At 45.2% G+C, this 72,089-nt stretch overlaps 1 protein-coding gene across 1 annotated transcript; it reads right to left on the bottom strand.

Moving 5' to 3' along the window:
* Positions 1-33,404: 33,404 nt before the first annotated feature.
* On the bottom strand, positions 33,405-48,313 carry LOC138666444 (oocyte zinc finger protein XlCOF6-like). The gene is made up of 5 exons (XM_069754667.1): positions 48,294-48,313; positions 34,291-34,356; positions 34,060-34,202; positions 33,723-33,950; positions 33,405-33,613 (listed from the first exon to the last, which is right to left on the bottom strand). The coding sequence occupies exons 1-5, from the start codon at positions 48,311-48,313 to the stop codon at positions 33,405-33,407; spliced, it is 666 nt and encodes a 221-aa protein (XP_069610768.1).
* Between the last annotated feature and the right edge of the window lie 23,776 nt (positions 48,314-72,089).

Raw genomic sequence — 72,089 nt, 5'->3', positions numbered from 1 at the left:
ATTCCGCAGCGCTTTACAGTTTTGCACACATTATCATCACTGTCCCTGATGGGGCTCACAATCTAGAATCCCTATCAGTATGTCTTTGGAATGTGGGAGGAAACCGGAGTGCCCGGAGGAAACCCACGCAAACACGGAGAGAACATACAAATCTTTGCAGATGTTGTCCTGGGTGGGATTAGAACCCAGGACCCCAGCGCTGCAAGGCTGCAGTGCTAACCACTGAGCCACCGTGCTGCCCATGTTTATTGTGGTTTCCAGTAGTGTCTGTTTTATTATTTGTTGATTTGTTCAATTGATTTGTCAATTTGTTACATTTATAATAAAAAATTGATTTAAGTATTATACTCTTTTTTTTTTGTGGTCTTTGTACCGCTTGGTGATATATATATTTGAGTTATTTTGTCCTATATTATTATTTCTTTTGGGACATTTGTTTTGGTGTTATTATGTTCATTATTTTTGCAGATTTTCTGTGTTTTTCCCGCAATGCTATGCATTTGGGAAAAAATCACAAAAAACGCATCAAAAACGCGTCAAAAAACGCAAAAAAACCACACAACTTATAATACATGTAAAGCTCCTTCTATGTTTACAAAGGTTTGATTCAAATGTTCATGAAACCAATAGATAAATTGTCTGTGCCTCTAATAAGGTGAAATTATCACCGATTGCAAATAAAAAGGGTAAGAAATGCTAAAGGATCGCCGACATAAACACTATTTACTGCTCATAGGTTATCAAAGAATCCGTGTCTGCCCAACTTTGGGGTCCAGGATTTCTGTAGCTCCAACACCAACTGCCTTAACCCCTTAATGACAGCCAATACGTCTTTTAACTGACCTGAGATGTAAGGGAATAGCCTCCCCATACAGGTGACAATCCAGCAGCTGTCGGCTGTCCACTATAGCTGACAACTTGCTGTATCAGCCACTATCAGTGTTTGCACCTTCCATATCTGTTTAACCCCTTAGATGCTGCTGTAAATAGTGACTACATCATTATATATGGTTAACAGAGTGTGGGGGCTTCCTCTTTATCCCAATTGGTGCCCTCATATCATAATTTTGTGGTCCAGATGTTTGTCATGGCAATTCATGACCAAATAGCAGCTTTAGAGTCTGATGGCTGTTGTAACCTGTTCAGAAGTTAGAGACATTTAGGTGGTAAAAATACACATTTTCATTTCTGTCATGCCACTTTGCATTAATTCCTGAAAAGCACCTGAAGGGTTAATAAACTACCTGACAGCAGTTTTCAATATGTTAGGTGGTGCCGTTTTTAAAATGGTATCACTTTTGGGAATTTCCCAATATATGAGACCCCTAAAATCACTTCAAACATGAATAATTCCCTAAAAAAATAAATTTTGTAAATTTCCTTGAAAAAATGAAAAATTACTGCTACGTTTTTAAACCTCCTAAAATGCTAACAAAACAAAATAAAATGTCACAAATGGTGCTGATGTAAAGCAGACATGTGGGAAATATTGTTTATTAATGTTTTGCTTTGGTATGACTATCTGGATTAAAGGGATAATCATTCAAAATTTGAAAATTGCTAATTTTTTAACATTTTTCTAAAATTTCTGATATTTTTTATAAATAAACACAAAGCATAACAACCTAAATTTACCATTATCATAAAGTATAATGTGCCACAAAAAAACATTCTCAAAATCACTGGGATTTGTTGAAGCGTTCCAGAGTTATTACCACATAAAGTGACACTGGTCAGATTTTAAAAATTTGGATCTGTCATTATAAAAATATTGCAAACACTGATTTTTGTATTTTCTTTGCTATCTGTTTTTATTATAGTGCTTTGGAACAAAGCACTGTATTGTTATTCCACCGTAGTCAACTTCTTCTTCTTCTTATTATTATTCAGTCCGCAATTAATGCGGCCCGAACCGCTGCACTCACAAACTCCAGTGAGGTGTCATTTCGAAGCCAGCGTTCCTGGGAGGTGTGCTTAGTATTTTTCGTGTCGATCAGATTTGTAGTTTTGGCGCAATTTGCGTTAGAAAAGTTGGTCTCAATGCATTTCAATAGGGAAATCTTGCCATAAGCTTATAATGGCAGTTATTTTGAAATTGCCTCAGAAATCAGCCCAACTGCCACCTGGCTGATTAGCTCATTGCTATGTGCAGTCAGACCCAGTCACTATGCCAACGCCTACGAACTCTACATGACCCCACTAGGACACAGGTTTGCCAGATAATATCAGCTCTTAAAGTGACCTGCCCACCAAATCGGACCCTGAGGTGCCAGCCCACCAAATCGGACCCTGAGGGGCCCCGACCACCAAATCGGACCCTGAGGGGCCCCGACCACCAAATCGGACCCTGAGGGGCCCCGACCACCAAATCGGACCCTGAGGGGCCCCGACCACCAAATCGGACCCTGAGGGGCCCCGACCTCCAAATCGGACCCTGAGGGGCCCCGACCACCAAATCGGACCCTGAGGGGCCCCGACCTCCAAATCGGACCCTGAGGGGCCCCGACCACCAAATCGGACCCTGAGGGGCCCCGACCACCAAATCGGACCCTGAGGGGCCCCGACCTCCAAATCGGACCCTGAGGGGCCCCGACCACCAAATCGGACCCTGAGGGGCCCCGACCACCAAATCGGACCCTGAGGGGCCCCGACCACCAAATCGGACCCTGAGGGGCCCCGACCACCAAATCGGACCCTGAGGGGCCCCGACCACCAAATCGGACCCTGAGGGGCCCCGACCTCCAAATCGGACCCTGAGGGGCCCCGACCACCAAATCGGACCCTGAGGGGCCCCGACCTCCAAATCGGACCCTGAGGGGCCCCGACCACCAAATCGGACCCTGAGGGGCCCCGACCACCAAATCGGACCCTGAGGGGCCCCGACCACCAAATCTGACCCTGAGGGGCCCCGACCACCAAATCGGACCCTGAGGGGCCCCGACCACCAAATCGGACCCTGAGGGGCCTCGCCCACCAAATTGGACTTAGAGTGAACCCGCCCACCAAATCGGACCCTGAGGGGCCCCGACCACCAAATCAGACCCTGAGGGGCCCCGACCACCAAATCAGACCCTGAGGGGCCCCGCCCACCAAATCGGTCCCTGAGGGGCTCCACCCACCAAACCAGCGCCTGAGGGACACCCAAGTGTGAAAGTCTTGCAGGGGCAGCCCGGGCACCATTCCAAAGCACTATCTGTAGTTCCTTCAGGAAATACCCATCTAGTTTATACTTTATTCCCCTCTCCTAAAAGACCACGTGAGGCCAAATAGGGAGAGTCAACGGTAAGTGGGGGCGCCATCTGCCCAGGTATAGAGTACCTCCACTGCTAGGTAGTGAGACATTAGTATCATAATGGTGTGTAAATGTGCGCATGTAGCAGAGCTGTATGTGTATATAAATGTACGTATGTAGCAGAGCTGTATGTGTATATAAATGTACGTATGTAGCAGAGCTGTATGTGTATATAAATGTACGTATGTAGCAGAGCTGTATGTGTATATAAATGTGCTTATGTAGCAGAGCTGTATGTGTATATAAATGTACGTATGTAGCAGAGCTGTATGTGTATATAAATGTACGTATGTAGCAGAGCTGTATGTGCATATAAATGTACGTATGTAGCAGAGCTATATGTGCATATAAATGTGCTTATGTAGCAGAGCTGTATGTGTATATAAATGTACGTATGTAGCAGAGCTGTATGTGTATATAAATGTACGTATGTAGCAGAGCTGTATGTGTATATAAATGTACGTATGTAGCAGAGCTGTATGTGTATATAAATGTACGTATGTAGCAGAGCTGTATGTGTATATAAATGTGCTTATGTAGCAGAGCTGTATGTGTATATAAATGTACGTATGTAGCAGAGCTGTATGTGTATATAAATGTACGTATGTAGCAGAGCTGTATGTGCATATAAATGTACGTATGTAGCAGAGCTATATGTGTATGTAAATGTGCTTATGTAGCAGAGCTGTATGTGTATATAAATGTACGTATGTAGCAGAGCTATATGTGTATATAAATGTACGTATGTAGCAGAGCTGTATGTGTATATAAATGTGCATATGTAGCAGAACTGTATGTGTATATAAATGTACGTATGTAGCAGAGCTGTATGTGTATATAAATGTATGTATGTAGCAGAGCTGTATGTGTATATAAATGTACGTATGTAGCAGAGCTGTATGTATATAAATGTGCGTATGTAGCAGAGCTGTATGTGTATATAAATGTATGTATGTAGCAGAGCTGTATGTATATAAATGTGCTTATGTAGCAGAGCTGTAAGTATACAAATGTGCATATGTAGTCGAGCTGAGTTTGCATGCACTGTCCATGCAGCAGTGTAGAGTGTTCATTAATGGTTGTGCTGTTAAGCTATATGTAAATAAAGCACATGGTACACAGACACACTAACAAAAGTTAGTATTTGTAATACTTACCCTGTGTAGACACGGTGTTCTTACTGAACACCTGGACTCCTTCTTCATGGGCAGAACACTAGTCAGACAACACAGGGTGAAAGTATCACACAGAGGTAAGACTTTGCTGGGTCATCAGCAGTTAGCAGCATATATTACATTCCCAGCAAGGACGCAAGTGACAGAGTCTCACCCTTTCGCTGACTCGCCGGAGATTAGAACCTCCAAGTCTTTGCATCAACTATCCCAACCAGCAGCATCCCGCTTTTAGCTGGCACCCACAGGCAGAAAGAAGCAGCTTGGTTTGGAAGTTGACCGAGTAAAGCGTGGTATGTGGCCAGGTGACCAAATTGTCCAAAACTGGGTTATCCAATCCAATTAGTGGACTTCGTGTCTGGGCTCATTCTTGCTTGCCATTCAATTGGACGAGAGCAATCTGATAAAAAAAATCTGATTGTGTGGCACCCCAGGGTCCTGGTCGTCACAGTGGCATTGCTTTCCTCACGGGGAGAGTGATGTCACGCTTAGAGGCAAGGAAGGATAACTTTCACCAGGTAAACACAAGCATGAAACATGTTCACACACCAGGCTACAATTGGGAGCTCTGGTCCTGTTTATGGGTGACTCCCTTGTATATATATTGTGGTTTGGAGGGAAAGTGAGTTAGTTCCTGTCAGAGAGACAGAGGGGAAGGAAGCCGAGGAGCCGTACAGCCACGAGAAAGTGCTGCAGCTCCTGGACAGAGATAGTTACATAGTTACATAGTTATTAAGGTTGAAGGAAGACTTTAAGTCCATCTAGTTCAACCCATAGCCTAACCTAACTTGCCCTAACATGTTGATCCAGAGGAAGGCAAAAAAAACCCATGTGGCAAAGAGTAAGCTCCGCCTTGGGGAAAAAAATTCCTTCCCGACTCCACATACGGCAATCAGACTAGTTCCCTGGATCAACGCCCTATCAAGGAATCTAGTGTATATACCCTGTAACATTATACTTTTCCAGAAATGTATCCAGTCCCCTCTTAAATTTAAGTAATGAATCACTCATTACAACATCATACGGCAGAGAGTTCCATAGTCTCACTGCTCTTACAGTAAAGAATCCGCGTCTGTTATTATGCTTAAACCTTTTTTCCTCCAAACGTAGAGGATGCCCCCTTGTCCCTGTTTCAGGTCTATGATTAAAAAGATCATCAGAAATGTCTTTGTACTGTCCCCTCATATATTTATACATTAAAATAAGATCACCCCTTAGTCTTCATTTTTCCAAACTAAATAGCCCCAAGTGTAATAACCTATCTTGGTATTGCAGACCCCCCAGTCCTCTAATAACCTTGGTCGCTCTTCTCTGCACCCGCTCCAGTTCACCTATGTCTTTCTTATACACCGGAGACCAGAACTGTGCACAGTATTCTAAGCGTGGTCGAACAAGTGACTTGTATAGAGGTAACACCGAAAGAAGAACAGATTTGTAGTGAACGTGTAGGAGAGCGAGGCACAGGCGACTGACACCTGGGGAGGACAGCAGCGATTAGATTGTCTCCCTAAGATAGCACAGACACTGGTAGCTGGAAGACCGAAGTTGTGTCGGACTCTAAGAGGCACAGCAGAAACCGGCAGGACAGCTGGATTACATATCACCTGTTCGCCCTAACACCCAGGAGACACAGTGACACATAGAGCCTGGGTCGTGATAGAGACCCTGTAAAAAGGCTCGAGTCACCTGCCATACAGGTTTGTGTCCTAACCTATATGGGGGACAGAGAGAAGAACTGTGAGGACCTTATAAGCAGCTACAGGCAGTAAGGGACTACATTACCACCGTGCTAGAAGGAAGGCTTTAATCTTCACCTGGATAAGGGGACTCCTAACTTGCCTCGAAGCTGGCCGGACCCTGCCTGTCCTGTGATCTGGTGCCCTGGACTGCGGTTGCCTGAAGCTTCAGTAAATCAGGTAAATAAACTGCAAGCCTGTGTCCTCGTTCTTTACCGCGCCACCCACCATCACCTACGCACCGGGAGCCCTGGATACTTAATTCACCTGTGAGAATTTATACCATCTAGCTACCATACCATCACCCCAGAGGACCCCTTTAGGCAGCGTCGGTCCCTACTGACCGAATACCACCACGAACACAAACTGTAATCAATACCCCTTTTACATGGGCGCCCAGGGCCACGGACCAGGTCGCCACCGTGACATCCCCCTGTGAACACCGGACCCGGTACTGGGTACCCCACGCCCTGGCAGGCGTTCCAATTGCACTCACCAAATGTTTCTCTATGGTGCAGCGCACATCTGCAATTATTTTCTCATGCCGAATCAGCATGCGAGAACAGTCACAGCACGCTGCAACTGCTCCTGAGAATCAGATCGCACACACCCTTATAAGTCTATAGGTTCATGTGAAATATCGAGCAGAGCTGGAGCTGAGTGTCATTAGCATATCGCATCCGATGCTCTCGCATGAGAGAATTATTGGATGTCACTGCCTTAGGCAGTGGAGCAGTTCTGTAATCCACCAGCTGGAACCATGGTCCCTAGGCTGAAGTCTTGTGGAATCATATCGGTGACAGGAACGGGCCCCTTTTTAGAACCCTCAGCTCCCATTTCAAAGCATTGTCCCACAGGATTGAGAGGAGTTGGTCATGGCTGTTCCCTCATTGTTGGATGATTTCATGAGACTGCTTAATTACCCTCCAGATTTTGCAGACTAGTACACCACAGGAGTCTGATCAGTCCTTAATCAGCAGACATTCCACAAATTAGCATACAAAAAGGGGACTGGACAGTCTCTCATGAAACAATGGCTTTTTTTGTGTCTCTTCACTTACTGAACAAGGCAATAGTACATCTGTCATAATTAAGAGTAGTTCACCACCCCCCTTGCACAAGTGGCCAGATTTTCCTGTGATGCTGAGCAGTCTCACTCGCCTCCACATTACACCACCAGGAAGAGCCGAGGCATGGTTGACTAGATATATGTCAGGACAATAAAAATAGAATATACAAAAAATGCCTTTATCAACATGTACATGGGCAAATGGTGGCACAGGAGACGCATGCAATTAATGACAATAAAATATGTCTGTACCTACACCACTAAATATTTATATTGTGACACACATAACTTGTCTGGTGTCTTGTTCCTCTGTACATGTAGGTATAATCACACCATCAGGGAAGATTTAATTAGTAGAAAAAAATGTTTTTCTACTGTGTAAACCTTGGATGAGACTTAAGGTACCGTCACACTGAGCGACGCTGCAGCGATACCGACAACGATCCGGATCGCTGCAGCGTCGCTGTTTGGTCGCTGGAGAGCTGTCACACAGACAGCTCTCCAGCGACCAACGATGCCGGTAACCAGGGTAAACATCGGGTTACTAAGCGCAGGGCCGCGCTTAGTAACCCGATGTTTACCCTGGTTACCAGTGAAGACATCGCTGAATCGGCGTCACACACACCGATTCAGCGATGTCAGCAGGAAGTCCAGCGACGAAACAAAGTGCTGGACTTTCTGCAGCGACCAACGACAACACAGCAGGATCCTGATCGTTGCTGTGTGTCAAACTGAACGATATCGCTAGCCAGGATGCTGCAACGTCACGGATCGCTAGCGATATCGTTCAGTGTGACGGTACCTTTAGGTGTTTTATAGTCTGAAAAATACAATATGTTAGAATTAAAAATATATGCAGTTATTAATGTCTTTATTTCAAAAAGCAATATTAAATGTGCAGTCAATATTTCAATTGTTACAGAGGGTGATATAGTTATTGAGTAAGTCACCCATTTTCTAAGTAAATATATTTCTAAAACAGCTATTGACCTGACATTCTCATCAGATGCCACACAAGAAATGTCTCATGATGGGTAAAATCAGTGAGCTGTCGTAATACCTTTGCAATCTTATTATTGCAAAACATACTGATGGCATTGGTTACAGAAAAATTTCTAAAAATTTAAGGTTCCATCAAATGGACCAGGGATCATACCACCAAACACTCGCTCTTCTTTCCCTGTGGGCGTAATACTACTCAGACAACACAGGATGAGGGTAAAACAGTGTGGCAATGCTTTATTGAACCACAAAAACAGGCAAATAACACACAGAACAGTCCCAGCAAAATACCCAAGATGGTGCAAATTACAGAGTCTCACCCTTCCGCTGAACTGCCGGGATAAGAGCAGCTGTTAGTCTGCCGTCACACTATCAGTATTTGGTCAGTATTTTACATCAGTATTTGTAAGCCAAAACCAGAAGTGGGTGATAAATGCAGAAGTGGTGCATATGTTTCTGTTACACTTTTCCTCTAATTGTTCAACTCCTGGTTTCGGCTTACAAATACTGATGCAAAATACTGACCAAATACTAATAGTGTGACGGCAGACTAACAGCTGCTCTTATTGGGAATACCATGCCTATCAGTCCCTTTATTACATTACATGGATAAACAGATCTTTAGAAACACTTGGAGCGTTGAGGTACCGTCACACTCAGCGACGCTGCAGCGATATAGACAACGAGCAGATCGCTGGAGCGTCGCTGTTTAGGTCGCTGTAGAGATGTCAAACACAGCAGCTCCAGAACAATGCAGGAGCGATCCAGTGACGTAAGGGTTCTCGTTCTCACAGGTCGTCACAGGTCGTTAGCTCCATGTAAATCATTGCAGGCATCGTTGCTTTTGCTGTCAAACACGAGGATACACGCCGATCTGACGACCAAATAAAGTTCTGGCCTTTCTGCTCCGACCAGCGATATCACAGCAGGATCCAGATCGCTGGTGCGTGTCAAACACAACGAGATCGCTAACCAGGACACTGCAACGTCACGGATCGTTGTCGTTCTCGTTGTAAAGTTGCTGAGTGTGAAGGTACCTTAAGTGTCCCCAAACTTGTCAGCCCACTTAGATGTTATCATACCCCTGTGGGTACGATAACGTAACTTACAAGCGCCAGCGTCATTGCTAAAGCTATACTTACCTCGCACGTACACGTGCGGCTTCATTTTCTGAAGTTGTATGTTAGGGCATGTTTCCACGTGCCGGATTACATCAAGATTTGCTGCGGACTGGGCGCTGAGTACAGCCACAGCGTTCAACACGCAGCGTCCAGACGTTACAGCATAGTGGAGGGGTTTTTATGAAATCCCATCTCTACTATGTGCGCACGGCCACATCTGGTGGCCCTGTGTAACCGGACATACGGCGCGTCTTTATAGACCGCAGCATGTCTATTTATCCAGCGGAAACGCTCCGTCTCCACAAGATAAATAGCACTGTCTATGTATAGGATGTGGTGATTCCGCATGTGTTCAATGAACACATGCGGAATCACCATGCGTACAAAAGGGGGCAGGGCTCTGGGCGTCCAAAGCGCACCCATTCCAGCACATGGAAACATACCCTAAGTGTGCCAGCGCACTGCACATGATCAGGAGTCTAATGTTAGACGGCCAATAAACATGCCGGGATTGCCTGCCAAACACGGTAGTGTTATAGCCATGTTGGCTGGCATTACTGTGACTGGCAGCCGCATCACATCATCGGATTTTATACTTGATCGAGTAACCAGTGTACCTGAGAATGCTGATGCTGGAGGATCATTTAACATTTACATTTTATGGACAAATATTGCATTTCTTGCCCCCAAAACAAGACGTAAAATGTCCTCCTGCCCCTTTTCCTAATTACCAATCCCAGAATAGACAAGGATATTCGGAGTTGCCAATCCTCCCTCCTCTGTAGCCTTCTGTAGATAAAGCATCTTCAGCCGTAGCTCTTTACCTCCTACAGACAAAATGGGGGAAAACAAAACACTTATCAGTTATTTTTTATTAGTTTTTTTAAAGGGTAATTACAATAAAATGTCCCCAAACAGAGGGTCTCATATTCAGTTCCTATTTTACAAAGACCCCATCTGATCCTAACACGCTGGGGGCCTGGAGTATTCAGCCATGGGGCCCAGATTCTCTCATTTGTTGCCCCAGCGTTTTTTGTAGAATAAATCCCTTTCTCATACAGTCCTGTAGTAATGACTTTGCTCTCACGTTTTGTAGGAGGGTTCGTCTGACTCCATCTTATGTTATCATTAGATGTGCAAGAGACGAGAGGCTGATGACCGCATTTTTACCGTGTATGTCAGTTCTACAGGTGAATAGAGAGCCGGGGGTCTGTAAGCAAAGCTGGGGGTATATGGGCGTGTACAGTGTACACAGGGGGGTCTGCACCCGAAGCTGGGGGTATATGGGTGTATACAGTGTACACAGGGGGTCTTAATTCCATGGTGCTGTACATGAGAGGGGTTACATCAAAATACAAATATCACTTACAGTAAACAAACTAACAATGACAGACTGATACAGAGGGAAGAGGATCCCGGCCCGTGCGGGCTTACATTCTACAGGATTATGGGGAAGGAGACAGGAGGTTGGGGGATGCAGTAGCTCCGATGGTGTTGAGGTGGTTGTGTGGTCATTACAGGTTGTAAGCTTTTTTGAAGAGGTGGGTTTTCAGGTTCCGTTTGAAGGATCCAAATGTGGTGGATAACCGGATGAGTTGGGGCACAGAATTCCAGAGGATGGGTGATATTCAGGAGAAATCTTGGAGGCAATTGGGTGAAGAGCGAATAAGCGTGGAGGAGAGAAGGAGGTCTTGGGAGGACCGGAGATTACGTGAGGGAAGATAGTGAGAGATTAGTTTGGAAATATATGGAGGAGAAAGGTTATGGATGGCTTTGTAGGTCAGTGTTAGTAATTTAATCTGGATACGCTGGGAAATTGGGAGCCAGTGAAGGGATTTGAAAACAGGGGAAGCAGGAGTGTAGGGAGCAGAGAGATTATTCAGGCAGTAGAGTTAAGGACGGACTGGAGAGGTACGAGAGTATTAGAAGGTAGGCCACAGAGGAGGATGTTGCAGTAGTCGAGGTGCGAGATGATTAGGGCATGCATGAGTATTTTGGTAGCGTGTGGGGTGAGGAAAGGACGGATTCTGGAAATATTTTTGAGCTGAGGCGACAGGATGTGGAGAGAGCTTGGATGTACAGTTTGAAGGACAGGGCAGAGTCAAGGGTTACTCCGAGGTAATGGATTTCCGGGACAGGGGAAAGTGTGATTTCATATATTTTGATAGATAGATCAGGTAGTGTTAGAAAAAATAGCTGTTCCTTATTTTTTCAAGTAATAATACGGTGAGAATAGGAAAGGAAAGCAAGATTGAATTGTGTGGATAAAATAAATCTTATTTAATGTCCATTCAAAAAGTGATTACAAAAATAAAGAAAAAGTAAATTCATAAGTTCATAGCACACAAATTAAGTATTGGATTATAGAAGAGAAATTAAGCATAGGTCTTACGTATGTCTTTGAGATATGATGTGGTCGTCTCAAGCAGAGGGCGCCTCACCGCGAATGAAGGTAAATATAGTTCATTGACCTGCTTTACCTTCATTCCCCGGGGTTTTGCAGCCACGAGCACCGCTGCATTAGCAGAGCTCCTGGCTGTAAAATATTTTAACCCCTTCAGATGGATTTACATCGTGGGACGTTACAGATCTTCAGAAGGTATGTATATTGTTGGTTTATTATTTTTTATTTGTTACAGAGCGAGGGTCTTCAGCGAGTGGATTGAGCGTAGAATAAAATATTACAACAACCTTTGTCTTTATTTCATTAAAATACTTTGTAATAATGTGTTTGTGTTTATTTTAACCCTTTACTACTATTGGATTAATAATGGATAGGTGTCATAATTGACGCCTCTCCATTATTAATTTGGCTTAATGTCACCTTACAATAGCAAGGTGGCATTAACCCTTCATTACTCCAGATCCCACCGCTACACGGGAATGGGAAGAGAGTGGCCAAGTGCCAAAATAGGCGCATCTTCCAGATGTGCCTTTTCTGGGGTGGCTGGGGGCAGATGTTTTTAACCAGGGGGGGCCAATAACCGTGGACCCTCTCCAGGCTATTAATATCTGCCCTCAGTCACTGGATTTACTACTCTGGCGGAGAAAATTGCGCGGGAGCCCACGCCAATTTTTTCCGCCATTTAACCCTTTAATTTAATAGCTAGAATGGCCAAATTTTGCACATACACACTACTAACATTAGTAGTGTGGAATATGCAAAAAAATGGGGATATGAGATGGTTTACTGTATGTAAACCATGTCTCATATCATGTCGGGTTTTGGAAGGAGATAGCAAAAGCCGGCAATTGAATTACCGGCTTTTAAGCTATCTAACGCTGGATGAAATATTAATATATATACATATATGTGTCTCACTGCCATATATATATATATATATATCTATTCTATGTGTACACATTTATTCTACCTATTCTACTGTAAGCTGTCAGTGTGATTTTACTGTACACCGCACTGAATTGCCGGCTTTTCTCTCTAACACCACTGCGTATTTCTCGCAAGTCACACTGCTGGTCCGTGTGTAATCCATATTTTTCTGGCTTCCATAGACTTTCATTGGCTATTTTTTTGCGCAATACAGTGACAAACAAAAAAAAGATGTTTTTTTGATTAAGATCCTGTCTAGTGCAGTATTTCTGTATCGGTTTATCTATTATAACTGCATGGGATTTATGTTTCAGTAATTCCACTGTATGGGCACAGTTGTACTAGTTTGACACGCTGTGTATTGTGATCTGTATTGGTTTATAATTGCTGCTGTGTATTTTTCACAGAATTCCTTGATTGGCAATGGATTACAAAAATAGGGATGCATCCTGGCAGGTTCAGGCTGCTCAGGTCTTTGATGGTGACGCTACTAATTCGATGACGGGTGTTCAGGGTGATGTGAGTGGCTTACAAACAAAGATTAAAAGACTATTACATAAACGTACACGAATGTGGTGGAATAGAGCTTTCCTCGAGAACTATTTAAAGAAAAAAATTATTCCACGTGGCTTGAGGATTCAGGTGTTCCCGTCTTTTCCAGTGAGTGACGAAAACTTTATTACTAAATGGGAAGAAACTTGTACGAAATCATCTCTCCAATTTATGGAATTACTAATTGATTTAAATAAGAAATCGGTCTTGGCTGTGGAAGCTGAGATAGATGAGTTGTTTGGTAATCTTAAAGATGTATCTACTGCGGAAAACTTGGTCACCTTTAATGCTACTATGGACAAAAATTCAGATGATTGGGAGAAACAAATTAAAACTATCCACTCCAAAAAAATATTACGTGACAACAATGATTACCAACAGGGTATGGTATATAGGTGGAGGAATCGCGGCCTTAGGAGAGAAAGATCAGTATCCTTCTCATCTGTGTCATCCTCGGGTGAAACTTCAGATACATCACATCACTCTATGAGAACTAGATTTGGGAATGATCAGAAGAGGAAGAAGGAACAGAAAACGGATGCAAATAAACGCATCCCTGGCCCTAATGTACGGAATGATTCCTTGAAGGTGATTAATCTGTCCGATCATGTGTTTAGTAGTGAAGAGATTTTTGTGTTATGTAAAGGTTTAACTTTTTCTCCCAGCACAAGATGTGACAAATTTACGGTCATAAAGGACTTGCATGTGTTTGGACGATCACTTCTCTTTAAGAAATGGTATCACAGTGAGGAAATTCAAAAATTATTCCCTTTACCATCCGAACAAGCAGCGTTGAGGACATTGGAGGAGCTGGCTGTTGAGCATCAGGGTCCATCCTTGGGTAAGGTTCCTCCTTCCCTCCGCCCTAAATCCACAAAATTTCCCCCTCTATCTGCATGTCCGAATGTTGAAATTTTTGTTCAACTTGCCACTAATGATCTTGACAACATTCCATCCGGTATTTATCACAACAATTTAACCACCTCTCAGCATCAATGTATCAAACGCCTTAAAAACTTGAAGGACATTGTAATAAAACCGGCCGACAAAGGCGGAAATATTGTTGTCTGGCCTACCAAGTTATACGAAGCTGAGGCGTACCGTTTGTTAAGAAATGTGGCATGTTACAAAAAACTAACATTTAATCCCTTATCTTTATATAAGGATCAACTACGGAAAATTCTTTGGAATGCTGAGGAGAGGCATTTAATTACTACAGAAGTACGTGACATTCTAATGGTTAAGGATCCTCGAATACCAACATTATACCTTTTGCCTAAGGTTCATAAGAGTCTGCAGGTTCCCCCAGGTAGGCCTATCATATCGGGGGTGGGTGGCCTTACGGAGAGCATCGGGAGATATATAGACTCGTTCCTCAAGCCCCTGGTGGAGACGATCCCATCTTACACCAGGAATACGTCTGATTTTCTAAAAAAGATTGACTCGATTCACATTGACGAGGATATGATCTTCGCCACTTGTGATGTCGAGTCGTTATATACTAACATTCGCCACCAGGACGGCTTGAGGGCGGTCTCGTATTTTCTGACCATGACAGACCTATCACCTGATGATACTGATTTTTTGTTGGTTTTGCTTGATTTTTTACTTAACAAAAATGTTTTTCTTTTTAACGGGTCCTTCTTCCTACAGCTCCAGGGAACAGCAATGGGGGCGGCATGTGCACCTTCGTATGCTAATCTGTTCCTGGGGCTGTGGGAGAGGGACCTGTTCTCGTCAGATCGGGGTGTGTCGATGGAGCGGGTCATTTTTTGGGCCCGCTACATTGACGACATCTTCCTGATCTGGCGAGGGACCCCTACTGAGTTGGATTTGTTTTTTCAAACCCTAAACAATAATGAGTTAAATATTCATTTATCCTTTAATTCCAGTTACCATCAGGTCGAATTTTTGGATGTTTTGGTCAGAAGGGGCCCTGATGGTCTTTTGTCCTCTGATGCCTTCCGTAAGGCCACGGCTGTGAACTCGGTCCTCCATGCTAGCTCCTCCCATCCTGCTCATGTGGTCAACGCGGTCCCCACGGGACAATTCCTACGCATAAAAAGGATTTGTTCCGATACATCGGACTTCGAGATTAGAGCTAAAGAAATGAAGGCCCGATTTTTGGAGAGAGGCTATAGCAGAAGATCCATCAAGAGGGCATACAATAGAGCGAGAAATACGGATCGCCATCAATTACTGTATGCATCTAAAAAGAGAGAACCAAGCAATCAGGTAAGGTTGGTTACCACCTATAACACTCAGTGGCGCAATCTGTATGAGATTATGGATAAACACTGGCCTATACTCTTGGCGGATCCTATACTAAGGCAATATTTACCACCTAAACCATCATTGACAGCTAGGAGATCCCCGAATTTGGGTGATATACTTGTTAGAAGTTATTATACACCCAAGATTCCATCTCCTATTTTTTGTACTGGTCAACAGAGACCATTGCCAATTTGGGGATGTAAGCCATGCGGAAAGTGTGTGGCATGCCCGAACATTGTGTCCGCCAAAGATTTTACCTCAACAGATGGGCGTGTTTTTAAAATAACGCATACCATCACTTGCAGTACAACAGCTGTAGTTTACTACGCGTTTTGTCCATGTAGTAAGATCTACATTGGTTTGACAACAAGAGCCCTTAAGGTTAGAGTAAGGGAACATTTTAGGGATATCTTGGCCGCCAAAGAGGAAGATAATATGGATCTTTTGAAAAGTGTACCGAGACACTTCAAACAACATCATGCCTGTGATCCATCGGTACTTAAAGTTAAAGGAATTGACTGTGTCCATTTAAATCTTCGGGGTGGTAATGTGGGACGCCTGCTTGCCCAGAAGGAGTTAATATACCCATAGTCCACAGTATTGCTTATAGTCACTTCGATATACATACACACATATCCTGGTGTAGTGTCCCACACCAGAAAAGAAGTGAAAAAGGAAGAAATTGTTTTTTAAAATAACAGAGTAATTTTTATTACATAATTTAGTAACATAATACAACAATAAAATAAATGAAAGAAAAAAGGAAAAAAGGAACAAAGAAAGCAGGGGGATTGATGGAAAAAACACCAGACTACCACGGGAGAAAATAGCACTGAGATCCAATGCTCCTAGAACAAAATAAGGAGCAAAAATATAAGAGCTATGTAGCACTATGAATCAACACAGCCAAATAGATTATATGTAGTAAACTGATGGATTATATCAAGTGATATTGCTTTTTAAATCATAATAACTGCAGCCAACTGTAACAGGTACTGAATATAGAAGGTACTTAAATACAATATAAATGCCCCAGAGGAATATACTAACTATCTAAGAAGATCAAGTACCTACATATATTAAATATAGGGGCTAACCATGAAAGGCTGATAAACCAGAGAATGCAACAAGAGTTGCTAATACACCTGGTGTGTGTGCTGAGCACTAACACTGTGCCTACAATGTAATGTGCCCGATGTAGAGAAGATTCCAAAAGGGGAAGTAATGGTTTACCTGTGGCATGGCTGCTATGTCAATGGAAGGCTGGCTGTGCCGAATGCAGGATGACCAGTGCATTCTCTGGTTTATCAGCCTTTCATGGTTAGCCCCTATATTTAATATATGTAGGTACTTGATCTTCTTAGATAGTTAGTATATTCCTCTGGGGCATTTATATTGTATTTAAGTACCTTCTATATTCAGTACCTGTTACAGTTGGCTGCAGTTATTATGATTTAAAAAGCAATATCACTTGATATAATCCATCAGTTTACTACATATAATCTATTTGGCTGTGTTGATTCATAGTGCTACATAGCTCTTATATTTTTGTTCCTTATTTTGTTCTAGGAGCATTGGATCTCAGTGCTATTTTCTCCCGTGGTAGTCTGGTGTTTTTTCCATCAATCCCCCTGCTTTCTTTGTTCCTTTTTTCCTTTTTTCTTTCATTTATTTTATTGTTGTATTATGTTACTAAATTATGTAATAAAAATTACTCTGTTATTTAAAAAAAACAATTTCTTCCTTTTTCACTTCTTTTCTGGTGTGGGACACTACACCAGGATATGTGTGTTTGCCCAGAAGGAGGCCCGCTGGATTTGGAAATTACGCACAATATACCCACAAGGTCTCAATGAAATGATAAGCTATGCTCCATTCCTCTGATTCACCTGTCATCGAATTTTTTATTGGCCTCGTCAGGGGTTTTTATTTCAGTTTTAATTACTAATTGTGTGTTTGTTTTTCCCTCTTTTAGTTTAATATAATTTTGATATGATGTATCTTATTTGGCTGTCCACATGGAGATCAACTTTTTCGTGTCTGAAGAGGATCCTTTTCTTCAATTTATGGATTTCAGGAACATAGAATCTACAATACATCACTGCACTTTTATGATCAATGTGATATATATATATCACTTCTGTATTTTTGTACCAGTTTTTATGGTATATTATTATGGTGTAATATTATATGTATTTTGTGTATATTCACATATATTTGCACTGTCTGGTACTGTTTTTTAGGTCTTGTATAAACCTTTCCCTATTCTTTGTATATATTTGTCGTTTTGTGCACTAGATTTTATAGTACGGTGGTTGTTTAGTCACTGTACGCTAATTGCATTGTATTGTGTGGTTTAATATGGCACGCTTGCCTAAATGTTAACTATTGTATCCGTAGCACTTACAGCACTTTATATATTGTTGGTCCGTTGTTCTTCTCCTATTCCTCGCATACTTCTCCTTTCGGCCAGTGCGCATGCCCGGAGTGTCTGGTTGTTTACCTTCACGGACGGCGTCTCCATCGCAACTTTCTCCATGCGAGCTGTGCGTACCCACGTCATTGTGGGTGTTCCCGGCTCTCCTCTATGCGATGACGCACTCCGTGACGGTCGCTCTTCCGGTGTCAACAGGGCATGCGCCGACACGGCTGTTTGTGATTGGTAACTCTGCGTTGATCTCTATTGGGTAGCAATTGTATATATACGGCATTATGACCTGACGACGCCACTCCCCCGGAAGAAGGCACGCACGCCGAAACGCGCGTAAGGGGTGTTGGCGCCGCAGGTCTGAGGTAACTTTGCCATTACTACTTATATCCTTTGTCCTGACAGTAGCTAGGTTGTGGTGCTGAATGAGAGTTTTTTCGCCAGCGTTGTACTATTTACGCCATATATGGCATTATACAGCACACCATGTTTGTCAATAGGATGCATGCTTGTTATTAAGGCAATATTGTCTCTCCTCTTACCTGCGGCCCCCGGTGTAGTTGTCACCACTTTGTATTTCCCATCTGGTCTATGCAATATATTTTTTATTATTATATATGTATTTAATAAAGATGTTTTTTTGATTAAGATCCTGTCTAGTGCAGTATTTCTGTATCGGATCTTCTACGGCTGTACAAAGCCGTATAATACGGATCAGTAAAATACGGCAGAAAGGAGCAGGGCCATAGAGAATAATTGGGTCGTGTGTAATGCGTGTTTTACGGACGTATTTTATGCGCTCATACGTCCGTAAAACTCGCTAGTGTGACGCCGGCCTAACAGGAATTCCCAGAACAGTTATAGGAACCAGGGTTTCTTCTCTTCCTGACACTGGAATCAGTGATGTTCGTACACAAATGTTCTGTTCACATCCTAACCACTTACCCACAAATCTGTATGATTTAATGCAAAATTATATTCTGTAGGCAGATTCCTCATTAGTCCTAAAGGTGTAATTTCACTTTGTAATGCCTGTGCAATCATTTTCAGATTGGTGGAACATTCAATCTGAATTTCTAGACATGTTTTGGCCACTTGGGATTCTTGTTCACTTTCTATTCAAGCTAAAGTAGCATCTTGTAGATGTGATACAGAAGATCTCAATACAACAGCAGTGTTCGAAACCATCTTTTCAAGGACTTGATTCAAACTTTTTTGAATCTTTACCCCTTTACCTCCAATATACCCAACATTTTCCAAATCTGATTTAAGTGTATGTATGTCCATTGTGTTAATTAGACTTCCCACTGTTCCTAATCCCCCCAAAATACCTTCTAACACTCCCCTCTTACTTCTAACAGTACCTTCACACATAATGATTTTGTTAACTATATCGTTGCAACGTCACGCTTTTTGTGATGTAGCAACGATCCCACTAACGATCTCGTTATGTGTGACAGCGACCAATGATCAGGCCCCTGCTGGGAGATCGTTGGTCGCTGGGGAATGATCAGGACCTTTTTTTGGTCACTGATCACCCGCTGTCATCGCTGAATCGGCTTGTGTGACGCCGATCCAGCGATGTGTTCACTTGTAACCAGGGTAAATATCGGCTTACTAAGCGCAGGGCCGCGCTTAGTAACCCGATATTTACCCTGGTTACCATTGTAAAAGTAAAAAAAAAAAAAAACAGTACATACTCACATTCCGATGTCCGTCACGTCCCCCACCGTCAGTTTCCCTGCACTGACTGTCAGCGCCGGCCGTAAAGCAGAGCACAGCGGTGACGTCACCGCTGTGCTCTGCTTTACGGCCGGCACTGACACAGTCATTGCGGGAAGCTGACGGCAGGGGACGTGACAGACATCAGAATGTGAGTATGTACTGTTTTGTTGTCTGCGGGTATTTTTGACTACATTAGATGCTCGTTGCACAAGAATCATAACTTGTCCCATGGTTTCAATAATCTCAAAGGGACCTTCCCAGTTACTTTCCCATGGTCCACTCTTCTTGAAAGTTTTAATCATCAATAGAGCCCCTTTTTTGAATTTGGATGTATATGGTGGCTCCATTCTCTGCATTCTTGATGCAGCATGTGGAAGAATCGTTTTCAAATTTTCCTGCAACAATTGCAACCATTTGGACCTTGCAACAGCATCTTTTTGAGGTGTGGACAAAAATGGTTCAAGTGGAAAAATCATTGGCATTTTTCTTCCTGTCATTAGTTCAAAAGGAGTAAACTGAGTTGTGGAAGAAGTTGTTCCTCTCACACTCAACAATACAAACGGTACAGCATCGACCCAAGTATTGCCTTTGTCCAATAGCATCTTGGCAATTCTGGATTTTATTGTTCTGTTCATCCTTTCCACAATACCAGTGGACTGTGGATGATAAGGGCCATGGAACTGTTGTTGTACCCCTAGAATAGTACAAACAGCTTGCATGATTTTTCCTGTAAAGTGACTTCCTCGATCAGAGGAGATCATTCTTGGGATCCCCAAGTACAAAAGACATGATTAAATAATGCTCTAGCTGTAGACAAAGCATCATCTTTTCTGACAGGTAAAATTTCAACCCATTTAGAAAAAACATCTACTACCACCAATGCATACCTGAGACCATTTTTACCTGATGGTAATGGACCAATGTAGTCGATTTGTAGTGTAGACCATGGACCATCTGCAGGTGCCATTCGGAGTAGTGGCGGTTTCTGTCCTTTTGGTCTTGGATTAATTTGGGCACAAATGAGACATGATTGGACAACACTTTCTACTGTCTCTTCCATCTTTTCCCAGTAAAATTCCTCTCTTAGAATGTCTAACAATTTCTGTTGGCCTAAATGACCCAAACTTTCATGATTATATTTTGTGAACTCGGCCTGTAGATGTTTTGGTACAACAGGACGCAACTCCCCGTTTAAGTCATGACACAAAACCCCGTTTTCACAAACAAAGGGAGGTTTTGGATCAACCCGGGAAGCAACAAGAGATATGTCTTTTTCTTGTTCTACCGCAAAAGAAGGGATATGCGTTTCTGTTCTTTGAACTGCTCTAACCTCGAGAGGTTCAGGTTGAAACACTTCTTCTCCTGTCAGGGCTGCCTCTTTGGCTAACCTATCTGCAGTGGCATTTCCAACAGATAATACATCATCAGATTTTTTATGGGCAGGGACTTTGACAATAGCAAAACCATTAGGCATTTTTTATGCTATCTTAAGGATTGTTTTCAGTGTGTCACTATGTACAAGAGTCTTATTAGAAGAATCTAAATAACCTCTCTTTTCCCAAACTGGCAAATAATCTGTCAGTGATCTAACAACATAGGAGCTATCACTGTAGATTACAATGGGACACTGATCATCAGCTTCATTCAGCTGTAGTACCATTTTTACTGCTTCTAGCTCTGCCCTTTGAGCTGAAAAATGACTTGGTAATTTGTGTTTTACAACCGGTTCTCTTTTGGGATAAAAAATGGCATATCCTGAATAATAGTGTCCATCTGTATAGAATCTGGAACCAAAATTGGTTCATCTGTTGCCTCTGCCTTCCTTCTAAAAAGCGATGGACTAGGATCCTGAAAAGACTGTAAACAGTCATGAGTTTGTCCTTCATATTGCATCAGTTGAGGAAGAACATATTTGGCCTTATAATCTACAGTACCTCAATTTGTTTGGGAGACAATGACAATAACCAATGAGCAAATCTCTGAGGTGACACACCTGGGATATTATTCTCAAAGAGAAGTTTTAGTGTAGAATGAGGAGTTTGCAAAGTGATTTTGTTGAACCCAACAATGTGTTCAGTTGCTTTGACTGCAAAGTATACACCTACCAGGTGTCTTGCACATGTCTCAAAACCTCTTTCAACAGGTGGGAGAAGCTTAGAAAAGTAGCCCAAAATTCTCCACTCTTCTCCCTGCAACTGTAGCAGCACAGCAGACACAGAAGTCTCTGATGTGTGCACTTGCAAAGCAAATGGCGCGGAAGGATCTACTGTGGACGAAGCAGGTGCAGTTTGTAAATTCATTTTCAATTGTTCAAATGAGGTTTGTTGTTCATTACCCCAGGGACCAAAGTAATCACTATTTTCACCTTTTAGAAGATCGTACAAAGGCCTGGCCTTGTCTGCAAAATTTTCAATGAAGTCCCTTGAAAAGTTTATAAGACCCAAAAAATGTCTCAATGCCTTGTGTGATGTTGGAATTGGTAGATAAGCAATTGCCTCTATTCTTTCCTGCAGTGGCTGTCTTTTTCCTGGACTCAACAACACTCCTAAAAACCTGACCTCGGTCTGCATCAATTTGACCTTTTTAGTGTTCAATTTCAACCCTGCATCATGCAACAGCTCAAACAATTCTTTCAGAAGTGAAACATGTGACTCTTTGTCCTCTGTAGAAAATAGGATATCATCCACATACTGCAAAATACAATCAGGCCTCGAAAATTTAGATAATACCTTTGCCAATGCCTGATGGAAAACACTAGGTGACAAATGTGCTCCTTGAGGTAGCCTGCAAAACAGCTATTGCTCATCCAAGAAAGTAAATGCAAACTTGTACTGACAACTCTTTTCAAGAGGTATACTGAAAAAAACATTACTGATGTCCAGTACAGAGAAGTAGTTTGCCTCTGCATTCAACCTTGCCATCATGTCATGAGTATCTGCAACAATGGGTGCTACATTGGGAGTATGTTTGTTAAACATCCGGAAATCCAATATCATTCAATAAGAACCATCAGATTTAAAAACACACCACAAAGGATTGTTACTTACAGAATTAGCCTTTCGAATTACACCTTGTTTTAACAATTCCTGTATGATCTTTGACATAGAATCAATTGATTCTGGAGGCAATTTATACTGACGTTGTGGTGGAAGATCTCGACCTTCAACATTTACAACAACATCCTTCATTGTACCAACTTTATTCCTGAACTGAGCCCAAAGAGAAGGAAAAAGCCGTACAATTTCTGTCAAATGTGGGTCTAGGTTTCAGCTGGCTGTCTTCTTTCTCATTAACTACAGCGATTTTAGCCTTCATCTGATTTTGTTTCATGGATCTCCTTACTCTGTCGATAAAAACTGTTGCTTCTTGCAACGATGGCTGAGTACTAGCCATATACTCTGAGGCAGGATCCAAATATTTGAACTTTTTTTACAAAAAATCTGATCATAGATGTTGGCTCCTGATTAGGCCTAAGATCCATCACCATTCTATAGGCCTGCTCAAATTTTACCAAAAATGCAAATGGATCCTCATTAATATTGGTACGAATTTGTTCCAAAGTTTCAGCGGTCGGAGAAGACTCTCCTGTAACGAATAGATTTAATTAAGTCTGCCTTATTTTGTACTATGTATCTGTTCATTTTCCTTATTTAATCTGGGTGTGGTCTGTAACCTTTTTCCCATATGTGAGGGTAACCATACTTTGAATATCTTATTTTTTTGTTCATCATTAAGATTGTATTTGACTGTGTTTGATTAAAAAATGTCCACATTATATAAGGCATCCATCTTGTCATTGAAGTTTGGAACGTCTTTTACAATTTTCATTAACTGATTGTGTATTTTCAGATTAATTTGTGCTGCTGTGTCATGGATTTTTTTCCGTTGTAACTCTTCTGCCTGTAAATCTACCGAATCATCAAATTCTTGTGTGTCACGTACAAATGATGCAGCTGCATTGTCTTCATGTTCTTTTTATCGTGTAAGAACAGAAGCCTTTATTATATCTTGTCGCAATTTGGACAATAATTCTGCTCAAGCATCAATTTGATCTTCCAATTGTTCATTATGTTCTGACAATATTAAACAATTTGGACAGTCAAAGTAATCCCCGTCAGACTCTTGTGTGTCACCTTGTGTGTCAGTATGACCAATGTCTTGTGTGATACTACATGCTTTATGTGTTTGTGTTTCAGTTTTCTCAAAGACTAAATTATTGTACACTCGGACCATGTGCATGATATTTTTAAGCTTTTTCTGTAACATTTTTATAGAGAAAAACCTCTTATCAATTTTTAGATTCTCTGCTTCCCATTGGCTATACAAACTAGACCATAATTGTGAATCTGTATGGCTATGAACAAACTTAAACTCTGTATTACTTTTCTTAGAATAATCATGAATAAAAATCAATTTTCTCACCTATGGAATATCTTTTCCTCTCCTGGATTGATCCAACAGTCAATGGATGGTCCTCCGTGTCTTTACTGAAATCCTCAGACCTCCATCTGGATGGGACACATGCAGCTTTTTATGGTTGGAGACACGAATCCTCACAGATCTGTAGATTCTGTGTGATCCATGTGATGTGAAATAGTGGAATTTCTGCACCTTGTACAACAGGTGTTTAGCAGAGCTCTCCTCCCCCATGTGCAAGGGAAAGGAATCCACATAAAATAGCACAAAAATCAGATTTTGGTGACTCGCCAAAATGTTAAAAATATTTATTTCGTATATTTAATTATTCAGGACTTTCTCCCCTGCCCAAGAGCTGTGGTATGTTCTGTACATGGTCAGACACAGACAATTTTTAAAATGAACTTTCGTTCACGAGAAAACCCCTTTAAAAAGCAAATATCAAGGCCAACATGGATCCTCCTAAAAAGTACGCCAATGACAATGAAAAGAAAGAAGCAAAGGCACAACTTCGAAGACAGCGGGCAAATGAGACTCTTGCAGAGCAACAGCATTGCTGGGACAAAAACAATGCATATAAGCATAGGCGTCAAGCACATGGGGTAGACCGGTCAAAGAAGAGAGCACAGACGGACGAAGTCAGCACATGGGGAAAGAGAGTGGATAGGTGGGTGAGCACATGGGGAGAGAGGTGCCACCCTTTTATGTCTGTAGGTTTCCTGTCCTTGAAGGGTGAATCCCCTTGGCAAAGGGCAGTAATGGGAAAACAGGAGATGAGGAATCTGGGCCCCTGAACTGCCCCTCAGGCTAGGGGGAGCCCTGTCTTTCCTTAACTTGGGGGTACCCTTGAAGGTAGGGAGGCCCAAGTCACTGACCTGTCCTATCTCCTGTTAAGCCCTGAGCTAAACCAACAACACCCACCCCAGGAGGTGAACAATGTAAATAGCACAAACCAAATAAACAGGATGACACAATATGAGAGTGAGGGGAACACAATACCAAAAGGGGAATGCACAAACACGAAAGGGACAAGGTAAGAAAAACTCAGCACTTAGCTTGGGCACATCGTTGCTAAACTCCACACCACAGATAGCACAGCAACAGGACTCCAAACTCCAGACTTGTCTGACACCAGGGAGCTGCTCCTGCTAGGTTGGTCTCCAGAAAGGACCTGTATCACCAACAGTCAGCTGATGCATCAGGTGACCTTTTAAAGGATATGGGAGTGGTCACCAGCAACATCAGCTGACCCAGCAACACTGCAGGAACACCAGGTTGCCAGTGGGGGAAAAACTGCATTTAACCCCAATGGCCTGAAAGCAAAAAAGTTTTAATGTGTGTGGAACCAGAGCTGCCACAAATCCAAAAATGGATCGTGACACCTCTCTCTTGTGGTGCTGTCATAGGAAACCGAATAAAAAAACCTAAAATCATGTATAATGTTATCCAAAATAGTCAGAAAAATAGCCACATATAGGCAGATCCCAGACTTCAAACTATATACAGTGGGGCAAAAAAGTATTTAGTCAGTCAGCAATAGTGCTAGTTCCACCACTTAAAAAGATGAGAGGCGTCTGTAATTTACATCATAGGTAGACCTCAACTATGGGAGACAAACTGAGAAAAAAAAAAATCCAGAAAATCACATTGTCTGTTTTTTTATCATTTTTTTTGCATATTATGGTGGAAAATAAGTATTTGGTCAGAAACAAACAATCAAGATTTCTGGCTCTCACAGACCTGTAACTTCTTCTTTAAGAGTCTCCTCTTTCCTCCACTCATTACCTGTAGTAATGGCACCTGTTTAAACTTGTTATCCGTATAAAAAGACACCTGTGCACACCCTCAAACAGTCTCACTCCAAACTCCACTATGGTGAAGACCGAAGAGCTGTCAAAGGACACCAGAAACAAAATTGTAGCCCTGCACCAGGCTGGGAAGACTGAATCTGCAATAGCCAACCAGCTTGGAGTGAAGAAATCAACAGTGGGAGCAATAATTAGAAAATTGAAGACATACAAGACCACTGATAATCTCCCTCGATCTGGGGCTCCACGCAAAGTCCCACCCCGTGGGGTCAGAATGATCACAAGAACGGTGAGCAAAAATCCCAGAACCACGCGGGGGGACCTAGTGAATGAACTGCAGAGAGCTGGGACCAATGTAACAAGGCCTACCATAAGTAACACACTACGCCACCATGGACTCAGATCCTGCAGTGCCAGACGTGTCCCACTGCTTAAGCCAGTACATGTCCGGGCCCGTCTGAAGTTTGCTAAAGAGCATTTGGATGATCCAGAGGAGTTTTGGGAGAATGTCCTATGGTCTGATGAAACCAAACTGGAACTGTTTGGTAGAAACACAACTTGTCGTGTTTGGAGGAAAACGAATACTGAGTTGCATCCATCAAACACCATACCTACTGTAAAGCATGGTGGTGGAAACATCATGCTTTGGGGCTGTTTCTCTGCAAAGGGGCCAGGACGACTGATCCGGGCACATGAAAGAATGAATGGGGCCATGTATCGTGAGATTTTGAGTGCAAACCTCCTTCCATCAGCAAGGGCATTGAAGATGAAACGTGGCTGGGTCTTTCAACATGACAATGATCCAAAGCACACCGCCAGGGCAACGAAGGAGTGGCTTCGTAAGAAGCATTTCAAGGTCCTGGAGTGGCCTAGCCAGTCTCCAGATCTCAACCCTATAGAAAACCTTTGGAGGGAGTTGAAAGTCCGTGTTGCCAAGCAAAAAGCCAAAAACATCACTGCTCTAGAGGAGATCTGCATGGAGGAATGGGCCAACATACCAACAACAGTGTGTGGCAACTGTAGCGTTTCACCCGCTACGGGTCTAGGGGACACTCGCTTAGGTGCGGCGGGTGACACTCAGGAGACACGTTTCTTTAAAAGTTCTCAGGTTTATTGCTCCATAAACCAGCAAGACAGGAACAACAGGTAAACAGTCTTACTTCAGATCGATGTTTCCTCAATGTCCATAATAGAGCTCCGCTCTCTCTCACGTCTGTGGGCACACAGGCCGTGCTATGTCCAGCACGTAGGCTCTCCAGCCTAAAGATGGTCTCTGTGTGTTGTTCAGGATGTCTGTCCCCACTTGGAACCGTCCAACACACAGGCCACTATGCAGTGTCCAGCCAGGACACATGGAAGTGTGTCCACCCTGGCAGACTTCCAAACACACTCTCTCACCATGTGCTACACATCTCCATTAAGTAGCCTGAAACCACACCCATTGGTGAAGTAACGTCACATGATTAGACATGTGGCTATGACATCACCACAGGTCCTGAAACAAACATAAATAGGCATGGTTATGCCCCTTACCCAGGGGTGAGGTATATGGGTAGCCAGACCCTCCCATCTCTCATAGCTACCCGTAACCCGGACCCAAACATCCTAAACAATTCCTTATTGCCTTATGTGTATTAAACAAAACACTCCGGGTTACATCACAGCGGCAAGCCTTCTCTGTGATACATACCTCCCATCGACTATTCAAGCTTTAGCCATGCTACATACCTCCCCCCTCTGCCTAAAGCCGTGGGGCTTGGCACTTGTCCTAAACCGACTAGAGACCCCTCTCAGTCGTCCCTGACAGTCAAACCGTCCGTTTAAGTCAGGGCCTGTCATTAAACCCCTTCGTCGGCATTCGTCATCCCTTTCGGTCAGATCCCTTAATAACGATGACCCCTTGTCATCTCGTCTGCTACAGGATCTCCTGCTTAGGTCACTTAACCCTGAGCTAACTGAGGCATCACTGCTTCCACCCGTTTCATCAGGCCACCTTCTCCCATGGTTTTTATTGCCTGGAGAGCAATCCATCCACTTTTCTCTATGTCCCCTGCTAGCTTCCGCTTGAGGACTTCTGGTCTTACGCAAACTTCTTCGCATCTCTGGCAGCTGTCTATTAACTTGCCATCTCTCAAGTCTCAGCTGCTCTACCTCCCTTAGGTATGCCATGCGATATTCCAGGAGCATGCGGATATTCCTGAGACTCTCTCTGGATCCGACAACCAGGAACGGAACCATCCCATCTTCACCCAAGACCTGGACCTCTTCATCAGCGGGTATCCTCAGTCTCTTCAGACCGGATTTATCCACCATCTCCTGCATCACTCTCCCAAGTTTCCCAATGACTTTCACCACCAGACCTTTAGGTACTTGGACTGTGTCTTCCACTAAGCCCAGCCGACTAAGAGCTTTCCTTTCACGCTCCAAACGTCGAATGGCTTCATCATTCTTCAAAATGATCTTCTGCTTTGTACGGAGGCAGTGTAGGTGCATATCCCTCAGGACAGCCACCCGCTTCACTGTGACTTCCATAGTCGACAGTATCACCAACTGTTTAGTCTCTGGTGCCCAGTGCACACTACATGCTTCCACCGCTTTTCTAAAGGCCTCATGCACACCTTCACCGGTACAGGCTTCTTGCACATCCTCGGGTACATCTATCACACTCTTGAATAGCGGGGTCTCACTCTCTTCATGGACGGACGGCTCCGGTTCTTCTTTGGACCTTTCCATTAAGACATCTGCCATGACCGGGTGACTGTCTTGTTCTGCCTTTACCGCGAGCTCTTCCTCAGTTTTACCCTTCTCAACAACCTTTGCCAGGATGGGTATCGGCAGCTCCGCCTTGTTATCACTCGGGGATGACTGCTGTACGTCTCGGACCCGTAACTTCTCCTCTGACAGAAGACTTCTTACTGCTTCTCGGAGCACTACCACATTTTCGCCTAAGGCCTTATTCTCACTGTGCCACACTGTCAGGTGACCTCTGAGCTCAGAGACCTCCTTCTCCATCTCATCCAACCTGTGCTCCGCCATTTGTCTCAGGGCCTTTTCTTGTTTGAGAGACTCTTTGAGCAGCTCTATCTCGCTTCTCCCATCCTCCGGATTGGTGGAGCATGCATCACTTGAGGAGGTATCTAATTCAGGCACCACTTCTTTGGTGGCCACCTCCACTTCTGCACCCCCAGACTTTGCACTGTCAGCGTCAACCCTCTCTGGGGTCTTAGCGGTGACATCCTTAGGTTTGTCCCGTTCCCCTGGGACTTTAAAGTACTCCAGACACTTCAAGTCCTCAGCACCAGATTTTCTGGAGCCTTCCCCCTCTTCCGTCACATCTTCACAAGGTGCAACTGGTTCAGCCCCTTTGCCTTTTCTACGTCTCCGGCGACGGGAGAAAGACTTGCCAGCGGAACCTGAGTCAGCCTTACTGCACTCTTTTCCACTGGTGTCATCATCTGAATGGAAGTCACCACCACCCAATTGGTCTTCCTGGAACCGACAGTCCCCACTTAAACAGGTCACAATTTCTGGCATGGCTGTCACTGCCATCCTGTCTTCACCCTGTGGAGCCCTGTCGTTCCCCTGTGTCAGTATTTCTGATACCGGTACATCATACTCAGTTGTAGCACTTGTTACTGGCCTTGTCATGTCACAGTCACCCTTGGAGTCTGTGTCACACCCCACAATAAGGCGACCCCCCAAGTCACACTCTAACTGGGTGTCAGCTCCACTCTGTTTAACCACCACATCCTTATCTACTAGTTCATTACCAGTCACACTGTCGCACACAGGTGACGTCAGGTCAGTAAGTTCGGCAGACGCACGGTTTCCTCTGGTCGCCCTTATACCTGACCCATCAGTGTTGGGAGGTGTTTCTGCCAATGTTGTCTCACCAAGTTGGGCCCGTTCACCATTTTCTTTGGGCATGTCCAGCTTAGGTCTGTCCACACTAGGGGGCGCATTCACATTACTACCTCCCATACACATAATTTCCACAAACACTTCACCTTTTTCCCACCAGTCCCACAGTGCTTCCAAATCTTGTCCTATTACCATAGGACACGGCAAGTTCGGGACTACAGCCACCTCATGGTATGTGGAAACATCAGCTGCGACAATGTAGAGAGTGGCTACCTGAAGACCTTTAGCATCCCCACTTATGCCACTTATTTTCGCCTTTGTCCCAGGTGACACAGAACTTCCTGGAAGGGTCCTCAGCAAAGACGCTTCCCTCCCCGGGTCTAACAACCCCCGCACACGCTCTCCATCCAGCCAAAAAGGACACAGTCGTGACTCGTCACTGATCGGCAACCATTTTTTTGGTTCCGCCCCCTTTTGGGCAAGTGCTCTGTTTTTTGACACCACCCCTGTTCGGGTTACAGCCCCCTTTTGGGATTCCACCCCTTTTTGGGCTACTACCCCTATCTGGGTTACCGCCCCTTTTTGGGACTCCACCCCCTTTTGGGCAACCATCCCCGTTTGGGTCCCCGCCCACTTTTAGGGACACTCCCTTCCCTGGGGTACACTCTGTGGACTTCCCCACGGCACTCAGGCCCCAGTTCGCACAGTACACCACTTAGTCTCTTGGCCTGTACTGGCCCTTTAAGAGTCTGCAAAGAGAAAAAAAAAATGTTTTTTTTTTTTTTTTTTTTCAACACTTCACCAGCTCCTGCTGGCACTGCTACAGCCCCTGCTGCAGTCCCAAATCACTGGCACCTCCGGGTGCTGATCACAAACAGCTGCTGCCGCCACTGCAGCTCCTGCTGCTGCGGAACCTCTTGCTGCAACCGCGCTGCACGGCTCAACCACAGACTTCGTGGACCCGCCGATCCACAGCAAGCCGCTTGTCACCTTCGTGGACCCGCCGATCCACAGCAAGCCGCTTGTCACCTTCGTGGACCCGCCGATCCACAGCAAGCCGCTTGTCACCTTCGTGACCCCACCGAGCCACAGCAAACTTCGTGACCTCACTGAGCCACAGCAAGCTGACTCTCAGGAAAAAAAAACTCAGTCTCTTACTGACCTCTGGTCAGCAAAGCACAGACTCCTGTCTGTTACAAAAAATAATCACTGATCCCGATCAGCCCAATACACGGTTTTCAGACCGTTACGCACCCGGCTTTAACACAGCCCAAAAACAGTTTTTCACTGACCCCGGTCAGCACAATACACGGTTTTCAGACCGATACCCGTTGGCAACTTCACAGGCTCCTGGACACCCCTCAGCCTCAGAGATGCCCAGACGCACTGTCTCTGTTTTCTTCCAGTCTGACCCCGGTCAGTACACACGGACACCTGTCCGTTACCTGTTGGTGCCGGCCACACAGTTTCCCGGATCCCTCTTCTCCTCAGAGGTACCCCAAAACAACAGTTCTCACTGATCCCGATCAGCACTACTCACGGTTTTCAAGACCGTCCATTCCTCTGGCTCAGACCAGCCAGCGCTGCAACACATGCTCCTTGGATCGTTGCCCGCAGTCTAAAACACCAATTGTAGCGTTTCACCCGCTACGGGTCTAGGGGACACTCGCTTAGGTGCGGCGGGTGACACTCAGGAGACACGTTTCTTTAAAAGTTCTCAGGTTTATTGCTCCATAAACCAGCAAGACAGGAACAACAGGTAAACAGTCTTACTTCAGATCGATGTTTCCTCAATGTCCATAATAGAGCTCCGCTCTCTCTCACGTCTGTGGGCACACAGGCCGTGCTATGTCCAGCACGTAGGCTCTCCAGCCTAAAGATGGTCTCTGTGTGTTGTTCAGGACGTCTGTCCCCACTTGGAACCGTCCAACACACAGGCCACTATGCAGTGTCCAGCCAGGACACATGGAAGTGTGTCCACCCTGGCAGACTTCCAAACACACTCTCTCACCATGTGCTACACATCTCCATTAAGTAGCCTGAAACCACACCCATTGGTGAAGTAACGTCACATGATTAGACATGTGGCTATGACATCACCACAGGTCCTGAAACAAACATAAATAGGCATGGTTATGCCCCTTACCCAGGGGTGAGGTATATGGGTAGCCAGACCCTCCCATCTCTCATAGCTACCCGTAACCCGGACCCAAACATCCTAAACAATTCCTTATTGCCTTATGTGTATTAAACAAAACACTCCGGGTTACATCACAGCGGCAAGCCTTCTCTGTGATACATACCTCCCATCGACTATACAAGCTTTAGCCATGCTACACAACCTTGTGAAGACTTACAGAAAATGTTTGACCTCTGTCATTGCCAACAAAGGATATATTACAAAGTATTGAGATGAAATTTTGTTTCTGACCAAATACTTATTTTCCACCATAATATGCAAATAAAATGTTAAAAAAACAGACAATGTGATTTTCTGGATTTTTTTTTTCTCAGTTTGTCTCCCATAGTTGAGGTCTACCTATGATGTAAATTACAGACGCCTCTCATCTTCTTAAGTGGTGAAACTTGCACTATTGCTGACTGACTAAATACTTTTTTGCCCCACTGTACTTTGTAAGTTTATAAGCCACTCCAGTGTCAGGAATAGATAGTATGTGACAATACAGTATATACCGCTCAGGGGACACTTAACTTCCAGAGAAAATTTCCATATTCATACTAAATGATTGCACAGATCTCCCAGACATTATGATTGCACATATTCCTAGTCTTTATAACGATATTGTACTCATTCCTTGACAGACTGCAGCATGGCCATTAGAATCTGCAAATGATCTTTGAAGCAGGTATGTTTTCCCTGAGTGGTATATATTGGGCCATCTGAAAACTGAGTTTAGTCTGGGACAATTTGTCTACACTACTAACTGACACCTGTTACAATACCAAACTAGCGCAGTCCCTGTAAGAGAAAAAACACAATAATTATACTGTATTTTCACATACAGTCTGGAGTGGCTTCTAAACTTCCGAAGTATATAGTTTGAAGTTTGGGATCTGGCTATAAATGGCTAGTTTTCTCACTATTTCGGATAACATGATTTTTTTTTTTTGTATAATCTCTCTTGAATATAGGACAATATTAAATAAAGTCTCCTGATGAGTTGCCTTTGTTGAGGACGATGAAACCCGTAGAAATGAGAGGTTTGGAGAGTGAGTGTGTATGCGTCACCTCACCCTATATACTGAAATGTGGAGTAAATGTTTTTTTCTATTAGTCACCTTCTGACTAACCTTCAGTGGGTGAATTATGGGTATAGTTTTACATTTGGAATTAAGAAAGTTTTGTTTTATCCTTTTGTCATCAAACATTAGGAATGACAAGAGACAACCCCTTTAAGAAGATCCAATTTAGGTTCAAACTATTTCAACATTATGAAAATAAAAAGGCTTCTCCCCTATGTGACATCTCTGATGTTTATTAACAGTTGATTTCCAATTAAAATATCACATTGAGAAAATGAAAAAGGCTTCTCTGTGTGACTGCTCTGATGTCTAACAAGAAGTGATTTCCAGTTAAAACATTTCCCACATTCTGATCAGGAAAAGGGCTTCTTCCCTGTGTGGGTTCTCTGGTGCTTAACAAAATTTGATCTATGAGCAAAACTATTCCCACATTCTGAACATGAAAAAGGCTTCTCCCCTGTGTGAATTCTCTGGTGCTTAACACAATATGATTTATCACTAAAACATTTCCCACATTCTGAACATGAAAAAGGTTTTCTTCCCTGTATGAGCTCTTTGGTGTCTATAAAGAACAGATTTCTGATTAAAAAATTTCCCACATTCTAAACAGGAAAAAGGCTTCTCCCTTGTGTGAGCTCTCTGGTGTCTATAAAGAACCGATTTCCGATTACAATATTTCCCACATTCTGAACAGGAAAATGGCTTGTCCTCTGTGTGCGTTTTCTGGTTGCTATCAAGAACCGATTTCTGGTTAAAACATTTCCCACATTCTGAACATGAAAAAGGCTTCTCCCCTGTGTGAATTCTCTGGTGCTTAACACAATATGATTTATCACTAAAACATTTCCCACATTCTAAACATGAAAAAGGTTTTCTTCCCTGTATGAGCTCTTTGGTGTCTATAAAGAACAGATTTCTGATTAAAAAATTTCCCACATTCTAAACAGGAAAAAGGCTTCTCCCTTGTGTGAGCTCTCTGGTGTCTATAAAGAACCGATTTCCGATTACAATATTTCCCACATTCTGAACAGGAAAATGGCTTGTCCTCTGTGTGCGTTTTCTGGTTGCTATCAAGAACCGATTTCTGGTTAAAACATTTCCCACATTCTGAACAGGAAAAAGGTTTCTCCCCTGTGTGAGTTCTCTGGTGGCTATCAATGGATTTCCAGTTAAAACATTTCCCACATTCTAAACAGGAAAATAAACTCCCCTGTGTGGGTTCTCTGGTGAGTAACAAGCTCTGATTTCTGATTAAAACATTTCCCACATTCTGAACATGAAAAAGGCTTCTCCCCTGTGTGAGTTCTTAGATGTATAACAAGATTACTATTAGGTCGGCGCCGTTATACTGATTACAATGACACCTTGGTTGATGAAATCCATCTTGTGGTTGTTGTTTAGTCTTTATTTGTAGTTTTCAGTTAAAGGGAACCTGTCACCCCGTTTTTTGAGATTGAGATATAAATACTGTTAAATAGGGCCTGCGCTGTGTGTTACTATAGTGTATGTAGTGTACCCCGATTCCCCACCTATGCTGAGAAATAACTTACCAAAGTCGCCGTTTTCGCCTGTCAATCAGGCTGGTCAGGTCGGGAGGGCGTGTTCACAGCGCTGGTTCTTCCTCAGCTTTACGTTGGTGGCGTAGTGGTGTCCGCATGTTGAGGTGACTAATCCACTGTGGGCACGTGAACAAGCAGCGCGCGATCTGCGCTGTCATCCCTTTCGTCGGTGGGGGCGGCCATCTTCCTGGGGCCGTGCGTGCGCAGATCGAGTGCTCTGCTGCACGGGGCTTCAGGAAAATGGCCGCGGGATGCCGCGCGTGCGCATTAGAGATCGCGGCGGCCATTTTCCCAAAGCCGAGATGCAAACTCGGCTTGCGCCAGGAGATCCTGCATTAGGCGATATTGATGCGTTTTTTCTGGCGCTCGGATTGCTGTATGATGAACCTAATTCAGTGGATCAGGCAGAGAAAAATTTGCTGGCTCTGTGTCAGGGTCAGGATGAGGTAGAGATATATTGTCAGAAGTTTAGGAAGTGGTCTGTGCTCACTCAATGGAATGAATGTGCGCTGGCAGCAATTTTCAGAAAGGGTCTCTCTGAAGCCCTTAAGGATGTCATGGTGGGATTTCCTATGCCTGCTTGTCTGAATGAGTCTATGTCTTTGGCCATTCAGATCGATCGACGCTTACGTGAGCGTAAAAATGTGCACCATTTGGCGGTATTATCTGAGCATAAACCTGAGCCTATGCAATGTGATAGGACTTTGACCAGAGCTGAACGGCAAGACCACAGACGTCGGAATGGGCTGTGTTTTTATTGTGGTGATTCCACTCATGCTATCTCTGATTGTCCTAAGCGCACTAAGCGGTTCACTAGGTCTGCCACCATTGGTACGGTACAGTCGAAATTTCTTTTGTCCGTTACTTTGATCTGCTCTTTGTCATCCTATTCTGTCATGGCATTTGTGGATTCAGGCGCTGCCCTGAATTTGATGGACTTGGACTTTGCTAGGCGCTGTGGGTTTTTCTTGGAGCCCTTGCAGTATCCTATTCCATTGAGAGGAATTGATGCTATGCCTTTGGCCAAGAATAAGCCTCAGTACTGGACCCAACTGACCATCTGCATGGCTCCTGCGCATCAGGAGGATATTCGCTTTTTGGTGTTGCATAATCTGCATGATGTGTTGGGGTTGCCATGGCTACAAGTCCATAACCCAGTATAGGATTGGAAATCTATGTCTGTGTCCAGCTGGTGTTGTCAGGGGGTACATGGTGATGTTCCAGTTCTGTCTATTTCATCATCCACCCCTTCTGAGGTCCCAGAGTTCTTGTCGGATTACCGGGATGTATTTGATGAGCCCAAGTCCAGTGCCCTACCTCCGCATAGGGATTGCGATTGTGCTATCGATTTGATTCCTGGTAGTAAGTTTCCTAAGGGTCGACTGTTTAATTTGTCTGTGCCTGAGCACGCCGCTATGTGGAGTTACGTAAAGGAATCCTTGGAGAAGGGTCATATTCGCCCGTCGTCGTCGCCATTGGGAGCAGGGTTCTTTTTTGTGGCCAAGAAGGATGGTTCGTTGAGACCTTGTATTGATTACCGCCTTCTAAATAAAATCACAGTCAAATTTCAGTACCCCTTGCCGCTGCTGTCTGATTTGTTTGCTCGGATTAAGGGGGCTAGTTGGTTCACCAAGATAGATCTTCGTGGTGCGTATAATCTTGTGCGTATTAAACAGGGCGATGAATGGAAAACAGCATTTAATACGCCCGAGGGCCATTTTGAGTACCTGGTTATGCCATTCGGGCTTTCCAATGCTCCATCAGTATTTCAGTCCTGTATGCATGACATCTTCCGAGAGTACCTGGATAAATTCCTGATTGTATACTTGGATGATATTTTGGTCTTCTCGGATGATTGGGAGTCTCACGTGAAGCAGGTTAGAATGGTGTTCCAGGTCCTGCGTGCGAATTCTTTGTTTGTGAAGGGGTCAAAGTGTCTCTTTGGTGTTCAGAAGGTTTCATTTTTGGGTTTCATTTTTTCCCCTTCTACTATCGAGATGGACCCTGTTAAAGTTCAGGCCATTTATGATTGGACTCAGCCGACATCTCTGAAGAGTCTGCAAAAGTTCCTGGGCTTTGCTAATTTTTATCGTCGCTTCATCAATAATATTTCTAGTATTGCTAAACCGTTGACTGATTTAACCAAGAAGGGTGCTGATGTAGTCAATTGGTCTTCTGCTGCTGTAGAAGCTTTTCAGGAGTTGAAGCGTCGTTTTTCTTCTGCCCCTGTGCTGTGCCAGCCAGATGTTTCGCTCCCGTTCCAGGTCGAGGTTGATGCTTCTGAGATTGAAGCAGGGGCTGTTTTGTCGCAAAGAAGTTCTGATGGCTCGGTGATGAAACCATGTGCCTTCTTTCCAGGAAGTTTTCGCCTGCTGAGCGTAATTATGATGTTGGCAATCGAGAGTTGTTGGCCATGAAGTGGGCATTCGAGGAGTGGCGTCATTGGCTTGAAGGAGCTAAGCATCGCATGGTGGTCTTGACTGATCACAAGAACTTGACTTATCTCGAGTCTGCCAAACGGTTGAATCCTAGACAGGCTCGTTGGTCGCTGTTTTTCTCCCGTTTTGACTTTGTGGTTTCGTACCTTCCGGGCTCTAAGAATGTGAAGGCGGATGCCCTGTCTAGGAGTTTTGTGCCCGACTCTCTGGGTTTGCCTGAGCCGGCGGGTATTCTCAAAGAGGGGGTAATTTTGTCTGCCATCTCCCCTGATTTGCGGCGGGTGCTGCAAAAATTTCAGGCTAATAGACCTGACCTGTTATGGCTGGTAATTCAGTACCACAATGGACATAGAGATCAGTGCACATACAGTGACCTGGCAATAACCCAAAAAATAAGAACAAGCTCTGAGACGTGGGAACTCTGTTGACCGCAAACCCTAATCCTCTCCAACACAACTAGAGGCAGCCGTGGATTGCGCCTAACGCTGCCTATGCAACTCGCCACGGCCTGAGAAACTAGCTAGCCTGAAGATGGAAAATAAGCCTACCTTGCCTCAGAGAAATACCCCAAAGGAAAAGGCAGCCCCCACATTTAATGACTGTGAGTTAAGATGAAAAGACAAACGTAGAGATGAAATAGATTTAGCAAAGTGAGGCCCAACTTCCTGAACAGAGCGAGGATAGAAAAGGCAACTTTGCGGTCAACACAAAACCCTACAAAATCCACGCAAAGGGGGCAAAAAGACCCTCCGTACCGAACTAACGGCACGGAGGTACACCCTCTGCGTCCCAGAGCTTCCAGCTAGCAGAAAAAACAAATTGACAAGCTGGAATAGAAAAAACAGCAAACAAATAGCAAAGAGGAACTTAGCTATGCAGATCAGCAGGCCACAGGAACACTCCAGGAGGAAACAGGTCCAACACTAGAACATTGACTGGAAGCAAGGATCCAAGCACCAGGTGGAGTTAAATAGGGTAGCACCTAACGACTTCACCAAATCACCTGAGGAAGGAAACTCAGAAGCCGCAGTACCACTTTTCTCCACCAACGGAAGATCACAGAGAGAATCAGCCGAAGTACCACTTGTGACCACAAGAGGGAGCTCTGCCACAGAATTCACAACAGTACCCCCCCCTTGAGGAGGGGTCACCGAACCCTCACCAGAGCTCCCAGGACGACCAGGATGAGCCATATGAAAGGCACGAACAAGATCGGGAGCATGGACATCAGAGGCAAAGACCCAGGAATTATCTTCCTGAGCATAACCCTTCCACTTAACCAGATACTGGAGTTTCCGTCTAGAAACAGGAGAATCCAAAATCTTTTCCACAATATACTCCAAATCCCCCTCCACCAAAACCGGGGCAGGAGGATCAACAGATGGAACCACGGGTGCCACGTATCTCCGCAACAATGACCTATGGAATACGTTATGTATGGAAAAAGAATCTGGAAGGGTCAGACGAAAAGACACAGGATTAAGGACCTCAGAAATCCTATACGGACCAATAAAACGAGGTTTAAACGTAGGAGAGGAGACCTTCATAGGAATATGACGAGAAGATAACCAAACCAAGTCCCCAACCCGAAGTCGGGGACCCACACAGCGTCTGCGATTAGCGAAACGTTGAGCCTTCTCCTGGGACAAGGTCAAATTGTCCACTACATGAGTCCAAATCTGCTGCAACCTGTCCACCACAGTATCCACACCAGGACAGTCCGAAGACTCAAACTGCCCTGAAGAGAAACGAGGATGGAACCCAGAGTTGCAGAAAAACGGTGAAACCAAGGTAGCCGAGCTGGCCCAATTATTAAGGGCGAACTCAGCCAAAGGCAAAAAGGACACCCAGTCATCCTGATCAGCAGAAACAAAGCATCTCAGATATATCTCCAAGGTCTGATTGGTTCGTTCGGTCTGGCTATTAGTCTGAGGATGGAAAGCCGAGGAAAAAGACAAGTCAATGCCCATCCTACCACAAAAGGCTCGCCAAAACCTCGAAACAAACTGGGAACCTCTGTCAGAAATGATATTCTCTGGAATGCCATGTAAACGAACCACATGCTGGAAAAACAATGGCACCAAATCAGAGGAGGAAGGCAATTTAGACAAGGGTACCAAATGAACCATCTTAGAGAAGCGATCACAGACCACCCAAATGACTGACATCTTTTGAGAGACGGGAAGATCTGAAATAAAATCCATAGAGATATGTGTCCAAGGCCTCTTCGGGACCGGCAAGGGCAAAAGCAACCCACTGGCACGAGAACAGCAGGGCTTAGCCCGAGCACAAATCCCACAGGACTGCACAAAATTACGCACATTCCGTGACAGAGATGGCCACCAAAAGGATCTAGCCACTAACTCTCTGGTACCAAAGATTCCAGGATGACCAGCCAACACCGAACAATGAACCTCAGAGATGACTTTATTCGTCCACCTATCAGGGACAAACAGTATCTCCGCTGGGCAACGATCAGGTTTATTAGCCTGAAATTTCTGCAGCACCCGCCGCAAATCAGGGGAGATGGCAGACACAATTACTCCCTCTTTGAGGATACCCGCCAGCTCAGATACACCCGGAGAGTCGGACACAAAACTCCTAGACAGAGCATCCGCCTTCACATTTTTAGAGCCCGGAAGGTATGAAATAACAAAGTCAAAACGGGCAAAAAACAACGACCAACGAGCTTGTCTAGGATTCAACCGCTTGGCGGACTCGAGATAAGTCAAGTTCTTATGATCAGTCAAGACCACCACGCGATGCTTAGCTCCTTCAAGCCAATGACGCCACTCCTCGAATGCCCACTTCATGGCCAGCAACTCTCGATTGCCCACATCATAATTTCGCTCAGCAGGCGAAAACTTCCTGGAAAAGAAGGCACATGGTTTCATCACCGAGCAATCAGAACTTCTCTGCGACAAAACAGCCCCTGCTCCAATCTGAGAAGCATCAACCTCGACCTGGAACGGAAGCGAAACATCTGGCTGACACAACACAGGGGCAGAAGAAAAACGACGCTTCAACTCTTGAAAAGCTTCCACAGCAGCAGAAGACCAATTGACCACATCAGCACCTTTCTTGGTCAAATCGGTCAATGGTTTAGCAATACTAGAAAAATTGCAGATGAAGCGACGATAAAAATTAGCAAAGCCCAGGAACTTTTGCAGACTTTTCAGAGATGTCGGCTGAGTCCAATTATGGATGGCTTGGACCTTAACAGGGTCCATCTCGATAGTAGAAGGGGAAAAAATGAACCCCAAAAATGAAACCTTCTGAACACCAAAGAGACACTTTGATCCCTTTACAAACAAAGAATTAGCACGCAGGACCTGAAACACCGTTCTGACCTGCTTCACATGAGACTCCCAATCATCCGAGAAGATCAAAATGTCATCTAAGTACACAATCAGGAATTTATCCAGGTACTCTCGGAAGATGTCATGCATAAAGGACTGAAACACTGATGGAGCATTGGCAAGTCCGAATGGCATTACTAGATACTCAAAATGGCCCTCGGGCGTATTAAATGCAGTTTTCCACTCATCGCCTCGCTTAATACGCACAAGATGATACGCACCACGAAGATCTATCTTGGTGAACCAACTAGCCCCCTTAATCCGAGCAAACAAATCAGAAAACAATGGCAAGGGGTACTGAAATTTAACCATGATCTTATTCAGAAGGCGGTAATCTATACAAGGTCTCAGTGAACCATCCTTCTTGGCTACAAAAAAAGAACCCTGCTCCCAATGGCGACGATGACGGGCGAATATGCCCCTTCTCCAAAGACTCCTTCACATAACTCCGCATAGCGGCGTGCTCAGGCACAGATAAATTAAACAGTCGACCTTTTGGGAATTTACTACCAGGAATCAAATCGATAGCACAATCACAATCCCTATGCGGAGGTAGGGCATCGGACTTGGGCTCATCAAATACATCCCGGTAATCAGACAAAAACTCAGGAACCTCGGAAGGGGTGGATGACGAAATAGTAAGAAATGGGACATCACCATGTACCCCCTGACAACCCCAGCTGGACACAGACATGGATTTCCAATCTAATACTGGATTATGGACTTGTAGCCATGGCAACCCCAACACGACCACATCATGCAGATTATGCAACACCAGAAAGCGAATAACCTCCTGATGTGCAGGAGCCATGCACATGGTCAGCTGGGTCCAGTACTGAGGCTTATTCTTGGCCAAAAGCGTAGCATCAATTCCTCTCAATGGAATAGGACACTGCAAGGGCTCCAAGACAAACCCACAACGCCTAGCATACTCCAAGTCCATCAAATTCAAAGCAGCGCCTGAGTCCACAAATGCCATGACAGAATACGATGACAAAGAGCAGATCAAGGTAACGGACAGAAGAAATTTTGACTGTACCGTACCAATGGTGGCAGACCTAGCGAACCGCTTAGTGCGCTTAGGACAATCAGAGATAGCATGAGTGGAATCACCACAGTAGAAACACAGCCCATTCAGACGTCTGTGTTCTTGCCGTTCAACTCTGGTCAAAGTCCTATCGCACTGCATAGGCTCAGGTCTAAGCTCAGGTACTACTGCCAAATGGTGCACAGATTTACGCTCGCGCAAGCGTCGACCGATCTGAATGGCCAAAGACATAGACTCATTCAGACCAGCAGGCATAGGAAATCCCACCATGACATCCTTAAGGGCTTCAGAGAGACCTTTTCTGAAAATAGCTGCGAGCGCACCTTCATTCCACTGAGTGAGTACGGACCACTTTCTAAATTTCTGACAGTATACCTCTATTTCATCCTGACCCTGACACAGAGCCAGCAAATTCTTCTCTGCCTGATCCACAGAATTAGGCTCATCGTACAGCAATCCGAGCGCCAGGAAAAACGCATCGATATTACTTAATGCAGGATCTCCTGACGCAAGAGAAAATGCCCAGTCCTGAGGGTCGCCACGCAAAAAAGAAATAACGATCCTAACTTGTTGACCTGGGTCACCAGAGGAACGAGGTTTCAAAGCCAGAAATAGTTTGCAATTATTTTTGAAACTCAGAAATTTGGTTCTATCTCCAAAAAACAAATCAGGAATAGGAATTCTCGGTTCTAACATAGAATTCTGAACCACAAAGTCTTGAATACTTTGTACTCTTGCTGTGAGCTGATCCACACATGATGACAGACCTTTAATGTCCATTGCTACACCTGTGTCCTGAACCACCCAAATGTCTAGGGGAAAAAAAAAAGGCAAAATACAGTGCAAAGGAAAAAAAATGGTCTCAGAACTTTTTTCCCTCTATTGAGAATCATTAGTACTTTTGGCTTCCAGTACTGTTATGGCTGGTAATTCAGTACCACAATGGACATAGAGGTCAGTGCACATACAGTGACCTGGCAATAACCCAAAAAATAAGAACAAGCTCTGAGACGTGGGAACTCTGTTGACCGCAATCCCTAATCCTCTCCAACACAACTAGAGGCAGCCGTGGATTGCGCCTAACGCTGCCTATGCAACTCGGCACGGCCTGAGAAACTAGCTAGCCTGAAGATGGAAAATAAGCCTACCTTGCCTCAGAGAAATACCCCAAAGGAAAAGGCAGCCCCCACATTTAATGACTGTGAGTTAAGATGAAAAGACAAACGTAGAGATGAAATAGATTTAGCAAAGTGAGGCCCAACTTCCTGAACAGAGCGAGGATAGAAAAGGCAACTTTGCGGTCAACACAAAACCCTACAAAATCCACGCAAAGGGGGCAAAAAGACCCTCCGTACCGAACTAACGGCACGGAGGTACACCCTCTGCGTCCCAGAGCTTCCAGCTAGCAGAAAAAACAAATTGACAAGCTGGAATAGAAAAAACAGCAAACAAATAGCAAAGAGGAACTTAGCTATGCAGATCAGCAGGCCACAGGAACACTCCAGGAGGAAACAGGTCCAACACTAGAACATTGACTGGAAGCAAGGATCCAAGCACCAGGTGGAGTTAAATAGGGTAGCACCTAACGACTTCACCAAATCACCTGAGGAAGGAAACTCAGAAGCCGCAGTACCACTTTTCTCCACCAACGGAAGATCACAGAGAGAATCAGCCAAAGTACCACTTGTGACCACAAGAGGGAGCTCTGCCACAGAATTCACAACACTGACCGTTGCCCAGCGGAGAATCTGTTTGTCCCTGATAAATGGACGAGTAGAGTTATCTCTGAGGTTCATTGTTCGGTGTTGGCTGGTCATCCTGGAATCTTTGGTACCAGAGATTTGGTGGCTAGATCCTTTTGGTGGCCGTCTCTGTCGCGGGATGTGCGTTTGTTTGTGCAGTCCTGTGGGATTTGTGCTTGGGTTAAACCCTGCTGTTCTCGTGCCAGTGGGTTGCTTTTGCCCTTGCCGGTCCCGAAGAGGACCTGGACACATATCTATGGATTTTATTTCGGATCTCCCCGTCTCTCAAAAGATGTCGGTCATTTGGGTGGTTTGTGATCGCTTCTCTAAGATGGTCCATTTGGTACCTTTGTCTAAATTGCCCTCCTCCTCTGATTTGGTGCCATTGTTTTTCCAGCATGTGGTTCATTTACATGGCATTCCGGAGAACATCGTTTCTGACAGAGGTTCCCAGTTTGTTTCGAGGTTTTGGCGAGCTTTTTGTGCTAGTATGGGCATTGATTTGTCTTTTTCCTCGGCTTTCCATCCTCAGACAAATGGCCAAACTGAACGAACCAATCAGACCTTGGAAACATATCTGAGATGTTTTGTTTCTGCTGATCAGGATGATTGGGTGTCCTTTTTGCCTTTGGCCGAGTTCGCCCTTAATAATCGGGCCAGCTCGGCTACTTTGGTTTCGCCGTTTTTCTGCAATTCTGGTTTCCATCCTCGTTTCTCTTCAGGGCAGGTTGAGTCTTCAGACTGTCCTGGTGTGGATACTGTGGTGGATAGGTTGCAGCAGATTTGGACTCATGTAGTGGACAATTTGACATTGTCCCAGGAGAAGGCTCAACGTTTTGCTAACCGCAGGCGCTGTGTGGGTCCCCGACTTCGTGTTGGGGATTTGGTTTGGTTGTCATCTCGTTATATTCCTATGAAAGTTTCCTCTCCTAAGTTTAAGCCTCGTTTCATTGGTCCATATAGGATTTCTGAGGTTCTTAATCCTGTGTCTTTTCGTTTGACCCTTCCAGCTTCTTTTTCCATCCATAATGTATTCCATAGGTCATTGTTGCGGAGATACGTGGCACCTGTGGTTCCATCCGCTGATCCTCCTGCCCCGGTTTTGGTTGAGGGGGAGTTGGAGTATATAGTGGAGAAGATTTTGGATTCTCGTATTTCGAGACGGAAACTCCAGTACCTGGTTAAGTGGAAGGGTTATGGTCAGGAAGATAATTCCTGGGTCTTTGCCTCTGATGTTCATGCTGCCGATCTGGTTTGTGCCTTTCATTTGGCTCATCCTGGTCCGCCTGGGGACTCTGGTGAGGGTTCGGTGACCCCTCCTCAAGGGGGGGGGGTACTGTTGTGAATTCTGTGGTCAAGCTCCCTCCTGTGGTCATGAGTGGTACTTCGGCTGGTTCTGTCTATGAGCTTCCTCTGGTGGATGTGAGTGGGGCTGCGGCTTCTGAGTTTCCTTCCTCAGGTGAAGAGGTTAAGTCGTTAGGTGCTGCTCTATTTAACTCCACCTAGTTCTTTGTTCCTTGCCTCCAGTCAATGTTCCAGTATTAGTCTTGCTCTCTCCTGGATCGTCCTTGTGGCCTGTCTTCACTGCAAAAGCTAAGTTCTGCTTGTGTTTCTTGGTTTGCTATTTTTTCTGTCCAGCTTGCTATTTTGGTTTGTCTTGCTTGCTGGAACCTCTGGGACGCAGAGGAAGCACCTCCGTACCGTTAGTCAGTGCGGAGGGTCTTTTTGCGCCCTCTGTGTGGTTGTTTGTAGGTTTTTGTGCTGACCGCAAAGCTATCTTTCCTATCCTCGGTCTGTTCAGTAAGTCGGGCCTCACTTTGCTAAAATCTATTTCACCTCTGTGTTTGTATTTTCATCTTTACTCACAGTCATTATATGTGGGGGGCTGCCTTTTCCTTTGGGGAATTTCTCTGAGGCAAGGTAGGCTTATTTTTCTATCTTCAGGGCTAGCTAGTTTCTCAGGCTGTGCCCGATGCGCCTAGGTCTGGTCAGGAGCGCTCCACGGCTACCTCTAGTGTGGTGTGATAGGATTAGGGATTGCGGTCAGCAGAGTTCCCACGTCTCAGAGCTCGTCCTATGTTATTAGTAACTATCAGGTCACTTTGTGTGCTCTGAACCACAAGTTCATAACACATGTCACTGAAGGATCAGTGACCTGTCATAAGCCTATACAGATGAATATGTAAGCAGAGCACTGCATAAAACCCCACCCATAGCTCCACCTGCAGCCCCGCCCAGAGCACGAGAATCTCATTAACTGAAAACTACAAATAAAGATTAACCCATTTCTGACATCAGACGATCCTGGCCAATTTGACAATTCTGTGTCCATTAACTGATCAATATTTTTGCATTGATGCCAATTTATTTTCTTAACCTAAACACATTTTGGAGGATTTCAGCTTTCAAAAGAATAATTTATGCAACCAATGGATGAATTTAACGCCAGGTTATAAGCTTTAATTTACATAGCATGGATAAGCGACATAACTTCAGTCAGGGAGTACACGTCTCAGCGATCGGCCATGATCGCGGGGAGATCATGGCTGACCGCTGCCAAGTGTCAGCTGATTCAGACAGCTGGCACCCAGCACTAGGTGTCAGAAGAAGTCACAGAACGCTCCCGGCAATTTAACCCCTGAAATACTGCGATCAAACACGATTGCAGCATTTCGGAAGCCGACACAAGGGCTCACAGCATGCCTTTGAGAAAGGACCTTCCATTATGGGTCAGGCATTGGGGATCTCCCCTTTTGTACTGTTTTTATTGATGAAGATGTCACGGGCTACCGCGACAGAGAGGTTCCAGAGAACCGCAGCGCTCTGGGCCTCGTTCACACACAGTGAACAGAAGCTCTTCTCCTGTATTCTGACCTGGCTGCTTTGTGCCAGCAGTGCAGGAGTTAACCTTGTTGCTGAGTTGCTGTGAGCTGGGTCTCTCAGCTGAAGTGGATTTTGTAATCTCTTCCTCTATATAGACCCAGCCTTGACTACAGCTATTGTCAGTGATCAGTTCTGCTGCCTGGCTTGGAGGTTGAAGGATATTAGGAGCTTGGAGGTTTATTTACAGAGATTGGTGTCTGCTGTTTTGGTTGCATGTTAAACCTGTTTTCCTTCCTAGTTTTTTCCTTCTCTTCCCTTCTCTGTGTTTCCTCTGTGGCTGTGTGAGCATTTGGTGAGTTGGAGACTTTTTGTTACCTTGTCTGTATACCCTGTTTATTGTTGTATTTATACACTGGTGCAGTCCTCCTCCCTGGGGGGAGAGGGGGGCCACTGATAGCGCCTGCACAGGAGACAGGGATACGCTGGCGGCTCAGGCCTCCTAATCATCAAAGGTACCCCTGAGATAAGGGAAAGCCAGGGCCCCTTATAGTGGCAGGGACAGGTGCGGGTCTGTTGTGAATTCTGTGGCTGAATTCACTCCTGTGGTCACAAGTGGTACTGCAGCTTCTGGGCTTCCTCCCTCAGGTGTTCTGGTGAGCTCGTTGGCTGCTTTGTTATTTAACTCCACCTGATTCTGTCTTCCTTGCTCCTTGTCAATGTTCCAGTGTTGGATCTGAGCTTTGGATCTTTCCTGTGGCCTGCTGCTCTGCTTAGATTAGTGCTTCTTTGCTTTTGTTGCTATTTTTTCTGTCCAGCTTGTCTATTCATTTTGCTGGAAGCTCTGAGACGCAAAGGGTGTACCGCCGTGCCGTTAGTTCGGCACGGTGGGTCTTTTTGCCCCCTTTGCGTGGTTTTTTGCTTTAGGGTTTTTTGTAGACTGCAAAGTTCTCTTTGCTATCCTCGCTCTATCTAGAATATCGGGCCTCACTTTGCTGAATCTATTTCATCCCTACGTTTTGTCTTTTCCTCTTGCTAACAGTCATTATATGTGGGGGGCTGCCTTTTCCTTTGGGGTATTTCTCTGAGGCAAGCCAGGCTTGTATTTCTATCTTCAGGCTAGTCAGTTCCTCAGGCTGTGCCGAGTTGCATAGGTAGTGTCAGGCGCAATCCACAGCTGCCTTTAGTTGTGTTTAGGATAGGTTCAGGTATTGCGGTCTACAGAGATTCCACGTCTCAGAGCTCGTTCTATTGTTTTTGGGTTATTGTCAGATCACTGTATGTGCTCTGATTGCTGGCACACTGTGTCACTGGATAGCCATCATAACAGTACAAGGAGCCACACTAATGATTCTCAATAGAGGGAAAAAAAAAGTTCTGACATTTTTTTTTCTCAGCTCTGTGTTCAGTCTTTTTTTCCCCCTAGACATTTGGGTGCTTCAGGACACAGCTGTGGACATGGATATTCAGGGTCTGTGCTCTTCAATGGATAATCTCGTTATAAATGTACAAAAGATTCAAGATAATATTGATCAGAAATCTATGCTAGAACCAAGAATTCCTATTCCTGATTTGTTTTTTGGTGATAGAACTAAGTTTCTGAGCTTCAAAAATAATTGTAAGCTATTTCTGGCCTTGACACCTCATTCTTCTGGTAATTCAGTTCAACAGGTTTTGATTATTATTTCTTTTTTGCGCGGCGACCCTCAGGACTGGGCATTTTCTCTTGCGCCAGGAGACCCTGCATTGAGTAGTGTCGATGCGTTTTTCCTGGCGCTCGGATTACCGTACGATGAGCCTAATTCAGTGGATCAGGCTGAGAAAAATTTGCTGGCTTTGTGCCAGGGTCAGGATGATATAGAAGTATATTGTCAGAAATTTAGGAAGTGGTCAGTACTCACTCTGTGGAATGAATCTGCGCTGGCAGCTTTGTTCAGAAAGGGTCTCTCTGAGGCTCTTAAGGATGTCATGGTGGGTTTTCCTATGCCTGCTGGTTTGAATGAGTCTATGTCTGTGGCCATTCAGATCGGTCGTCGCTTGCGCGAGCGTAAATCTGTGCACCATCTGGCGGTATTGTCTGAGATTAAACCTGAGCCTATGCAGTGCGATAGGACTTTGACCAGAGTTGAACGGCAAGAACACAGACGTCTGAATGGGCTGTGTTTCTACTGTGGTGATTCCACTCATGCTATTTCTGATTGTCCTAAGCGCACTAAGCGGTTCGATAGGTCTGCCGTCATTGGTACTGTACAGTCCAAATTCCTTCTGTCCATTACCTTGATATGCTCTTTGTCATCGTATTCTGTCATGGCGTTTGTGGATTCAGGCGCTGCCCTGAATCTGATAGATTTGGATTATGGTAAACGTTGTGGGTTTTTCTTGGAGCCTTTGCGGTGTCCTATTCCGTTGAGAGGAATTGATGCTACACCTTTGGCCAAGAATAAACCTCAGTACTGGGCCCAGCTGACCATGTGCATGGCTCCTACACATCAGGAAGTTATTCGCTTTCTGGTGCTACATAATCTGCATGATGTGGTCGTGTTGGGGTTGCCATGGCTACAAACCCATAATCCAGTATTGGATTGGAACTCTATGTCGGTATCCAGCTGGGGTTGTCAGGGGGTACATGGTGATGTTCCATTTTTGTCTATTTCGTCATCCACTCCTTCTGAGGTCCCAGAGTTCTTGTCTGATTATCAGGATGTATTTGAAGAGTCCAAGTCCGATGCCCTACCTCCGCATAGGGATTGTGATTGTGCTATCAATTTGATTCCTGGTAGTAAATTCCCTAAAGGTCATTTATTTAATTTATCCGTGCCTGAACACGCCGCTATGCGCAGTTATGTGAAGGAATCCCTGGAGAAGGGACATATTTGCCCATCGTCATCACCACTGGGAGCAGGGTTCTTTTTGTAGCCAAGAAGGATGGTTCGCTGAGACCGTGTATTGATTACCGCCTTCTTAATAAGATCACTGTTAAATTTCAGTATCCCTTGCCATTGTTATCTGACTTGTTTGCTCGGATTAAGGGGGCTAGTTGGTTCACTAAGATAGATCTTCGTGGTGCGCATAATCTGGTTAGAATCAGGCAAGGAGATGAATGGAAAACTGCATTTAATACGCCCGAGGGTCATTTTGAGTATCTAGTGATGCCGTTCGGACTTGCCAATGCTCCATCTGTGTTTCAGTCTTTTATGCATGACATCTTCCGTGAGTATCTGGATAAATTCCTGATTGTTTACTTGGATGACATTTTGATCTTCTCAGATGATTGGGAGTCTCATGTGAAGCAGGTCAGAATGGTTTTCCAGGTCCTGCGTGCTAATTCTTTGTTCGTGAAGGGATCAAAGTGTCTCTTCGGTGTGCAGAAAGTTTCATTTTTGGGGTTCATCTTTTCCCCTTCTACTATCGAGATGGATCCGGTTAAGGTCCAAGCCATCCAGGATTGGACTCAGCCGACATCTCTGAAAAGTCTGCAAAAGTTCCAGGGCTTTGCTAATTTTTATCGTCGCTTTATCTGTAATTTTTCTAGCATTGCCAAACCATTGACCGATTTGACCAAGAAGGGTGCTGATTTGGTTAATTGGTCTTCTGCTGCCGTGGAAGCTTTTCAGGAGTTGAAGCGTTGTTTTTGTTCTGCCCCTGTGTTGTGTCAACCAGATGTTTCTCTTCCGTTCCAGGTCGAGGTTGATGCTTCTGAGATTGGAGCAGGGGCGGTTTTGTCACAGAGAGGTTCTGGTTGCTCAGTGTTGAAACCATGTGCTTTCTTTTCCAGGAAGTTTTCTGCTGCTGAGCGTAATTATGATGTGGGCAACCGAGAGTTGCTGGCCATGAAGTGGGCATTCGAGGAGTGGCGTCATTGGCTTGAAGGAGCTAAGCATCGCGTGGTGGTATTGACTGATCATAAGAACCTTACTTTTCTCGAGTCTGCCAAGCGCTTGAATCCTAGACAGGCCCGTTGGTCGTTATTTTTTGCTCGCTTCGATTTTGTGATTTCGTACCTTCCGGGCTCTAAAAATGTGAAGGCGGATGCTCTGTCTAGGAGTTTTGTGCCCGACTCTCCGGGTTTATCTGAGCCGGCGAGTATCCTCAAGGAAGGAGTCATTGTGTCTGCCATCTCCCCTGATTTGCGGCGAGTGTTGCAAAAATTTCAGGCGAATAAACCTGATCGTTGTCCGGCGGAGAAACTGTTCGTCCCTGATAGGTGGACTAGTAAAGTTATCTCTGAACTTCATTGTTCGGTGTTGGCTGGTCATCCTGGAATCTTTGGTACCAGAGAGTTAGTGGCTAGATCCTTCTGGTGGCCATCTCTGTCACGGGATGTACGTACTTTTGTGCAGTCCTGTGGGATTTGTGCTAGGGCTAAGCCCTGCTGTTCACGTGCCAGTGGGTTGCTTTTGCCCTTGCCGGTCCCGAAGAGGCCTTGGACACATATTTCGATGGATTTCATTTCTGACCTTCCCGTTTCTCAAAAGATGTCAGTCATTTGGGTGGTCTGTGATCGCTTTTCTAAAATGGTCCATCTGGTGCCCTTGGTTAAATTGCCTTCCTCCTCTGATTTGGTGCCTTTGTTCTTCCAGCATGTGGTTCGTTTGCATGGCATTCCTGAGAATATTGTTTCTGACAGAGGTTCCCAGTTTGTTTCAAGGTTCTGGCGAGCCTTTTGTGGTAGGATGGGCATTGACCTATCTTTTTCCTCGGCTTTCTGTTGTGAATTCTGTGGCTGAATTCACTCCTGTGGTCACAAGTGGTACTGCAGCTTCTGAGCTTCCTCCCTCAGGTGTTCTGGTGAGCTCGTTGGCTGCTTTGTTATTTAACTCCACCTGATTCTGTCTTCCTTGCTCCTTAACATTAAACCCACACTATACCTGAGGCATATAAACTGAGGAGCACTAGAACAACAAGAGAAAAAATCAGTATACAATGCCAATGACCAAGATGTAGCTCTTAAACCATCTTCATGCTTAATTGATGTATATAAGCTTATATACATCAATTAAGCATGAAGATGGTTTAAGAGCTACATCTTGGTTTCTTAGAGCTAGTAATTTGGAGAAACCCTTGGTTGAATTTATTATTAATTTGTTGGAGTTTATATTAAAACATAATTGTTTTGTATTCAACAACCAGGTGTACCTCCAGCTCCAAGGAACTGCGATGGGGGCCACTTGTGCCCCCTCGTACGCAAATCTGTTCCTTGGAGCTTGGGAACGGGACATATTCCAAAGCAGCCCTCCCAGACATATCGACAAGATAAACCATTGGATTCGATATATCGATGACATATGGTTTGTCTGGGAGGGTTCTATTGGTGAACTAAAATGTCTGATGGATGACCTAAATAATAACAGCTTGAACATTAAACTCACCTACCAGTATGGCCGTCATGTGAATTTCTTGGATGTTGATATTAAGGTAACTGAAGAAGGGGTTTTGAACACTGATGTGTACCGTAAACCAACGGCCACTAACACTCTGCTTCATGCTCAGTCATCCCATCTCCGATCAACAATCCGAGGAATCCCTGTGGGTCAACACCTCAGAATTAAAAGGATATGTTCTACGGAACAAGATTTTCAAAAGCAATCAAGGGAGCTCTACTCCAGATTTCGGGAAAGAGGCTATAGCCATCGTTCTATTCGTCATGGCTACCACAGAGCAAAAGGAGCCTCGAGGGATGCTTTGCTTTACAAGCCCTCGACTCGACAGAATGGTGAGTCTCAACAGATCCGACTAATAACGACGTATAACAATCAGTGGGATCGATTGACTGACATCTTTAAAAAATACTGGAATGTGCTAGAAACGGACCCCATTCTACGTAAAGTAATTCCAGCAAAGCCATTGATTACGGCAAAAAGAAGCAGAAATCTTCGGGATTTTCTAGTTGAGAGCCATTATGCCCCTATCCCTGACAAAACCAATGTGATTGCTCGGAGCTCTTCACAGGGCTTTTTTCCGTGTGGGTTGTGCAAAGCGTGCAGAAATTTAGTCAAATCTAAGGATTTTAGCAACTCAGAAGGAACACGCAAATTTAAGATCTGGCACAGATTAACCTGCTCTTCATCTGGAGTTATCTATTATGCCCAGTGCCCATGCACAAAAATCTACATCGGTATGACCACCAGAGAGCTCAAACTCAGGGTTAGGGAGCATATAAGGGACATCGAGAAGTCCAAAACAATGCGTCCCGATGAACCGTTAAAAACTTTGCCCAAACACTTCAAGGAGTGCCACAATTCAGATGCGAGTAAGCTTATCTTTAAAGCTATTGATCAGGTGTCATTGGGACAGAGAGGTGGGGATCTATTTAAGAAACTTGCGCAAATTGAGAGCAGGTGGATATACCGGCTTCAAACGGTTGCTCCACTTGGTCTCAATGAAAACTTTGGGTTTAGTTCTTTTATTTGAATTGGTGTCTTCATTTTAGTGGGTAGGGGAGGGGTGGTTGTAGTTGTTTTGTGGTTTTTTAGTGTTCTGATATTAATATTATTCTTTTATTTTAGTTTCTTAGTTGTCTTACTCCACCTATTACGATAATGGAATATGGTCATGTCCGATCTCTGATGTTGAACTCAGTGGATAGATCCATGCTGCTTGTTTTCCTATGGTGGTTTTTCACAAAGTCTGTTCTCCATCAAATTTGAAAATCCATGGACACCAGAACAAGAATATTTATGCACTTTATTTTATATATTTATACATAATAGTTTTGTTCACGACATGTAATGTTGTTACGGTTATATATTATTTGACATTTTACATTTTATAATGGATGGTGCACATAAATTGGCATTGTTATGTAGGTATTATGGTTATGACACACATCTATGTAACATAATTTCTCTATTGAATGATTCTTCATGGCATTTAATATATGGCAAATTTCTGTCTAACTGTATACAATGCTATGGATATGTACTTTGGTAGGGCATTTTTACGCACTGTGCACTTTTTATAATAAGTATAGTAGTATATATTTATTTGTACACATTATTACATTTTGGTGGTTATATGTATATATTCTTTGTGTGATGTACAGACTTTATAGGCACATTTGCATTTTTGCACTTTCTGCAGCGTCACTGTGTCTATCTTACCTCATAGCTGCTTTAGCGGAGATTTAGCGCACGCGTGGCTGTCCCACTCTCTGATGCCTGGAAGAGTGGCCTATTGGAGACTCGCGCATGCGCCGTCTGTTTGACGGTCCATGTCAGCTTGCGCTCCACGGCCGCGAATTCATGCGTCTCAGTGACGAGTGCCGGCGGCGACGCGTGCGCAATGGTAATCCCGGAAACCTGCTCATTCACAGCTTCACATCAGCTGTGCGATCGCATGAGGTTTACGTAGCAGTAAGAGATTGGCGGGCTTCACTTTAAAAACTGGGTCCACTCCTCCCCAACACACGCCTCCTGACGAAGAAGCGAAACGTGCGTTGGGGCGGCAGGGACGCCACACATACTAGGATAAGATCGGATGTAAGTGCTCGCTCTTTTGTTATTTTTCATGTCAATGCTCGGAGTTAATCTCCAGGGTGTTTCTTTGGTGCCCCTATACTGGATAGTTCAGAGCATTGTAGACACTAGTCTTTGAGAGTTTATTAGCACTGTTAGCACCTTACTTGATCGCCTGTCATTCATGTGTTTACAGTGGCTTTGTCCCTGCTTTCGTAGCAATTACCTTGTCTGGTTATTTTAATTTGTTAAATAAAGGTTGTTTCCTTAGTCATTGGCATTGTATACTGATGTTTCCTTGCTCCTTGTCAATGTTCCAGTGTTGGATCTGAGCTTCTGGATCTTTCCTGTGGCCTGCTGCTCTGCTTAGATAAGTGCTTCTTTGCTTTTGTTGCTATTTTTTCTGTCCAGCTTGTCAATTCGTTTTGCTGGAAGCTCTGAGACGCAAAGGGTGTACCGCCGTGCCGTTAGTTCGGCACGGTGGGTCTTTTTGCCCCCTTTGCGTGGTTTTTTGCTTTAGGGTTTTTTGTAGACTGCAAAGTTCTCTTTGCTATCCTCGCTCTATCTAGAATATCGGGCCTCACTTTGCTGAATCTATTTCATCCCTACGTTTGTCTTTTCATCTTGCTAACAGTCATTATATGTGGGGGGCTGCCTTTTCCTTTGGGGTATTTCTCTGAGGCAAGTCAGGCTTGTATTTCTATCTTCAGGCTAGTCAGCTCCTCAGGCTGTGCCGAGTTGCATAGGTAGTGTCAGGCGCAATCCACAGCTGCCTTTAGTTGTGTTTAGGATAGGTTCAGGTATTGCGGTCTACAGAGATTCCACGTCTCAGAGCTCGTTCTATTGTTTTTGGGTTATTGTCAGATCACTGTATGTGCTCTGATTGCTGGCACACTGTGTCACTGGATTGCCTACATAACAGCTTTCCATCCTCAGACTAATGGCCAGACCGAACGAACCAATCAGACCTTGGAAACATATCTGAGATGTTTTGTTTCTGCAGACCAGGATGATTGGGTGTCCTTTTTGCCGTTGGCTGAGTTCGCCCTTAATAATCGGGCCAGCTCGGCTACCTTGGTCTCTCCATTTTTCTGCAATTCTGGGTTCCATCCTCGTTTCTCTTCAGGACAGGTTGAGTCTTCGGACTGTCCTGGTGTGGATTCTGTGGTGGACAGGTTGCAGCAGATCTGGACTCAGGTAGTGGACAATTTGACCTTGTCCCAGGAGAAGGCTCAACTTTTCGCTAATCGCAGACGCCGTGTGGGTCCCCGACTTCGTGTTGGGGATCTGGTTTGGTTATCTTCTCGTCATATTCCTATGAAGGTTTCCTCTCCTAAATTTAAACCTCGTTTTATTGGTCCGTATAGGATTTCTGAGATTCTCAATCCTGTGTCCTTTCGTCTGACCCTCCCGGACTCCTTTTCCATACATAATGTATTCCATAGGTCGTTGTTGCGGAGATACGTGGCACCTATGGTTCCATCTGTTGAGCCTCCTGCCCCGGTTTTGGTGGAGGGGGAATTGGAGTATATTGTGGAGAAAATTTTGGATTCTCGTGTCTCTAGACGGAAACTCCAGTATCTGGTTAAATGGAAGGGTTATGCTCAGGAAGATAATTCCTGGGTTTTTGCCTCTGATGTCCATGCTCCAGATCTTGTTCGTGCCTTTCATGTGGCTCATCCTGGTCGGCCTGGGGGCTCTGGTGAGGGTTCGGTGACCCCTCCTCAAGGGGGGGGTACTGTTGTGAATTCTGTGGCTGAATTCACTCCTGTGGTCACAAGTGGTACTGCAGCTTCTGGGCTTCCTCCCTCAGGTGTTCTGGTGAGCTCGTTGGCTGCTTTGTTATTTAACTCCACCTGATTCTGTCTTCCTTGCTCCTTGTCAATGTTCCAGTGTTGGATCTGAGCTTTGGATCTTTCCTGTGGCCTGCTGCTCTGCTTAGATAAGTGCTTCTTTGCTTTTGTTGCTATTTTGTCTGTCCAGCTTGTCTATTCGTTTTGCTGGAAGCTCTGAGACGCAAAGGGTGTACCGCCGTGCCGTTAGTTCGGCACGGTGCGTCTTTTTGCCCCCTTTGCGTGGTTTTTTGCTTTAGGGTTTTTTGTAGACTGCAAAGTTCTCTTTGCTATCCTCGCTCTATCTAGAATATCGGGCCTCACTTTGCTGAATCTATTTCATCCCTACGTTTTGTCTTTTCCTCTTGCTAACAGTCATTATATGTGGGGGGCTGCCTTTTCCTTTGGGGTATTTCTCTGAGGCAAGCCAGGCTTGTATTTCTATCTTCAGGCTAGTCAGTTCCTCAGGCTGTGCCGAGTTGCATAGGTAGTGTCAGGCGCAATCCACAGCTGCCTTTAGTTGTGTTTAGGATAGGTTCAGGTATTGCGGTCTACAGAGATTCCACGTCTCAGAGCTCGTTCTATTGTTTTTGGGTTATTGTCAGATCACTGTATGTGCTCTGATTGCTGGCACACTGTGTCACTGGATAGCCATCATAACACGGGTCCCAGTATGCTGTCCTGCCCTTATTGCCGTAATCGGCGTGACAGTATCACTGACCTATAACATTTTCTTGGTCCAACATGGACCATATTGCTGCTTTAGCTGGACAATTACAGCAGCTCAGTCTAGAGGTGGCTGACCTCCACTCGGCGGTTGTACAGCACACTCCAGTGGCCACTGCAGGGGTTGCTACACCACCACAAGCTTCTCTGAAGGCTAAGATTGCATTACATGACAGGTTCTCTGGGGGGGCGCGACAAGTTTGTTACATTCAGGGAAACCTGTAAATTATACTTTAGGTTGCGTCCTCACACTTCAGGTTCAGAGGAGCAGAGGGTTGGAATTATAGTATCACTTTTACAGGGTGATCCCCAGACCTGGGCATTTTCACTTCCCGCTGATGCATTGCCGTTACGGACTGTGGAGGAGTTTTTTCGAGCCCTAGGTCAAGTGTATGATGATCCTGTCCGCGTCTCCCTCGCTGAGTCCACAATACTCCATCTTACACAGGGAGACCGGCCAGTAGAGGAGTACTGCTCTGAGTTTCGGAGATGGGCTACTGACACAAAGTGGAATGACCCTGCACTCCGCAGTCAATTTTATCAGGGACTATCTGAGAAGATAAAGGATGTTTTCGCCCTACAGGAGACACCAACCACACTGGAGGTAGCTATGTCTCTTGCGATCCGTGTGGACCGCCGTCTGCGCCAGAGACTTAATGAATCGCCGCTATTCAAGGGTAATTCAGATTTGGACTCACCAGAATCTGAGTCTCTAGGAGAACCTATGCAGTTGGGTTGCGCTTCTCGTTCTAAGGGGGCTGTGGTGGTACGGCGTAAGGGAGGTGCATTTTTTGTGGCAGAAAGGGTCATTATGCGAATGTGTGTCCAGCTAGAAGACAACCGTCGGAAAACTATTGAGCCCGGGTTGCGGTGAGGTTGGCAACTCGGGTGTACTTGTTTCCTCCATAGCCACAATTTTTCTTACCAGCCGAGATTGGTCTTGGTGATAGTAGGCTCAATATCTCTGCCTTTCTGGACTCTGGGGCAGGGTTTAATTTAATTGATGCTGGGTTTGTTCAGGCACACGGGCTTAAGACTCAAGAGTTGTCTAGACCCATACCTGTAATTGCTATTGATTCTGCACCTTTGAGCCATGGGAATTTCACTCAGATCGTCCGTGGGGTGAGCCTACAAATAGGGGCGTTGCACTCCGAGTCAATAGATTGTTATGTGTTGGGGGGATTGCCGTCGCCTGTAGTACTCGGTTTACCATGGCTCACGTTACACAACCTGGTGTTAGACTGGCAGACTCAGGAGATTACTAGGTGGAGTGAGTTTTGTCAGGAACATTGCCTGGGCACTCGGTTGGCCGGGTTGAGTTCTCAGGTTCTGCCAGAATTCATCTCAGATTTTGAGGATGTATTCTCTGAGGAGGGGAGTCAGGAGCTACCTCCACACCGCCCTTATAATTGCACCATACATCTCATTCCTGGTGCTAAACTGCCTAAGAGTAGGCTATACAACATCTCTGCCCCAGAGAGACAGGCTATGAAGGACTATATCACGGAGAGTCTGGCCAAGGGTCATATCAGACCCTCGTCATCACCCACTGCTGCTGGGTTCTTCTTTGTAAAGAAGGACAGGGGTTTACGCCCATGCTTAGACTTCCGTGAATTGAATCAAATTACGGTCCGGGATTCTTTCCCGCTCCCTCTTATTCCGGACCTCTTTAACCAAATTGTGGGAGCTAAGTGGTTCTCCAAATTAGACCTAAGGGGATTTATAATCTCATTCGGATGAAGGAGGGGGATGAATGGAAAACGGCGTTTAATACTCCAGAGGGACATTACGAGAACCTGGTCATGCCTTTTGGGTTGTGTGGTGCTCCTGCGGTGTTCCAACGCTTTGTCAATGATATACTGAGTCATCTGATAGGTAGGTTTGTGGTGGTATATCTCGATGACATCTTAATTTATTCCCCTGACCTTGAGTCCCATCAGGTTCATGTAAGGCAGGTCCTTCAGGTACTCAGGGACAATAAACTATTTGCCAAACTTGAGAAATGTATATTCGCGGTCAAAGAGATTCCGTTCTTGGGTTATTTCTTATCCTCTACAGGATTTCGTATGGATCCGGCAAAGGTCAAGGCGGTCCTGGAGTGGGAGCGTCCTGAGGACCTTAAGGCCTTACAGAGGTTTTTAGGCTTTGCAAACTACTATGGCAAATTTATTAAAGACTTTTCAGTAGTAGCCAAACCTTTAAGAGATATGACCAAGAGAGGCACAGACTTCTCTGCCTGGTCCAGTGCGCCCTGCCAGGCTTTTGAGACTTTGAAGAAGTGTTTTTCCACTGCACCCATACTAATACAGCTTGACATCACGGAGCCATTTGTGGTAGAGGTGGATGCCTCTGAGGTGGGGGTGGGAGCTATATTGTCACAGGGGATTTCTCCGAGTAAGTGGCATCCATGTGCATTTTTCTCAAAAAAATTATCTCCTACTGAGAGGAATTATGATATTGGTAACAGGGAGCTGTTGGCAATTAAATGGGCATTTGAAGAATGGCACCATTTCTTGGAGGGAGCACTTCACCCAGTCATGGTGATCACAGATCACAAAAATCTGTTGTATTTAGAATCTGCGAAGCATCTCACACCTAGGCAAGCTAGGTGGTCTCTGTTCTTCGCCAGGTTCAATTTCTACATTACGTATAGGCCGGGAAGCAAGAATGTCAAGGCCGATGCGTTATCCCGTTGTTTTCTAGGGGGTGGGGATAACTGTGAGCCGGGTCCTATACTGCAGAAGGGTGTAATTGTCGCCGCAATTAATTTGGATCTTGAGAGAGAGGTGGTAGAGGCGCAGGGGGACGCCCCAGCAGCCTGTCCTTTAGGTAAACTGTACGTTCCTGCTAATCGTTGTCTTAGGGTCATCAATGAACATCATGATTCGGTTCTGGCTGGACACCCTGGAAGTAAGGTTACCTCAGACCTTCTGACTCGGCATTTTTGGTGGTCTGGGGTAAATCATGATGTACAGGAATATGTCGCTGCCTGCAGTGTGTGTGCGCGCTCCAAGACGCCTCGTACTCGCCTGTCTGGGTCTCTCCAACCTCTGGAGATTCCCAATAGACCTTGGACCCATTTGTCAATAGACTTCATCACTGACTTACCAGTTTCTGAGGGTAATACAGTTATTTTAGTCGTAGTTGACAGATTTAGCAAAATGTCACACTTTATTGTTCTTCCTGCGTTACCTAATGCCAAAACTCTGGCACAGATCTTTATCAAGGAGGTTGTGAGATTGCATGGTGTTCCTTCAGATATTGTATCAGACCGTGGGGTGCAGTTTATTTCTAAGTTTTGGAGGGCTTTTTGCAGCCAGTTGGGGATTCATTTGTCATTTTCTTCAGCTTTTCATCCTCAATCTAATGGTCAAACAGAACGTATAAATCAAAATCTTGAAACTTATCTCAGGTGTTTCATTTCAGAAAATCATGAGGACTGGGTTAAATACTTACCGTTGGCAGAGTTTGCTATAAACAACCGTACTCATGAGTCCACTGGTAAGTCCCAGTTTTTCGGGGCATATGGTTTTCATCCTCAATTCAGTTCTTTTAATAGGAAGGATTCCTCAGGGTTCCTGAAGAGGAGACGTTTTCTTCGTCCATCACGTCCGTTTGGCAAGGGGTTCTTGATAGGATGGGTTCCAGGTATAGGAATGCGGCTGATCGGAGACGTGTGGAAGGTCCGGTTCTGTATGTGGGTGATTGGGTTTGGTTGTCCTTGAAAAATATTAAGCTGAGAGTTCCCTCTTGGAAATTGGGCCCTAGGTTCATTGGCCCTTATAGGACTGTGGCCGTCGTGAATTCAGTTGCTTTTCAGCTGGCTTTGCCTCAGTCATTTAAGATTTATAATGTTTTTCATCGCTCCTTACTCAAGAAGGTTGTGGCGTCATCCAATCCGTCCTCTTCACCTCCATTTCCAGTCCTTGTTGATGGAAACCTCGAGTTCCAGATTTCCAGGGTTATGGTTTCTCGTTTAGTTCGTCTGTCCCTACAATATCTAGTACACTGGAGAGGGTATGGTCCTGAGGAGAGGACGTGGGTACCTGCTGCCGATGTCCATGCGGTTAGGTTGGTTCGGGCCTTTCATTCAGCTCATCCTGAGAAACCTGGTCCTGAGGTTCCGGAGGTCCTTCGTAGAAGGGGGGGTACGGTCACGGGGCTACCACGACAGAGAGGTTCCAGAGAACCGCAGCGCTCTGGGCCTCATTCACACACAGTGAACAGAAGCTCTTCTCCTGTATTCTGACCTGGCTGCTTTGTGCCAGCAGTGCAGGAGTTAACCTTGTTGCTGAGTTGCTGTGAGCTGGGTCTCTCAGCTGAAGTGGATTTTGTAATCTCTTCCTCTATATAGACCCAGCCTTGACTACAGCTATTGTCAGTGAGCAGTTCTGCTGCCTGGCTTGGAGGTTGAAGGATATTAGGAGCTTGGAGGTTTATTTACAGAGATTGGTGTCTGCTGTTTTGGTTGCATGTTAAAGGGACTCTGTCACCTGAATTTGGAGGGAACAATTTTCAGCCATAGGGGGACACAGTGTAAAATAATAAAAAAATAATAAAAAATATTTATTATATCAATAAATATGTAAGTAAAAAAAAATCAAAACAATAAAAGCACAAAAATTTGGTATCCCCGTAGCGACCAGCCCTATAAAACTGTCCCACTAAAGGGATGACCTTTAGTAAACAGCATAAAAAAAAACCAAGGCAAAAATCAATGCTTTATCATCATCCAGCTGTACAAAAAGTGGAATAACACGCGATCAAAAAGACGGTTAAAAAATAATCATGGTACCACTGAAAACAATCTTGCCCAGCAAAAAACAAGCTGCCATATAGCGTCATCAGCGAAAAAATAAACAAGCTATAGCTGTCAGAATAAAGCGATGCAAAAATAATTATTGTTTATATAAAATAGTTTTTTTTTTATAAAAGCGCCAAAACATTAAAAAAATATAACTGAGGTATCGCTGTCATCGTACTGACCCGAAGATTAAAACTGCCTTATCATTTTTACCAGATGCGGAACGGTATAAACGCCTCCCCCAAAAGAAATTCATGATTTGCTGTTTTTCTTCATTCTGCCTCCCAAAATCGGAATAAAAAGCGATAAAAAAAGTAATGTGCCCGAAAATGGTACCAATAAAAATGTCTGCAATAAACAAGACCTCACATGACTCTGTGCAGAATTGTAATAATTGGTCTGGTCATTAACATGCAAACCACCCTTGCGGGTAAAGGGGTTAACCCCTTCCCGACATATGACACCACATAGGCATCATGGCAGGATCGCGTTCCTGCGGGTCGGGTGACCGGGGTCACTGAAATGTCACCCGACCTGCAGGTACGTGAGGACCTGTAGTTAACCGTGGGGAGGGGGGGGGCTTTGCCCCCCCGTGGCTATGATTGCTCTGATTGGCTGTTGAAAGTGACTGTTTTACTTTCAATCAGAAGCTGGAGAGCGAGGTCCCTGCCTGCTGCCACCGACTGATGACAGCAATCTGCTGCCTCCGATCACCCCGCTGCCACTGATCACCCCACTGCCATCCGGTATTTGCTCCCCTCTGTGCTGCCCTCTGCTCCCCCACCGTCTGAGTCTACCCTCAGCCCCAGTGATCACCCCCCTGCCCCTGGGCTCACCATCTTGCCCTGATGTTCACCCCTCCACACCCAGTGATCACCCATCGGTCGATGCCTGCTATTGGGTGTCGAGTTCCCGCCTCTGCACAGGGGGAATCTCGGGCCATCTCTGCTGCGGTCTCCCATTCTTCTCCTGCCACAGTGGAGCCTGCTCAGCGGAGACGTCGGTCCCAGCGTCTTGCTCAGTCCCACTCTGTACAAAGAGTTACTGCTGCTTTTCCTGCTTCTGCCATTGAAGTCAGTGCTGGGCAGCGGCGAGCAGATGCTTCTGGGACTAAGTCCTGCTTTTCTCGTTTTGAGCATGCCCTGAGTAAGATCTCTCAGTGGAGATCGAGGGTCACATGGTCAGACACTGCAGCTAAGTCCATTGGTCCTTTCAGGAAGGTCCTGTAGGTGCTAGGACTAAGTCCTGCTTTGTACACACTGAGCATGCCCAGGGCAAGATCTCTCAGTGGAGATTTAGGGTCACATGCTCAGGTATGGCAGTCTCTCATTGGTCCTTCTAGGAAGGTTTTTTACTTGCTGCAGCTATATAAGGCTCGCATGGCCGCATGGCCATGCGCTAGTATCAATTCATATATGTGCTTTGCGCCAGTGTGGTTATGCATGAATGTGTTCAGGGACCCGGCTGAAATAAGCCCCTAGAATACCGGCACCTCCGGTGAGGAGATTGTATGAGTGTGTTCAGGGACCCGGCTGAAATAAGCCCCTAGAATACCGGCTTCTCCGGTGAGGAGATTGCATGTTGCATAACCACTGACTGCTATCAGCTTGGCAGTAAGCTTGTGCTCCTGTGAGGCTAGCAGGGCGCAGTGCTTCCCTTTCACGGCTACTCTGTGGAGTAACAGAGCTAGTCTATACCGCCAAACAGTGCCGCCATTCGCTAGCAGCAGGTTCCTCCTGCACGGTGGACCCCGGGCTGCGAACGCACCATTTATAATAAACATCTCTATTTACTCGGTGCGTTCCGCTAGCCCTAACACCTGCTTCTGCCAGCCAGCTGGTTTAAGGCTGCTGCCAGTGATCGCCCCCTGCTTCTGCCGGTAATCGCCCCCTGCCCCAGTGATCATCCCCCTGCTGCTGCCAGCTCCTGCATTTCATCAGCCCCCTCCTGCCCCCCCACACCGGACAGCCCTCTCCTGTCCCCTCCATGCCTGACAGCCCCCTCGCGCCTGACAGCCCCCTCCTGCAGTAGAAAGTTTCACCAAACACTCGCACATAGACACGCACACTATAATAAAGTTTAGAATTTTTTTTTTTTTTAACACACGCACGCACACCACACACATAATATACTGCTCATCACAGTCACAAAAGGGTGTACTCAGCTGAGGAGGCATATGCCATTATTGTCTCCGAAGCTGATAGTGAGGAAGAGGACCCCACTTTTCTCTATGCCTCACACTCTTCCTCCTCCAGCGACACAGACTTGCCACCACACAGATGTCGCAGAACAGGAAATCGTCCGGAGGATGGGGGAGAAGACCCACAGCCAAGTGTGAGTAACCCCCAACCTAGTGCTAGTAACGACAAACCTAGCACTAGTGCCCCCTTCTGGACCCCCATCCCTGAAAATTTTGCTCCACGGATTTGTCATTTCGTTCCCCAATCAGGAATCCAGTTCGGGACTGCCAACCTTAAGGAAATAGACTTTTTCAAAGTCTATTTCTCTGAGTCAATTGTCAGTCTTACGGTGGAGCAAACTAACTTGTATGCCCTGCAATTTTTTGCCGAAAACTCTAATTCAATATTTTCTACTTGGAGAACCATTGACTCAGTAGAAATGATGAAATATTGGAGACTGGTCCTTCACAAGGGGATTGTGAAGAAACCAGAAATTCACTAATACTGGAGTACTGATATTTTATATCAAACTCCAATATATGGCATGGTTATGTTTCACAAACATTTTGAGGCGATTCATAAGTTTCTCCATTTTACGGACAATACTGACATCCTTCCCCGCAATGACCCAAATTTTGATAGACTCTTCAAAATTCGGCCGGTCATCGAACACTTCAGCAACAAGTTTGCTGAAATGTACATTCTCCAAAGGAAATTTGTGCGGATGATTCTCTCATCTACTTCAAAGAGAGGCTTCAATTCCGTCAGTACCTGCCCAGTAAGAGGGTGAGGCACGGGATAAAATTCTATAAGCTGTGTGAGAGTACCTCAGTGTACACTCTCATATTTAGAGTTTACCAAGGAAAGGACAGCAGTATCCAGCCCACAGAATGTCCACCTGCTCTGGGGGGTGAGTGGGAAAATAGTGTAGGATTTGGTCCACCCACTGCTTGATAAAGGTTACCATCTGTACTTTGATGGTAACCGAAACACGCGTCGGGGTGGATGGGAGTAGTGTGCAAGAGTGGCCCGACATCTTGCTGCATGGTATGTAGATTTCCTGCACTTGCCTCCAATATCATGCCACAAATAACCATGCTGATGGTTGATGGTAGCCTTATGATTGTATAATGTATTTTGTGCTTACACCTTTGTACTTTAACATGGATATTTGTTAAGTAGCATTGCCACATGTGCCACTACCTGTCCCTTTTTTTGTGTGTGTGTGCTGGATTTTGGCACAGGGTATCTCACGCTTGCTGTTTTCTACCTGTTAAAATAAAAAAAAATATTTTTATATATTTTGGACTGTAAGAATGCTTTTTCTATATGATTTATTCTTAGTGAACAAGCAGTTAGTCTGTTATGGTCCTATCCAGTTCTTGTCTGTAGTTTTTGACATTTATCTAAAACATGGGAATAAAATTGAGATCATTTTAGACTGGTTATGTATTCCATATATTTTGTGTGGTTAACTTTTATACAAGCATCCCACTTATTCTATCCCTCTCTGCCAGAGCTACCGCAGCTTGCAATACTGTGCGCAGAAACAAGAGGGGTCTCCCTTTGTCGCTAATTGAGCAGCCTCTCCCAAAGGGTGAGAGCCGAGCCCATTGTAGCGGCAACATGGTTGTGGTCAAGTTCAATGACAAAAGGTACGTCTTTTTCTTGACAACAATCCATGGTCCCGGCACCATGGCCACCACCGTTAGAGGTACCCCAGCATAGGTCCACATACCAGACTGTATCCTGGGGTACAACAAACACATCGGGGGAGTAGAACTTACAGATCAAGTCCTCCAGCCCTATAGTGCCATGCGGAAGGTGAAGGTGTGGTATAAAAAACTGGCTGTGCACATCGTACAAATGGCACTGTATAAAACATACGGTATGTGCTATCACGATGTGCAGGCCAGACCAACAACATCTTCCTTCAGTTCCATGAGGCGGTAATAAAGGCCCTGATGTTTGGAGACAAGGAAGGAGCGGGCCCCACCACCCCTGGAACTCATGTTTCTGGCATGGTACCAGGGCAACATTTTCCCTGTGAGGGGAGAGCAAAAAAAAAAGGTGCCAGGTATGCTTTAAAAGGGGATAAGAAAGGAAACTTGTTTCCAGTTTGAAACGTGTCCTGTCAATCCTGGACTGTGTTTGAATGAATGCTTCAGAATTCATCATGCGTCTGTGGACTAAACACATCCTGACATTCCCCTACAGAACTCACCCACACCAGCCTGACATACACAACACCACACACACACATCAACCTGACATACACTACACCATACCAACCTGACATACACTACGTCAAGTTGGTTTGTGGTGTGGTATAGTGTAATTCAGGTTCGTGTGTGTGTTGTAGTGTACATCAGGTTGTTGTGTGTGTGGTGTATACTACACCACACATATCAACCTGACGTACACTACACCACACCACACACCAACCTGACATACACTACACACACCAACCTGACGTAGTGTGTCACGTTGGTATGTGTGGCGTACATAGTGTACGTCAGGTTGGTGTGTGGTATAGTGTACATGTGGTGTAGTATACATTAGGTTGGTGTACGTGTGGTGTAGTGTACCTCAGGTTGATATGTGTGCTTTACAACCGCGTATGCCTGGCTAGAGCTCTATTCTCTGCAGGACCGGCTGCAGGAAAGGGGCCTTTATCACGACACAGATTCAGTTATGTTTGTGCAGAGGGAAGGGGAGTTGACTTTGACTTTAGGCGATTTGTTATGATGGCAATCCAGTGACACAGTGTGCCAGCAATCAGAGCACATACAGTGATCTGACAATAACCCAAAAACAATAGAACGAGCTCTGAGACGTGGAATCTCTGTAGACCGCAATACCTGAACCTGTCCTAAACACAACTAAAGGCAGCTGTGGATTGCGCCTGACACTACCTATGCAACTCGGCACAGCCTGAGGAACTGACTAGCCTGAAGATAGAAATACAAGCCTGGCTTGCCTCAGAGAAATACCCCAAAGGAAAAGGCAGCCCCCCACATATAATGACTGTTAGCAAGAGGAAAAGACAAAACGTAGGGATGAAATAGATTCAGCAAAGTGAGGCCCGATATTCTAGATAGAGCGAGGATAGCAAAGAGAACTTTGCAGTCTACAAAAAACCCTAAAGCAAAAAACCACGCAAAGGGGGCAAAAAGACGCACCGTGCCGAACTAACGGCACGGCGGTACACCCTTTGCATCTCAGAGCTTCCAGCAAAACGAATAGACAAGCTGGACAGACAAAATAGCAACAAAAGCAAAGAAGCACTTATCTAAGCAGAGCAGCAGGCCACAGGAAAGATCCAAAGCTCAGATCCAACACTGGAACATTGACAAGGAGCAAGGAAGACAGAATCAGGTGGAGTTAAATAACAAAGCAGCCAACGAGCTCACCAGAACACCTGAGGGAGGAAGCCCAGAAGCTGCAGTACCACTTGTGACCACAGGAGTGAATTCAGCCACAGAATTCACAACAGTACCCCCCCCTTGAGGAGGGGTCACCGAACCCTCACCAGAGCCCCCAGGCCGACCAGGATGAGCCACATGAAAGGCACGAACAAGATCTGGAGCATGGACATCAGAGGCAAAAACCCAGGAATTATCTTCCTGAGCATAACCCTTCCATTTAACCAGATACTGGAGTTTCCGTCTAGAGACACGAGAATCCAAAATTTTCTCCACAATATACTCCAATTCCCCCTCCACCAAAACCGGGGCAGGAGGCTCAACAGATGGAACCATAGGTGCCACGTATCTCCGCAACAACGACCTATGGAATACATTATGTATGGAAAAGGAGTCCGGGAGGGTCAGACGAAAGGACACAGGATTGAGAATCTCAGAAATCCTATACGGACCAATAAAACGAGGTTTAAATTTAGGAGAGGAAACCTTCATAGGAATATGACGAGAAGATAACCAAACCAGATCCCCAACACGAAGTCGGGGACCCACACGGCGTCTGCGATTAGCGAAAAGTTGAGCCTTCTCCTGGGACAAGGTCAAATTGTCCACTACCTGAGTCCAGATCTGCTGCAACCTGTCCACCACAGAATCCACACCAGGACAGTCCGAAGACTCAACCTGTCCTGAAGAGAAACGAGGATGGAACCCAGAATTGCAGAAAAATGGAGAGACCAAGGTAGCCGAGCTGGCCCGATTATTAAGGGCGAACTCAGCCAACGGCAAAAAGGACACCCAATCATCCTGGTCTGCAGAAACAAAACATCTCAGATATGTTTCCAAGGTCTGATTGGTTCGTTCGGTCTGGCCATTAGTCTGAGGATGGAAAGCTGTTATGTAGGCAATCCAGTGACACAGTGTGCCAGCAATCAGAGCACATACAGTGATCTGACAATAACCCAAAAACAATAGAACGAGCTCTGAGACGTGGAATCTCTGTAGACCGCAATACCTGAACCTGTCCTAAACACAACTAAAGGCAGCTGTGGATTGCGCCTGACACTACCTATGCAACTCGGCACAGCCTGAGGAACTGACTAGCCTGAAGATAGAAATACAAGCCTGGCTTGCCTCAGAGAAATACCCCAAAGGAAAAGGCAGCCCCCCACATATAATGACTGTTAGCAAGAGGAAAAGACAAAACGTAGGGATGAAATAGATTCAGCAAAGTGAGGCCCGATATTCTAGATAGAGCGAGGATAGCAAAGAGAACTTTGCAGTCTACAAAAAACCCTAAAGCAAAAAACCACGCAAAGGGGGCAAAAAGACGCACCGTGCCGAACTAACGGCACGGCGGTACACCCTTTGCGTCTCAGAGCTTCCAGCAAAACGAATAGACAAGCTGGACAGACAAAATAGCAACAAAAGCAAAGAAGCACTTATCTAAGCAGAGCAGCAGGCCACAGGAAAGATCCAAAGCTCAGATCCAACACTGGAACATTGACAAGGAGCAAGGAAGACAGAATCAGGTGGAGTTAAATAACAAAGCAGCCAACGAGCTCACCAGAACACCTGAGGGAGGAAGCCCAGAAGCTGCAGTACCACTTGTGACCACAGGAGTGAATTCAGCCACAGAATTCACAACAGTACCCCCCCCCTTGAGGAGGGGTCACCGAACCCTCACCAGAGCCCCCAGGCCGACCAGGATGAGCCACATGAAAGGCACGAACAAGATCTGGAGCATGGACATCAGAGGCAAAAACCCAGGAATTATCTTCCTGAGCATAACCCTTCCATTTAACCAGATACTGGAGTTTCCGTCTAGAGACACGAGAATCCAAAATTTTCTCCACAATATACTCCAATTCCCCCTCCACCAAAACCGGGGCAGGAGGCTCAACAGATGGAACCATAGGTGCCACGTATCTCCGCAACAACGACCTATGGAATACATTATGTATGGAAAAGGAGTCCGGGAGGGTCAGACGAAAGGACACAGGATTGAGAATCTCAGAAATCCTATACGGACCAATAAAACGAGGTTTAAATTTAGGAGAGGAAACCTTCATAGGAATATGACGAGAAGATAACCAAACCAGATCCCCAACACGAAGTCGGGGACCCACACGGCGTCTGCGATTAGCGAAAAGTTGAGCCTTCTCCTGGGACAAGGTCAAATTGTCCACTACCTGAGTCCAGATCTGCTGCAACCTGTCCACCACAGAATCCACACCAGGACAGTCCGAAGACTCAACCTGTCCTGAAGAGAAACGAGGATGGAACCCAGAATTGCAGAAAAATGGAGAGACCAAGGTAGCCGAGCTGGCCCGATTATTAAGGGCGAACTCAGCCAACGGCAAAAAGGACACCCAATCATCCTGGTCTGCAGAAACAAAACATCTCAGATATGTTTCCAAGGTCTAATTGGTTCGTTCGGTCTGGCCATTAGTCTGAGGATGGAAAGCTGTTATGTAGGCAATCCAGTGACACAGTGTGCCAGCAATCAGAGCACATACAGTGATCTGACAATAACCCAAAAACAATAGAACGAGCTCTGAGACGTGGAATCTCTGTAGACCGCAATACCTGAACCTATCCTAAACACAACTAAAGGCAGCTGTGGATTGCGCCTGACACTACCTATGCAACTCGGCACAGCCTGAGGAGCTGACTAGCCTGAAGATAGAAATACAAGCCTGACTTGCCTCAGAGAAATACCCCAAAGGAAAAGGCAGCCCCCCACATATAATGACTGTTAGCAAGATGAAAAGACAAACGTAGGGATGAAATAGATTCAGCAAAGTGAGGCCCGATATTCTAGATAGAGCGAGGATAGCAAAGAGAACTTTGCAGTCTACAAAAAACCCTAAAGCAAAAAACCACGCAAAGGGGGCAAAAAGACCCACCGTGCCGAACTAACGGCACGGCGGTACACCCTTTGCGTCTCAGAGCTTCCAGCAAAACGAATTGACAAGCTGGACAGAAAAAATAGCAACAAAAGCAAAGAAGCACTTATCTAAGCAGAGCAGCAGGCCACAGGAAAGATCCAGAAGCTCAGATCCAACACTGGAACATTGACAAGGAGCAAGGAAGACAGAATCAGGTGGAGTTAAATAACAAAGCAGCCAACGAGCTCACCAGAACACCTGAGGGAGGAAGCTCAGAAGCTGCAGTACCACTTGTGACCACAGGAGTGAATTCAGCCACAGAATTCACAACAGAAAGCCGAGGAAAAAGATAGGTCAATGCCCATCCTACCACAAAAGGCTCGCCAGAACCTTGAAACAAACTGGGAACCTCTGTCAGAAACAATATTCTCAGGAATGCCATGCAAACGAACCACATGCTGGAAGAACAAAGGCACCAAATCAGAGGAGGAAGGCAATTTAACCAAGGGCACCAGATGGACCATTTTAGAAAAGCGATCACAGACCACCCAAATGACTGACATCTTTTGAGAAACGGGAAGGTCAGAAATGAAATCCATCGAAATATGTGTCCAAGGCCTCTTCGGGACCGGCAAGGGCAAAAGCAACCCACTGGCACGTGAACAGCAGGGCTTAGCCCTAGCACAAATCCCACAGGACTGCACAAAAGTACGTACATCCCGTGACAGAGATGGCCACCAGAAGGATCTAGCCACTAACTCTCTGGTACCAAAGATTCCAGGATGACCAGCCAACACCGAACAATGAAGTTCAGAGATAACTTTACTAGTCCACCTATCAGGGACGAACAGTTTCTCCGCCGGACAACGATCAGGTTTATTCGCCTGAAATTTTTGCAACACTCGCCGCAAATCAGGGGAGATGGCAGACACAATGACTCCTTCCTTGAGGATACTCGCCGGCTCAGATAAACCCGGAGAGTCGGGCACAAAACTCCTAGACAGAGCATCCGCCTTCACATTTTTAGAGCCCGGAAGGTACGAAATCACAAAATCGAAGCAAGCAAAAAATAACGACCAACGGGCCTGTCTAGGATTCAAGCGCTTGGCAGACTCGAGATAAGTAAGGTTCTTATGATCAGTCAATACCACCACGCGATGCTTAGCTCCTTCAAGCCAATGACGCCACTCCTCGAATGCCCACTTCATGGCCAGCAACTCTCGGTTGCCCACATCATAATTACGCTCAGCAGCAGAAAACTTCCTGGAAAAGAAAGCACATGGTTTCAACACTGAGCAACCAGAACCTCTCTGCGACAAAACCGCCCCTGCTCCAATCTCAGAAGCATCAACCTCGACCTGGAACGGAAGAGAAACATCTGGTTGACACAACACAGGGGCAGAACAAAAACGACGCTTCAACTCCTGAAAAGCTTCCACGGCAGCAGAAGACCAATTAACCAAATCAGCACCCTTCTTGGTCAAATCGGTCAATGGTTTGGCAATGCTAGAAAAATTACAGATGAAGCGACAATAAAAATTAGCAAAGCCCAGGAACTTTTGCAGACTTTTCAGAGATGTCGGCTGAGTCCAATCCTGGATGGCTTGGACCTTAACCGGATCCATCTCGATAGTAGAAGGAGAAAAGATGAACCCCAAAAATGAAACTTTCTGCACACCGAAGAGACACTTTGATCCCTTCACAAACAAAGAATTAGCACGCAGGACCTGGAAAACCATTCTGACCTGCTTCACATGAGACTCCCAATCATCTGAGAAGATCAAAATGTCATCCAAGTAAACAATCAGGAATTTATCCAGATACTCACGGAAGATGTCATGCATAAAAGACTGAAACACAGATGGAGCATTGGCAAGTCCGAACGGCATCACTAGATACTCAAAATGACCCTCGGGCGTATTAAATGCAGTTTTCCATTCATCTCCTTGCCTGATTCTCACCAGATTATACGCACCACGAAGATCTATCTTAGTGAACCAAGTAGCCCCCTTAATCCGAGCAAACAAGTCAGATAACAATGGCAAGGGATACTGAAATTTAACAGTGATCTTATTAAGAAGGCGGTAATAAATACACGGTCTCAGCGAACCATCCTTCTTGGCTACAAAAAAGAACCCTGCTCCCAGTGGTGATAACGATGGGCGAATATGTCCCTTCTCCAGGGATTCCTTCACATAACTGCGCATAGCGGCGTGTTCAGGCACGGATAAATTAAATAAACGACCTTTAGGGAATTTACTACCAGGAATCAAATTGATAGCACAATCACAATCCCTATGCGGAGGTAGGGCATCGGACTTGGACTCTTCAAATACATCCTGATAATCAGACAAGAACTCTGGGACCTCAGAAGGAGTGGATGACGAAATAGACAAAAATGGAACATCACCATGTACCCCCTGACAACCCCAGCTGGATACCGACATAGAGTTCCAATCCAATACTGGATTATGGGTTTGTAGCCATGGCAACCCCAACACGACCACATCATGCAGATTATGTAGCACCAGAAAGCGAATAACTTCCTGATGTGCAGGAGCCATGCACATGGTCAGCTGGGCCCAGTACTGAGGTTTATTCTTGGCCAAAGGTGTAGCATCAATTCCTCTCAACGGAATAGGACACCGCAAAGGCTCCAAGAAAAACCCACAACGTTTAGCATAATCCAAATCCATCAGATTCAGGGCAGCGCCTGAATCCACAAACGCCATGACAGAATATGATGACAAAGAGCATATCAAGGTA

This window comes from Ranitomeya imitator, chromosome 2 (assembly GCF_032444005.1).
Source record: "Ranitomeya imitator isolate aRanImi1 chromosome 2, aRanImi1.pri, whole genome shotgun sequence".
NCBI lineage: Eukaryota > Metazoa > Chordata > Amphibia > Anura > Dendrobatidae > Ranitomeya > Ranitomeya imitator.
The sequence above is the reverse complement of the archived record's forward strand: the minus strand, read 5'-3'. Positions and strand labels throughout refer to the sequence as shown.

Excerpts from the sequence above, each read along its gene's own strand:
- LOC138666444 (XM_069754667.1), bottom strand. The coding sequence starts at position 48,313 with ATGACAAAGAGCATATCAAG. Across the intron at positions 34,203-34,290 it reads TGTTTTAATCAGAAATCAGA|CCACCAGAGAACTCACACAG; the intron begins GCTTGTTACTCA and ends ATCCATTGATAG. Across the intron at positions 33,951-34,059 it reads TTCAGAATGTGGGAAATATT|ACACCAAAGAGCTCATACAG; the intron begins GTAATCGGAAAT and ends TGTTCTTTATAG.